The sequence below is a fragment of the Nicotiana sylvestris genome, chromosome 1 (assembly GCF_000393655.2).
Source record: "Nicotiana sylvestris chromosome 1, ASM39365v2, whole genome shotgun sequence".
NCBI lineage: Eukaryota > Viridiplantae > Streptophyta > Magnoliopsida > Solanales > Solanaceae > Nicotiana > Nicotiana sylvestris.
Window position 1 is genome coordinate 39,890,403 of NC_091057.1, and position 71,928 is coordinate 39,962,330.

The 71,928-nt window shown below is 38.7% G+C and overlaps 4 protein-coding genes across 5 annotated transcripts; 3 read left to right on the forward strand and 1 right to left on the reverse strand.

The window, feature by feature from the left end:
- Positions 1-10,857: 10,857 nt before the first annotated feature.
- Positions 10,858-26,206, forward strand: LOC104240762 (uncharacterized). Of its 2 annotated transcripts, none has more exons than XM_009795645.2 (10): positions 10,858-10,971; positions 12,144-12,252; positions 12,352-12,457; positions 12,840-12,983; positions 14,816-14,874; positions 19,534-19,601; positions 19,690-19,741; positions 20,706-20,867; positions 20,957-21,553; positions 25,807-26,206. In XM_009795645.2, exons 1-10 carry the CDS (start codon positions 10,964-10,966, stop codon positions 26,020-26,022), a joined length of 1,521 nt encoding a protein of 506 aa, XP_009793947.1. In that variant the 5' UTR covers positions 10,858-10,963; the 3' UTR covers positions 26,023-26,206. The 2 variants fall into 2 exon arrangements, with proteins under 2 accessions (XP_009793947.1, XP_070004215.1); XM_070148114.1 differs by lacking the exon at positions 10,858-10,971 and adding an exon at positions 11,793-11,878.
- Positions 26,207-26,607: 401 nt separating this feature from the next.
- LOC104240763 (uncharacterized) lies at positions 26,608-38,822 on the reverse strand. The gene is made up of 13 exons (XM_009795647.2): positions 38,391-38,822; positions 37,376-37,525; positions 36,418-36,588; positions 33,934-34,077; positions 33,724-33,829; positions 33,365-33,513; positions 33,152-33,277; positions 32,689-32,832; positions 32,377-32,464; positions 30,969-31,342; positions 29,480-29,800; positions 28,293-28,511; positions 26,608-26,959 (listed from the first exon to the last, which is right to left on the reverse strand). The coding sequence occupies exons 1-13, from the start codon at positions 38,625-38,627 to the stop codon at positions 26,816-26,818; spliced, it is 2,373 nt and encodes a 790-aa protein (XP_009793949.1). The 5' UTR covers positions 38,628-38,822; the 3' UTR covers positions 26,608-26,815.
- A 1,141-nt stretch (positions 38,823-39,963) lies between these two features.
- LOC104240764 (uncharacterized) lies at positions 39,964-48,227 on the forward strand. The gene is made up of 8 exons (XM_009795649.2): positions 39,964-40,165; positions 45,282-45,362; positions 45,448-45,536; positions 45,626-45,700; positions 45,821-45,915; positions 46,212-46,307; positions 46,546-46,698; positions 47,828-48,227. The coding sequence occupies exons 1-8, from the start codon at positions 40,040-40,042 to the stop codon at positions 47,935-47,937; spliced, it is 825 nt and encodes a 274-aa protein (XP_009793951.1). The 5' UTR covers positions 39,964-40,039; the 3' UTR covers positions 47,938-48,227.
- Positions 48,228-50,931: 2,704 nt separating this feature from the next.
- On the forward strand, positions 50,932-54,839 carry LOC104240765 (protein SULFUR DEFICIENCY-INDUCED 1-like). The gene is made up of 4 exons (XM_009795650.2): positions 50,932-51,205; positions 52,443-52,655; positions 53,582-53,737; positions 54,158-54,839. The coding sequence occupies exons 1-4, from the start codon at positions 51,083-51,085 to the stop codon at positions 54,554-54,556; spliced, it is 891 nt and encodes a 296-aa protein (XP_009793952.1). The 5' UTR covers positions 50,932-51,082; the 3' UTR covers positions 54,557-54,839.
- Positions 54,840-71,928: the final 17,089 nt, after the last annotated feature.

Sequence of the window (71,928 nt, forward strand, 5' to 3'; positions counted from 1 at the left end):
CTAGCATCGATGAAGACAATGACCGGAGGTGGATGAGCCGCTCTGTCCGAGTCAGGACCTCGGACCTGATCCTTGCTGAGAGAATGCTATTCCCTGAAAAATGGAATATAAATCGTAAGTAAACATGTTCCACTAATCGGATACCTTTTCTTGACTTTGAATTACCTTTCTTCGATAATACAACTGTCGAGTGGTACCTCGATGCTGTCAACAATCTCCTAGGTTGGGTTAGATGACTTGATTCGATCTGCCCATATGCTAAACGCGTGTGGCGCGATCTGGCTAAGACCCGTTGGGAGGCCAAAAATCACGGTGAGTGTTTATCTTAGTTCATACCTGAGCTCTTTAAAGAAGATATCTCTCGCTAACATTCTCACCCTTTGTGCCTATACAGGCCTTGGAGAGACTGTTTTGATGAAGGAACCCCCGCCTGGGGAAGCTGATACCCCAATGCCTGCTAAGGAGAAAAAGAGAAAGAAGAAATCACTGGTCGGGTCCTCGAAGCCAAAAAAGGCTAAAGTTCAAAAGCCCGAGGCCTATTCAGTAGCCTCAACTCGAGAGGCGGCCGTAAATCTTTATACCGAGGGCGAAGAGAGTGATGATTGCTCGTTGGTACTTAGGGGGAGAAGAAGTGTTGCTACCTCGAAATCTACCGAGCTGAAGGCGACTAAGCCGGAGGCTACTAGAGTTGAGGCCACCGAGATGGTCCCTACCCGAATTGAGGAAGTTAAAAAAAGAGGCTTAGGCAATGTCCTCGGGTCGTCCATCGACCAAAACACATCGGGTGCCGAAGGGCACCTGGTTGATGAACCCGATGAAACCAGCGGCGAAGCCCCTTGTAGGAGGGAGAGTGCCCCCGTCGACCCAATCAAGGTAATCAATGTAGATGAGCCTCTATCGGGCCCATCATTCTCTCCTGGGCAAATACGGGATGCCCAAGATATGAAAACTCCTGTTGCGGGGGCATCCCCCGGAGAGAATAGTACATTTGAAGGATTTTTGCAGGGGTTGAGGAAGGGCCAGATATCGATGCCACGTTGATCTATGAAGAAGCTGAGAAGCTTCGACAACAGGTAGTCTTGATTTGACCGTTGTATCCTAAGTTTCGATTCTTGCTTTTCTGACTCCCTTCTTTTGTGTTTTCAGGCCTTCAAGCTCTCCAACCAAGCCTTTTCCAAGTCATAAGCAGAGTTGGCTCGTTGTGAGGACGAATTTAGGAAGCTCGTTTCTGAATCAGACGAACTCAAGGCCCTTAATGCCCAAAAAGAGGGGGAGCTAGGTGATCTTCGAGCTCATTTGGAGTGGATATCTCGAGAGCGGGCTGATCTCGATGAGCAGGTAATACAACCTTCATGGGCTTATTTTTGTGCTCTAGTCAATTGGGTGTTTGATACCTTAATTTGGCTTTTTCCAGCTCTAGCAAAAAGATGACCTAATGCGGGAAGAGCTTAGAGTGAGAGATACCGAAATCCTTGGACTGAAGCAACGCGTGAATGAGGTGTCTTCCGATAAAGAAACTCTTCGAGAGAAGCTGACCTTGGTCGAGTGCCAACTTCAAGGGGCGAGGAAAGAGAGCCGTGAGTAAAATATCTCCATGCCGAATCAGTTGTTGAGCTATCTGCAACTAAGTCCGAAGCCGTGGCGCTCATGTCCTCGTACAGAAAAGATGTTGCTGCTGCAAATGCTCAAGCCAGGAAGGTATCCGAAGAGGCCAAGCTTAAACTCTCTCGAGCTTGGGAACATGCCCGATTAAGATCTCGGAGACGGGATCTCGAGGATGTATATGCAGGGGGCATCGATTTGTCTGTCGAGATTGAGAGGGTGAAGGCCCTAGAGGAAGAATTTGCAACTCTGCTTTCTCCCGAGGATGGTTCAACCAGTGGTTCGACAAGCGGCTCTGAGGATGATGAAGACGAAGGTAAAGTCCCCGAGGGGGAGAAGGTCGTCGATGACCCGGGGGTCGAGGACCAGGCCGTTGAAGGCGCAACTTCTGAGGGAGTTCCATCTGGTCAAGTAACCCCAACGGTAGATTAAGTTTTCATTTGTTCCCTTATTGTGTAAGGGCTCCAGGTATGAGCCTTGTAGATATGTCTTCGTGAAACTTTATTATATATATACATGGATTTTGCCTTTCGTTGTTTCTTGTTTTTCTTTTGCCTTTTTGGAATAAATCTCGATGCTTGCCGATAACCAGTTCGGTGTTCGATCCTCGAGTCAAATTTTGACTCGGGCTTATCGATCCTTAGGTTTTCAACATATTGGACCTTAGGCTCTTTAGGCTGGCCCTTAGGCTCTTACGCATTGGCCCTCAGGCTCTTTAGGCTGGCCCTTAGGCTCTTACGCATTGGCCCTTAGGCTCTTTAGGCTGACCCTTAGGCTCTTGCACATTGGCCCTTAGGCACTTTTTAGATTGGGTCAATGCGACCTTTGATATGGCTATAGTTTTCCCCATTTCGGCTAAAGTTTTGATTATACCTTAGCATATGGCTCAAATAAGAACCTCGATTATGAATCGATATGCGACGATAATCGAGTACCTCGGGAGGTTCTCTTGAAAGTTGATTTTTCGAAGCCTTTTGTTGAAGGCTGATTGTCTCAAAGCCTTGTCATTGTTTGGAGCTGATATGATCGAAGCTCTTTTGCTTATGCCGGGGGTAGCCTGATTAACTGGTTCTTTTTGAAGTATTTTTAAAGTATTTGGAGGCCTTTAATTTTTATGGCAGCGATCGGACGTCTCCGAGACGCGTTAGTTTGGCCGGAGCCTTTTGATACGACCGTAGTCGATAGTCCCCGGGTGAGATGACCTCGGCGTCTATATCTAGGGTATGCCTTTTTAGGGGTCTTATAAGTTCGGTATATAGCCTCAGTCTTAATATCGAGGTTATGCCTTTTTAAGGTCTTATAAGTTTTGGCATGCCTTGTTGAGGTCTTATAGATTTGGGGTTGCCTCACCGAGGGCTTACGAGCTTAAAGTTGCCTGATCGAGGTCTTACGAATTCGAGTTTTCGATGGCTCGAAGAGCTGACTATCGGCGACAGCCCCCGAGCGTTTGAGAGTTCGCTTTTGGCCTCGAGCTATCTTATGAGAAAGTGGTGGACTTCTTTGAGGCACAAAGTGTTTTGATGAGCCAAAGAGGCTTCCTCAATTATTTTATGTATGTGTACATGTTTTTTGCCTTTGGAGGCCCAATTATTCTACATGGACACAGTTCATTCGACCGTTTGGCCCGATACATCATTCTCCTATCGGGGTCCTCCTAGGAATAGTTTGAGTTCTTTGAAGAGGTGACCTCCTCCCGGGGTGATGCCCCCCAGTATTTAAGGTTGATCGAAGAGAAGCCTTGAATATTTGATGAGTTATCCTTGGGTAGCATATGAATGTTGCCTCGTCAAATACCTCGCCGGTAAAACCCGTTCGGGATAAAATCCAGTATAAGGGAAAAAGGGCGCAACACATGCTTTAAAACCCAAAGTTTTTGAGTCGAAAGGTGCTTCGGCATCTTTCGACGGACACATGTAATAAGTTAGTACGAAACATAAATGAAAAGGGAAAAATTTGTACCTTAGCATCGAAAGTGTTAGAGCTTTGATCCGTTTTTTATAGCTTGTTCCAAGGACATGGCACAGTCCTTTTTTTACACATTCCGGTGAAACCGATAATGTAGGTTGTGGTTGCTATTTGTCTGTTTGCTTGTCTTTTGGCTTCCTCGATGTAGAGGGCATAGATGTTGGCGCTGCATCGTGCACTGCAAACATCTCTCTCGCCGCGTGCTGCTCCCCATACACTTCTAAAAATATGTGATTTATCTTAACACTAGTTGTTAGACAATAAATGCTAAGTGTAATAAATAATATAAGAACTGCAAACCAATAGGATCACAAGGCTGGGCCTCGAGCTGGCTGGAGCAGAGCCTCGAGGTCTAGAAAGGGTTAATAGCAACGAACAATTGATGAAGAATCAATGATAATGAAGGCCTCAAGGATGGCCCTTTACGGTTAATAATGAGCAATACATGAAAAACAATAAATGAACAATGAATAAACAACGAAAGAATAAGTAATAAATGTGAAGAACAGTTGTGTTAGCTAAAAGAATGTTGTATTGTATTCAATATGTTGTGTAATAATCCGAATCCTTTTACAAGATGACAAGGGTCCCCTTTATATAGGAGGGAGGAATCCCAACATAGTACATGTCTAATAATGACGAGGAAATACTACTGGTACAACTGTATAATGACTTAGTACGGACTTGTACTATTCTTGCAGACTTGGTCAGCTCTAACCACGTGTCTTTGGGAGCTTTCTCGCCTTTCCATGACGGTCATCGATTTGTGCTGCTCCGAAATTGACCTTCGATGTGCTCCCTCGAGGGAAACACCTCGGGGGCATACTTCAAATTCTCCTTCGAGCTCCTCAAGGTTGGGCATGAAATGTCACAATAAACCCAAAGGCAAACTCTTCCGATTTTGGCCGTATACAAATAGTCCCCGCGTTTCTTAGAATGAAATGATAAGAAACAATCTTGACCTCGACTCTTTGATACCCCCATTGTGACGTCAGCCACGTGAGATCATTAAATGGCATGTCAGAAAAGTCGTACTAGGGTCTTATCAAATACGGTTCTTGAAAAGCCCACGAACCGCTATTGGTCACCCTTTCAACTCATCCAAGTAACTTATAAATACTCCAACTCTCTATATTTCAAACCTTTGAAACATCCTCAGAATTTCAAATCTTCATTAACTGTTTGTTGCCTTCACCTTTCTCCTGTGTTCAATTCTTTGTCACCTTGCTTTGAAACTTCTATTACAACCATGGCAAAAACTTCTAAAACAGTACCTTAAAAAGGGGAAGCCCTTTCTTCGTCACGCTCGTTTAAGAGCAAAAAGGTAATGCCCCCCCAGCGTCGAGGAGTGTGTTCTTGGGGCCTTCGATACAACCTCCGATTTCAAAATCGACAAACCTTCTTCGGTACCGAGCCGATGTGAACCCATATCTCGGTATGTTAGTCTGATAACTGACATAAAGAAGGTGAAAACAGATTGCCGCTGGGGAAAGGCGGTACAAGTTGAGATCCATTCTCCGGAAGAGGATATAACTACTCATAAACCTGGTTTCCTCAGCGTGTATATGTATCCCTTTACGTTGGGTCTTGTAAGTCCTGCTTCTCTATCGATAGACCTGGTGATTCTAGATTTTTGCCGAGAATATCGAGTGACGCTCGGTCAGATTTATCCTTCTTTTTGGAGAATTGTCTATTTGCTTAGACATTTTTCGAACATGGTTGAGGGGATGTATTTCACCCTTGATCACCTGGTCAGGTTGTATAGTCCTTGACTCTATCGAGAGGGCTTAGTCAAACTGCGACTTCGATCTGCCAAAGCATTTTTCGCCAACACTGACGAAGATAAAGATCGAGGGTGGATGAGCCACTTCGTTCGAGTCAGAACTTTGGACCTCATCCCTGCCAAGAAGATGCCATTCCCGGAGGAATGGAATATGAGGCATAAATGTTGTTACACCGAGCATGTTTTATCATCTGAATGTCCTTTTGTCTTCTTTCGAACTAATTCCTTTATTGTTTAAATTGTTTTTCTCTGGTTGCTTTAGCCACCGTGTGGTTCCCTGGTGTGGTCAACGACCTCCTGGGTTGGGTTAGACTTTTAGACTCCGTCTTTCCATATGACAAGTGCACTTGGCGTGATCTGGCCAAAGCTCGATGGGAAACCAAAAATCATGGTACGCCCTCACCTAAATTCCTTATGAATGGATTTCTTGGCGGTATGTTTGACATTTTATGCCTGTGCAGGCCTCGGGGAAGCCGTTTCAATGAGACCGCCTCCTCCTGGCGATGAGGAGACCTAAAGGCCCCCCAAAGATAGGAAGAGAAAAAAAGGAGATGTAGGCGGAGTCCCTGAAACCAAAGAGAACTAAGGCGCAAAAACCCAGGACTGATGCAACGGTCCTAACATCGGTAGAGGCTGAGAGTCTTCGTGCTGAAGACAATGATGGCTGCCCACTGATACGTAGTGGCCAGATGAAGCTCTGATGCTTCGACGGTTGTCGGGCAGAAGACTGCCGAGTTAGAGGTTGCCGATGCGGTCCCACCTCATATTGAGGAGCCCCTCAAGAAGGATTGGGGTACAGTCCCCGAGTCGATCACTGAACAGGATACAACTTGTGCTGATGATCACTTGGTTGAAAACTTTATCATTTGGTGAAGGTTGATGGCACTGCCCTCATACGGTGTGTCCACGGCCTTCCAAGTAAAGCATTGTATCTCATGTCACCTTCGATGACATGAAACTTGGTATCTTGGATTGTACCAGCCATATTGGCCGAGAGGATGACCTCTCCTTTTGTTGTCTCGCTTTCCATGTTGAATCCATTGAGGACTTGAGAGGCGGGCACGATCTGATCGAGCAGCCCGAGCTTCTTCACCACCCTCGACCTGATTATGTTGGCCGAGCTACCTGGATCCACAAGCACACGTTTAATTTAAAACTTATTTAAAAGAAAAGAAATACCAGTGCGTCATCATGAGGCTGAGACAGGGTCTCGATGTCCTCTTCGCTGAATGCAAGAGCATCTTCTGGTATGTAGCTCCGAGTTCGTTTCTTCCTGGCGATGGATATTTTCATTTGATTGACAACGGGCCCCTGTGGGTCATCGACCTCTCCAACGATCATGTGGATGACGTGCTGTTTTCGCCTCTCTTTCCCGAAATTGATTTTTAGCCCAATCATTGAGGAACTCTCGAAGGAGCCCTTCATTGATCAGTCGGGCTACCTCTTCTCGAAGCTGCATGCAATCTTCGGTCCTATGACCGTGAGTGCCGTGATATTTGCATACCAATTTAGGGTTCCTTTGTGAAGGATTTGATAGTATGGGTTTTGGCCACCTGGTATCTTTGAGTTTTCCTATGGTTAATACAATGTCCAGACATCGATGTTGAAGTTGTACTCGGATAACCTAGGTGCTTCTACCGGCCCAGTGTGCCTATCGAACCCAACTTTGCTTATGAGTCCTCGAGAATTTTGACTTCGACCTATCATTTGATCTGCTCGAGGTGCATTACACCTCGGGGCATTTCTTTGATCTTCTACATATGGCTGATATCTTTCCTTGTTTGATCTCGATTCTTTTTCTGTAAACCTTTGTTCATTTGTTAAGAGCCTGCTAGGGTATACTAAACCAGAGCGGGCTCCCAATTGGTCGTCCTCGACCCTGATCTTTGATTGATATCGGTTATGCATATCCGCCCACGTCACAACGGGATACTCAATCAAGTTCTGCTTTAGTTGCTTCGAGGCTATCGAGCTTTGCTCGTTCAAGCCCTAAGTGAAAGCGTGTACTGCCCAGTCATCGGAGACCGATGGCAATTCCATTTGCTCCATCTGTAAATGAGATACAAATTCCCTTAGCATCTCGTTCACCCTTTGTTTAATCTTGAAGATGTCGGACTTCCTTGTAGCAACCTTAATGGCACCAGCGTGCGCCTTTACAAAAGAATCTGCCAACATGGCAAACGAGTCCGTCGAGTTCGGGGGTAGGTTGTGATACTACATCATGACCCTCTTTGACAGTGTCTCTCCGAATTTCTTCAGTAGGACAGATTCAATTTCGTCGTCTTTTAAGTCATTTCCTTTTACGGCACAAGTGTAAGCAGTTATGTGCTCATTGGGGTCCGTGATCCCATTATACTTTAGGATATCGGGCATTTTAAATTTCTTTAGGATGGGCTTCGGAGCCGCACTCGATGGGAATGGTTTCTGCACGAACTTTTTTGAATCTATACCCTTTAGAATTTGGGGTGCGCCTGGGATCTAATCGACCCTCGAGTTATAAGTCTCTACCTTTTTATCGTTAGCCTCTATCTTCTTTTTCCCTGACACGATTCTTTTAATCAGTTCCTCGAGCATTTTTATGATTGAGGGGTCAGTCCCTGAGCCGCTTTCATCGGGCCTTTCTAGCACTGGCTCGTGCTGCATGTTTACTGGTTCGGCGGTGTTAGGGGTTCTGTTCTGGATTTGAAGCTGAGCAATAGCCACTTGTTGTATTTGCAACATTTCAAAAATGACTTGGAGGCTGACTCCTCCTCCTTCCACTCCTCGTGCTTCTTGGCCTCCAGCTTGGTCTTCCATGCGTCTGTTCCTTACGGGGTCTGCGCCTGCTTCCGTGTTTAGAACATTGTGGGAGCTGATATCAACTGGCTCCACGTTTGGTACTCCCTCAGGGTTTACAAGTGGTACACACAACCCATGCCGTTATTTTCTCCAAGTTTTTCACTATTGTGAAGAGGTTCATTTTGTGTGTTATACATGATTAAGCCTGAAATCAAAGAATCATTGACAAGAAAAAGTGTGAAGAGTAACGTGTGTTATCAGAAAACTAGCACACTCCACCAAAACAATCACTATTATTTTTAGCCCCATGGTGGGCGCCAATTTGTTTACCTCGAAAATGGTAATTACAATTATATTTGATTTTGTGGTTCTAAAAATACGTGATTTATCTTAACACTAGTTGTTCTGCAATAGATGCTAAGTGTAAGTAAAGAAAATAAGAAATGCAAACCAATAGGATCACAAGGCTGGGCCTCGAGCTGACTGGAGCATGGCCTCGAGGTTTAAAAAGGGTTAATAGCAACGAACAATTGATGAAGAATCAATGATAATGAAGGCCTCAAAGATGGCCCTTTACGGTTAATAATGAGCAATAAGTGAAGAACAATAAATGAACAATGAATGAACAACGAAAGAATAAGTAATAAATGTGAAGAATAATTGTGTTAGCTAAAAGAATGTTGTACTATATTCAATATGCTGTGTAATAATCCGAATCCTTTTACAAGATGACAAGGGTCCCCTTTATATAGAAGGGGGGAATCCCAACATAGTACATGTCTAATAATGATGAGGAAATGCTACTGGTACAACTGTATAATGACTTAGTACGTACTTGTAATATTCTTGCAGACCTGGTCAGCTCTAACCACGTGTCTTTGGGAGCTTTCCCGCTTTTTTATGACGGTCATCGATTTGTTCTGCTCCGAAATTGACCTTCGATGTGCTCCCTCGAGGGAAGCACCTCGGGGGCATACTTCAAATTCTCCTTCGAGCTCCTCGACGCTGGGCATGAAATGTCAAAATAACCTCAAAGTTGAACTCTTACGATTTTTGCCATATACAGCTGGAACTCCAGTATATTATGGTGGAGTTCTAGTATACTTATGCTGGAACTCCATTATATTATGCTAGAGTTATAATATACTTTTGCTGGAACTCCAGTATAATATACTGGAGTATTTTTCGGATTTTAAACAGTGTTTTCGTTCAGATTTATCTTTACATGAAAAGTGACTAAATTTCGATTACTTTTGAAAGTGTGACTATTTTTAAATGACCACTTGTAAATTTGGCTATTTTTGAATTTCTCCCGTGGCTACATAGTGTCATTTCTATTTTTTTGATAAAATAGCACGGTATAGCCAGTTTTCGGACTGGTCATCCAAAAATAGCCAGCGTTTACCAAGTCAATGAAAAATAGCCACTATTTTACTGCAGCAGAGACCGGTCCAGCATAATATACTGGAGTTCGGTGCACCTGTGTATGAACTCTAGCATATTATGCTGGACCGGTATACTTTATTGGCTCCAGTATAATATACTGGAGACTGGAGCACCGGTGATCCAAACTCCAATATATTATGCTGGACCGGTGTACTTGCTGGAACTCCAGTATATTATGCTGGAGTTTTAGTGTACTTATGCTGGAGCTCCATCATATTATGCTGGAGTTCCAGCATACTTATCTTGGAACTCCAGTATAATATGGTGGAGTTCAAGTATACTTATGCTGGAACTCCAGCATAATATACTGGCGTATTTTTCGGGTTTTGAACAGTGTTTTCGCTCAGATTTATCTTTACATGAAAAGTGGCTAAATTTCCATTACTTTTGAAACTGAGCTGTTTTTGAACGACCACATTTACATATGGCTATTTTTGAATTTCACCCCTTTTTTTCCCAACATTGGGCGTAGATGTTAATCCAGCAGATTTGGGCCCAGACTAAATAGGCCGAATAAAACTGTCTGCAAACTCTCAAAAACAAGTGTGAAGCAAATTAATTGCTGCTGTTGGGGGTGGCAAATGGGCGGGTTGAGCTGAATTTGGGCGGGTCAAGATGGGTTAGGTCAATAAATGAGTCATTGCCCAACCCAACCCAAAGTGTACTTGGGCTAAGATGGGCTGGGTCAAGATGGGTAAACAATAGGTCATAACCCAACCCGTCCAATTTGACCCATGTTTTAGAATCATGCTCATCTTGTATAAAAAAGCCTTTTACCTTAAAATGTGTAAGTTAAAAAAAATTTGCGGGTGGGTGGTGCAAAAAAACAAAAAAAAAACAGAAAACATAAAACTGAAAGTTAAAATAAATAAATTTTGAGGGGTTTGCGCGGGAGAGGGGGGGTTAGAGGGGGTGCAGAAAAATAAAAAAAATAGAAAATTTAAAATACAAAAAAGAAAAAGTAAATAATTTTTTGAGGGGTTTGCGGGGGTGGGTGCAGAAGAAAAACACAGAAAATTAAAAATACCAAAAAGGGTAATTTTTTTTTTTGAGGGGGTTTGTCGGGGAAGGAGGAGGGGAGTGGGTGGATGGTGCAAAAAAACAAAAGAATAGAAAATTAAAAAGTATAAAAAAATGTAAAATTGGGGCAACTAAATAAATTTTTACCTAAGTCGGATAAAGATATCTTTTGTTTTGGATAATTTTCATGTGTTGTATTTGGGCTGATTAATGAGTTAAAATAAACTACAAAAAATAATGGGTTAAGTTGCCCAGCCCAAGATAAAATGTTTGTAACCAACCGAGTTAGATGAGTTTGAGGTCAGATTGCAATCCCTAGCTGCTGCTCCTGCTTCTTCTTCTGCTCCTCCACGTAGCAACATAGCAAGCATGAACAGGTACCGCAATTTTCTTTCATGTATTTTTCAGAAATTTAAAACAAATTGATCTGTTTATAACTTACATATAGAAACATTCAATTTGTATTACAGTTAGTTTAAACATACCCCATATGAATTTTATTATCAAGATTGTTTTTTTTTCTTTTCCTGAAATTTATGACAGTTAGAACTTCAATATAGGTATTTGTCTGTGATTACTTTCCATTCTGTGTTTTTTTATGAAGTAAGGTGTTTCATTAAAAGAAGGCATTGGGAAGATGCTATAGTAGAACCGTACAGAGGAAGTAAAAAGCAGTTAGATCCATAACAATATATCAAGCTATAATTAGGGATCTAACAAAGTCCAAAAAATGGTCAGTACTAATTACATGGTTTTAACTCTGTCCAACTAAAAAGATTGAGTAAACATCTAGCTTTGAGGGAGTGATTTGGAGTTGAGATATCAAGTTATTCTGTGTGTTTTTCTTGTAATGTTTTTCCCAAGTTTGGAATTTTAGGCAGTATTTGGATCAGCTGCATATTGGTGTGTGTGTGTGTGTGTGTGTCATTTTTCATGGAAAATGTTCTCGGGAGTTGGGGAAAATGTTAAGATAATTGTAAGAAAGATCTTTTCTGATAATCGTATACCAAAATAATGACTTCCTCGTGGATTTTTTTTCTTTTTCCTGTTTATGAATGTTAGAACATCAACATAGGTATGTGTATGCGTTTTTATGTTATTGGTATGCATACTTCTAATCGTGTGTTTTCTTGAAATTTGTCACTTGCCTTTTCTTTCTTTTTTCTGTTTATTTTTAAAAATTCTTTTGTATATTCTTGTAAGGTTTTTTCAAAGTTTGGAATTTTAGGCAGTATTTGGAAAGGCTGCACGTTTGGATATGTGTATGTGATTTCATGTTATCGGGTATGCATTCTTTATTCTGTAAGTTTTTTCGGAAAACTGTCAATTGTTTTTTCGTTCTCTTTTAACAGGAGATTGAGAATTTACTCATGAAAGAGTGCAGTGTTGTTTATATCACTGTTTAGATCAACTCCAGTCTCACATATTTATTCCACATTGTTGTTGTAGTACCCATGGCAATTTTAAAAGAAGTACCATTTAGTAGGTGCTGACAGTGAAGTATACAACATTTTGTCATATTTGATCATTTGTCATATGCCTGTAATAGGCTATCTGTTGCCAGAAGAATTGCGTCGAACATTCATGGATTCAGATCTGTGCACAGGACTTTATGCAGTAATACAGGTGTTAAAATTCCTGGTTTGGTCAGTGAAAAGGTACATTCTTGTACTATGATATATCAATATGTTCTGCTTTCTTATGGTTTTCGTGATTGACTTTATATGAATTTTGCTTTTCAAAATTTCTTATGTTAGGAAAAGTTCTCTTTGACCGAGCCTGAGTTAACAGATGACATACCCCAATATGATATTGCTATTGTTGGAGGTGGTATGGTCGGGATGGCTGTAACATGCTCCTTAGGTAAGTACGTTTCGTTTAACCTCTTTGGAATGGGAAGTTTTAACGCTTAAATACTGCTGAAGGTGTTCTCTGCTATAATAATTGAAACTTGAGATGGTCTAGAAAATCCTTTATTAGAAATTCCAGTCGTATGCTCGATTTGCATTTGCTACTCTGTTTTTTCCTTGAAAGCTTGCCCCTGCTAGTGATTACCTGCAATGTTAATCAGCCTGTGGTAAATAGTTGACTAGTCTAAAGTAAGTTTATCAACCCCTGGGGACAGCAGATGAATTAATGGTAACAAATGGTCCTGGTTGTATGCGAATTATTTGAGTATCTAGTCTACCAAACTAAACAGTGTTTCAACATGATAACTCTTCATAACTCGTAAACTATTGTGCAGCAACTATGCCATTGACAAAGCAACTAAATGTTGCCATCATTGACAGTAATCCTGCTTTGGTGAATAATTTTCACATCAAGAAAGAGGACCCCCCAGATCCACGGGTCAGTACGGTCACACCTGCAACCATTTCTTTCTTCAGAGGTATCCTAGTACTTATCTTTCTATATTGCTTTTGCCGGAGGTTTCTGTCTGTACTTTAAATGGTTTAATCTGTTGTCTCTGTCATTACATTAACCGGCTGCATATAGAAGGGAAGATTTCTTTTATATGCCGAAAATGCTGATGAAATCCTCATACTGGTAAAGCAATTGAAAAATGTTCAGTAAAAGATGAAAGACCTGTGTTATGTTTATTTCTTGGCGAATCAGAAGAAGCATATGTGATGCCTCCTGTGTTTCTTCTCAGTTGAAGTTGGATAAAATACTCCTCTGTCTCCACTCGTTGGATCTATGTCTTCACTCCTTTTCTTTCTTCCGTTAAGGTTTACTCTCACTGATTTTACAGGAGAACAGAGTCGAAAATGGCAACAATTTGTATGGGTATTAGATTTGAATTTCAGTGCTAAACATCACAAAGGGTTCAGTCTGTCGATAAAAAAACATTATGCTGATTGATAGGTGATCTTCCTAAATCTGTTGGGGGTCGAAATCTAGTGGTTTTGTCTAAATATGCTTGCTAATTTACCGCCATGAGGGTTCATTTGCATCTTAGATGCTCTTTTTGCTGTTATTGGCTTAGACGAACATGGTCGATTACATCAACTAGCTTGATGGTCCAAGGGGTGACAAACGGATCCGAGCTAATTACCTAGAATCTACTCGAGGTTACCTATCAGGAGAGGTTAAACTTGTCATATACACACTTGTTACCTTGTGGATAGTTGGACAGTCAAGTACTGAGCCTATGTTTCTGTGGAGAAATTGGTTTTGCCCATGATATATCCATAAAATTCTGTGTGTGTAACAGAAAAAAAGTCGAATGGCCCTAAACACATCAAGAAAAAGACACAGACTTTGAATGTCTTACTAGAAGTGTTTATGGGTCCATCACGTCTATAAAATATCTTCTCTATAAGTTGCCTTAGGCCCAAAGCACGGGCTCATGGTTGGCGCTATGATATATAACATGTGGGGTGGTTGCCGTTCTTGGTTAACCATTTTGTGAGAGTTTTCCTTGTTGACATATAGAGTTGATGGACCTTGTGAGTTGTGAACTTGCCACCAATCAACTACTTGAATTTTATTTTTCCAGTTGAAAGAGAGCCCCTTTCACCTGCTTGAAAACAGTAGTCAGTTTTCACAAGTCATCAGAAAAAGTAAAATGACTCGGACTTTTGGCTCCTACAGAGGCCTCTTTTTATGCAGGCAACACACGCATGTGAACAGATATCATGCTGCCAAGAAACTTATGCTGCGGTTTGGGAATTAGGAAGTAAGCGAAAATGAACAATGGAAGGAGGAAAATTTGAAGAATAGAGAGAACTTGGTCGGGCCATAAACAAGATTTTATCCTCTCTCTGCTTTTCTTCTTTTTCTTTTGTTGAACTAAGCAAGGAAGAGAAAATTTTCCACTTCCCTTTATATTAATTTCCTCTGCCTGCATACCAAGCATAGATCTATGCTTTCCGTACAACAACTCCAACTACGCCTTGGGACTGAGTTTTACCTGACTATCTTGAGCTTTGCCATTGTTCTCATGTGTTCACAGCCTTCCCCCATGGTTTCTTAACTATATATGTCTCGTTTCTCGCCATCTTTGCATACCATAACCTAAAGATAATATTACCATTACTTCATATTTAATTTAGTTTATGTGGAAAAGAATAGTGGACCTATTAAGGAACTGTGTGCCATTGGTCCTTGGGGAATTATCGGTTATCAATAATCCAGTGTACCAGAAGTTGCTACAGTCTACTTAAACATGTTTGATTTGCATGAAAACTTCATAACCTGTTGAATTAAACTATGTTACAGATATGGGTGCATGGAAGTTTGTTCAACATCACCGTCATGCTTACTTTGATAAAATGCAGGTAATTTTGTTAACTATGTTCATTCTTGTAAGTTCTGTTAGGAGTAATTTATAGTATTTTTACAACAATTATTGTAATGCAAATATTAGGGACTTGGTGTTGATATAAATACCTGAAAGCACCATCACCTAGTATTAACTCTCTACAGTCATTTTCTTTATCATATGCAGGGGAAGGTTTAGTTTAGTGCAATATATATCTGTTAGTTAATCCATTTATGTGTTCCTCAAGTTCTTCTCTTTGGAGCACTGCCATTTATATTCTCATATTCATGCATATCGGAAGTTTATTACAGCATAAGGAGTGTATCATACCATACCGCAAGCGTGCTCTTTGACTTCTTTTTTCTGTCTCCCTAAATAACTTTCAACGATGTGAGTCAAGTAGCAGATTTTTCAATGTGTACAAGCTTGCGGTCTACTTTTTCAAATTAAAGCGATTAAGATTTACACATTTATGTTATGGATCTGTTCCTAATGTATGCTAAGGAAGTGTTTTTATTTGGTTATTTGAATCTTGTTCTCTCTCTCCCTACTCATCCTTGTCATGGTATGGCAGCAGACAGTAACATGGATAGCTTTTAACTAAGAGACACTTAAAGTAAATGAAAAGTACGTCTGAGCTAAAACTGTTAAATTTGTCATGCTTTACTTCTCAGCTGCCTATGGACTTTCAACCATCAAGATATCCCTGTTTTCAGTACTGTAAAGGTTGGACGAAAATTGCTGCTACCAATTTCTTGTTCTCATGTATTTATCAAGAAAAGTCTTCATGTTTAACCTAGGAAATTGTTGCTTCTGAGTATTCAAATTTGTCTTTGAGGGGGATGAATGACCCAAACAAAAGGGCCATCATCAAGGTGGGAGTTAGAGAGTGGGGTGCCAATCTAGTTTGTCTTCAGGAAACCAAAATGGAAGTCGTGTCGGACGCAATTGTTAGGAGTGTTTGGGGAGGTAGTTGGGTAAAATATGATTGGGTCCCATCAGCGGGAAGTGCAAGGGGTATTTCTTATGTGGGATGATAGAAGTTTGGAGGTAAAGGAGGTCAAGAAGGGAGGCTTTTCCTTAGCGGCTCTTGTAAAAGATAGGGTGACTGGGGTGGAGTAGGGATTTTGGGGAGTGTACGGACCGGTAGGAGAAGGGTCCAAGGTACTTTTCTGGGAAGAACTAGCAAATGTTATGGGGGAGTGGGACATTCCATGGGTTCTAGGGGGAGATTTTAACACTATTAGATTTCCGGAGGAGAGAATAGGCTGCAATTTGATTTCGAGGGCCATGGAGGAGTTTTCTGACTTCATCAATGATCATCTTCTTATTGACCTTCCTCTGTCAGGGGAAAGGTTCACCTGGGCCAGGGCGGAGGATTTCAACTCAAGGTCAAGACTTGATAGATTCCTGATATCGCCCTCATGGGACGAGCTAGTGCCAAATGTGCTGCAGATTCCTTTACCTAGGCTGACTTCAGATCATATGCCTATTTTGCTAGATGGGTGCAGAGGAAGAGGAGCACACGCTCCTTTTCGATTTGAGAACATGTTGACAGTGCCAGGTTTTGGAGATAAAGTGAAAGAATGGTGGACAAGCTACGGGGTGTCAGGGACACCTTTATTCCGCCTTTCAAAGAAACTCAAATTGCTCAAGGGAGATATTATTAGATGGAATAAGGAGGTTTTTGGGAGGGTAGAGGTTAAAATGATGGAGCTTATGCATGAACAGGGGGAGTTAGAGAGAGGGGAAGGGGTGAGAGAGTTAGATGAATCCGAGAAACAAAGATTGGGGGAGATTAAAAGGGAAATAGTTGAGTTAGCAGTAGCTCAGGAGGTTAGTTGGAGACAAAAATCACGGGCGCTGTGGTGAAAGGAAGGAGATTTAAACACCAAGTTTTCCACAGGGTCGTGGTTGCAAATCGAAGGAGGAATTTCATACAATCTGTAGTGGTGGATGGGTGAGAATGGAGGGAGAGGAAGAGGTCAAAGGGGCGATAGTGGGGTTTTATGAAAAATTGTACAAGGAGGAAGCTAGGTGGAGGCCTACTTTAGAGGGAATAGAGTTCAACCATATAGGGGAGGGAGACAGTGTGGCTAGAGAGGGCTTTCGAGGAGGAGGAGGTGCACGAAGCTGTGTCGAGTTGTGCTGGTGATAAGGCCCCTGGGCCTGATGGTTTTTCCTTGGACTTTTCCAGATTTTTTGGGACACCGTTAAGGAGGAATTAATGGAAGCCATTGAATACTTCCACTTGAATGGTGCTTTCGAGAGAAGCATCAATGCTTCTTTTATTACCATTGTGCCTAAGAAATATGGTGCAACTTCTATCACAGACTACATACCTATTAGCCTAGTGGGGAGCATTTACAAGATTATTTCTAAAGTGCTATCCAATAGGCTCAAGAGGGTTCTTGACGTGATAGTGTCGTCCTCCCAGAATGCGTTTGTGGAAGGAAGGCAGATCCTGGATGCAACTTTGGTGGCAAATGAATTGGTAGACTCCAGAAGGAAAAATAGAGAACCTGGCTTACTATGCAAGTTGGACCTTGAGAAGACTTTCGACCATGTGAATTGGAATTTCCTGGATTTCATCATGATGCAAATGGGATTTGGGGCTAGATGGAGGGGATGGATCAAGTACTGCATTTCCTCAGTCAGATTTTCTGTTATGGTTAATGGTAGCCCATGTGGTTTCTTTGGCAGCTCCAGGGGTCTCAGGCAAGGTGACCCACTATCACCCATGCTATTCATTTTAGTGATGGATGCTCTGAGTAAAATGATGGATCGCGCGGCATGCGGAGGTTTCTTGCGAGGATTCTCAGCTCCGATCGGGGTGCCCAGTGCACGAAGAGTCTCTCATTTGCCTTTTGCGGATGACACACTGGTTTTCTGCGACGCGGATATAGAGCAACTGACCTACCTGAAACATGTACTGCAGTGGTTCCAGATAGTATCAGGCCTAAAGATCAACCTTGGCAAGTGTGAGATTTTTCCAGTGGGTGACGTTGCTAACATTAATGCTTTGTCTCTCGTTCTCAAATGTAAGGTGTGCTCTCTCCCCACTAATTATTTGGGCCTCCCTTTGGGAGCTTTGCACAAGAATACTTCGGTTTGGAACCCGGTAATCGAAAGGGTGGAAAAAAGATTAGCAGGATGGCAAAAATGCTACTTATCAAGAGGCGGTAAGGAAGTGCTTATTAAAAGCACCTTATCGTCCATGCCCACGTATTACTTGTCCCTGCTGCAAGCTCCTGTGAGCGTCGTAGAAAAACTGAAGCGGCTTTAAAGGAATTTTCTTTGGGATGCGGCGGATGGAACTAGAAAGTTTCATCTGGTGAATTGGCAGACAGTCACTTCCCCAAAGAAGTGGGGAGGAGGGGGTCTAGGAGTAAAAGATCTTAGGGTATTCAATACAACTTTATTAGGGAAGTGGCTGTGGAGATTCGGGATAGAAGATCATGCTTTATGGAGGGAGGTCATAGTAGAAAAGTACGATTCCACGAGATGGGGCTGGAGGACTAAGGCAATCACATCACCTTTTGGGTGTGGCATGTGGCGAAGCATCATGAAGAATTGGGAAGACTTTAATGAAAACATCACTTATAGGGTGGGAGATGGAAGGAGAATCAGCTTTTGGAATCATAAGTGGTTTGGAGAATACTCTGAAGGTCTCTTTCCCCAACGTCTACAGAGTTTCGAGCCAGAAGGAATTGATGGTCCAACAGATTCGTAAGGAGCATGAAGGGGGCATAGTATGGGACCTCTCATTTAGAAGAAACATGCAAGATTGGGAGATTGCAGAACTCCAAGATTTGTTGGCACTGCTATATGACCAACATAGGACACACACTTCTAGCGACTCTTGCAGATGGGGGCTGCGTGGAGATGGTCTGTTCACCGTCAAGTCTTATTACCAGAGCATGCTGGTGAGAGATGAGGCCAATTTTCCATGCTCATCAATCTGGATTCCTAAAATGCCCATGAAGGTGTGTTTCTTTGCATGGCTAGCAGCGAGAGGAGTGATCTTGACTGCTGAAAATTTGCGGAAGAGAGGAATTACAGTTGTTAGTTGGTGCTACATGTGTAAAATTTCAGGGGAAGAAGTTGATCACCTATTACTACATTGCCCTGTTGCAACGGGCCTGTGGAGAGCAATCTTGTGCTTCTTTGGAGTTCAATGGGTCATGCACTGTTAAGGAAATGCTATACAGCTGGGCCGGTTCCCGTCGAAGAAGAAAGCAAAAGGCGTGGAAGTTCGCCCCCTTAGCTCTCATGTGGATAGTTTGGGGGAGAGAAATAGGAGAGCTTTTGAGGGGATTGAGTCTAGTTTTTCTCACCTTAGGAATAGTCTTTTATCTTTAACCGTATTCTGGTGCACCCATATAGCACCTACGTGTACGGAAGATTGGGCTTCTTTTGTAGAGAATCATGTTCTGTTGTAAATTCTCTACTTTTTTTGTATACTTCTTGTACATGGGAGTTCTATCCCTTTTGATTAATACAATTTACCTTATCAAAATTTGTTTTTTGTCTTTGATGGGACTATAGATTCTAATAATTGCTAAATGCCTTGATACACATTCCATCTTGACATCTGAACTGTCCTCATTCCTATGGGATTCAGTCATGGAATTTTTTCTGACTTTTGATCCCTCAGCAATTTATTCTTTTATAGGTTTGGGATTATACTGGTCTCGGCTATACAAAGTACAATGCAAGAGATGTTGATGCAGATGTTCTCGGGTAAGAAGTCCTTTTATTGAGGTAATAGATTTCTTTCATAATTATGACGCTTTTGTTTCCATATGATAGCTGCTTGTGTTTCTTTTAGGTGCGTCGTGGAGAATAAGGTGCTACACAAATCCCTGTTGTTGTGCATACAGGTATTTGAGCATGCAGACTAAAACCCTATTTTGCAGTTAAAAAAGCATGTTTGATTCCTGTATTCTTGAGATTGCAGCTGCAGTCTAGTGGTCACAACTCCACTGATACATTAGTGTTTGCTAGGAGTTTGTTTAATCTTATCAGAGATTTGTATGTCACTAGATAGTAGAGAGAACTTCTCGTGTCAGATAACCTAACTTGTTGAATATTGTAAGACATGGTTTTAAATGGAGCGACATGGATAGTGAGGAAGGATTCATATAATCGACCTCGATTAGCTTCGGACTGAAGCGTAGTTGTTGTTGTTAAACAACTTGCTGCAAATCTATTTCAAGGAAGTGGGCCTTTTATCTTTGTATACCACCTCACACCATGTTTGGGTGCTTTTCTGGAGAACCATATTTTGTGTAGGCTCTGTCTTTATATACGTGTAACCAGTATCTAATCCATTTGGATTATTACAATTATTACTAATTAAAATTAAAGAAAACTTGTTTCAAGGACATTTTAGTGGTGATGGTGTATGATGTATCAGTATCTGATTCAAGGCGTTTCTTTAACCAGTGTGGTCCTGAAGTTCCTTTTACACGTGGTTTTCTGTTGTACCGAATATTCTTGAGATCATTTCGTAATTCCGTACCTAACATGTGCATCTCAGATCAAAATTGTCCATGTTTATGTCGTTGTGAGAGTGAGACTTAGACTACTTTGGTATAGAAACCCAAAAGCCCAACTACAAAGATGCTCCAACTGGATTGTTGGTGTTACCTGAAAACTGTGTAGTCATTTTTACCATCAGAATATGAGTAATTAGATTGGTGTGACAGGGGAAGCTAAAGATTTTATTTCTTGTTCTAATTTGTGCTTGTTAGTATTTAATTAGAACTCCGTGGCATTCCCTATTTTAATTTTTGCCTATGACTGCCTAGCGACAATGTTTGACTAGAGGTGAAAATTTGGCAGGATACAGATTTTCAGAAGACAATATACTCTTCCAGGTTAAGTTCAATAACCTTCCCCTCAAAGTCTTCAATGCCAAGTTCCAGTGGCACATCATCATCCGCTTGTGGAAGTTCAGCAAGGTTAGAACTGGATAATGGGAACAGCATATATGCGAAGTTAGTGGTAAACTCGACTTGTTTTATATTTCATGTAATGTGAATACTTTGAAGGATCTCTTCAGTACAAGTAATGAGTTAAATAACATGTCACAGGTTGGAGCTGATGGGTCAAAATCATGTGTTAGAGAGCTGGCAAGAATACAAACGACTGGATGGAGGTACTCACAGAGCGCAATCATCTGTACAGTAGAACATGCAGAAGAGAACTACTGTGCTTGGCAAAGGTTTCTTCCTAATGGTCCAATTGCACTTTTGCCCATTGGTGAAAATTTCAGCAATATTGTTTGGACAATGGACCCCAAGGAATCTGTTGACCGGAATTCAATGTCAGAGGATGACTTTGTAAAAGCAGTGAACCACGCACTGGACAGTGGATATGGTCCTCATCCACAATCCAAATTATTCGAGGGTGGAAATCTATTTTCTTGGTTCAAAGCTGACGTCCCATCAACACATGAGGGCTTTGAAGTTCCACCGAAAGTTACTAAGCTAGCCTCCCAGAGGCTGGCCTTCCCTTTGTCTTTAATGCATGCTAACAGCTATGCGTCAAAACGTCTCGTTCTTGTTGGTGATGCAGCACATACGGTTCATCCACTGGCTGGCCAGGGAGTTAATATGGGATTTGCAGATGCTCTGTCTCTTTCTAAAGTCATTGCTGAAGGTGTTGCTGTCGGATTTGACATTGGGGAGGTATGTCCATAATCCTTCCTTTCTCTCTAAATATTAATAGCAAAAGTAAATGGCTTAAGTTTTCCTTTCTTCTGGTATAGTCTAGAATCACTTAGAAGATTAAATTTTCTTTTCCTTCAATTTGCTCACCGAGTGTTGGCCGGTTAAGAACTCACATATCCAGAAGATGAAAGTAGCGGAGATGAGAATGTTGAGGTGGATGTGCGGACATACTAAGATGGATAAGATTAGGAATGAAGCTATTCGAGAGAAGGTGGGCGTAGCCCCCGTGGAGGACAAGATGAGGGAAGCAAGACTCAGATGGTTCGGGCACATTCAGAGGAGGAGCACTGATGCTCCGGTGAGGAGATGTGAGCGACTAGCTGTGGTGGGCACGAGGAGAGGTATAGGACGACCCAAGAAGTATTGAGGAGAGGTGATCAGGCAGGACATGACACGATTTACTGAGGACATGACCATTGACAGGGAATTGTGGAGGTCGAGCATTAAAGTTGTAGGTTAGGAGGTAGTTGTGAATATTTCTTCGGCGCATCAGAGTGAGACTTGCCAGTAGGTTTTAGTTTTAGGATGTTAGTGGTTTCTACTGATGCCGGTCTTTACCTACTGGTTATTGTGTACTTTCCATCTATTTCGTGTTTTATTTTTATTGCTGTTATTTTATTATGATTCTATTGATAGTACTTTTTTTTTTGTTGGCAATCCGTTAGGCAAGTGCCCAGGGCTAGTTTTTTATTAATAAAAGAAAAGAAAAATACAACAATTAGGAAGAGCACAAATAAGGGGTACAATAGCACCTGTATTGTTACCCATATGCCTTGGCTATATAATCACTCCTCTGCGCCTCACAATGCCTTATGATGACAGCGTCATGTAGAGGATTCATGGGGTAGTTGCTGGCAAAGTCTGACAAGGGCGTATAATCTCATAGCCGTGTGGATATTTTCCAAAGGCATAGGACCAAGACAACACTAACCGGGCTAAACCTTACCTTACTAATCCTATTGAGGCAAAGAAAAAGCCTCACCTACTAACAAGCATGTAAAAAATAAGAACTGGAGAATACCAAATATTCAATGATCATCACAGAGTTTATAACATACTCTGTGATGATGTTACAAATGATAATACTTATAAAATGATAAAATAGAATGTAGTAGGAATTAAAATCTTGTCCCTTCTTTTCCAAACTTGTAAAATCTTCAATTTGTAATTCTTTGTTGTTTTCCTCACCCGTGTTCAAAATGTATTCAAAAATCATCATTTCTTTTTTGAACGGTTGGACCTCGTTGATGTAGTTGGGGCAGCCTTCTTTTGTTTGGCAACTCTCATTGGAGGTCGCCTAACATTTAAAAAATCACTAACCTTCTCGTCCCAACTATTTTCCCTTGTATGAGTCTTCTTACCTTTGCCGCTATGCATTGGTGATAAATCACCTTGTATTACTGCATGTCCACGACATTCTTGCAACATTTCATCTTCCTCTCCTTCTTCATAAATGTCCCTTCCAAAGTTTACTGTATTTGGCAGGTTTTGGGTAGTGTTTTGAGTCATCAGTACATTTGCATCTTGTGCCTTTGTCATGACTGTCTTGTCTTGATGTTGTTGAACCCTTTGCACATTATTTCTAACCTTGCTCGGCTGTCCAGTGCTGTAAACTTAAGATGGAGTTAACAAATTAAGAGGCTTAGAAGTTACCAATGCGTCCAGAAGCTTTCTATCCTCCAAAGATATAGTTGGAGTGGTTGTAACAATTTGTTGAAGTTCTTTCACAATTTGAATTTGCTGCTCAGCTGTTGCATTCAACTGTTGCTGCTGTTGTCCAGTCTGATTTATTACTGGAAGAGTACCAGTTGTACTACTCGACATGGTCTGTTGCTGCCCAGGCGGATTAGCTGTTGTAAATTCTTGCAACCTTGTTCCATTTGTCTTCACACCGTTGTGGTGATCGCTTTCTTTCCTTGTTTTGGATATATCCTCACCCTCCATACGTTCAACATTGTCATGTTCATCTCCAGTATCCCTTGAATTCTTCCCCTGCCCTTGAACTCTATTGACACTTTGTTCTTGTCCATCTTGCTCCTGATCCTCGACTGGACCTTCTTCTTCACTTTCAAACCCAAACTCTCCTTCATCTGACTCTTCCTCAGTTTGAGCACACCATACTTTTCTAGTACCCAGCTGTATTCTCTCATCAGATTTGTTCAGCTCGCCTGTTGCATTAGTATCAACTGTTTGCGACGGGATTTCTTGACACGATTGATTGGTAGTAACACGTTGTCCAAAATTCTTGTTAACCCACTTTGATGTGGATTCCTTATGTAGAGCTGCCTCATTCCTCACACTGCCTTTATTACCTTCTTGTGATATCCCATTCCCAGCAGTTGTTGGATTGAACCTTGGAGCTGCTGGATTTAGTGTTTTACCAGTACGAACAGAACTAGGCCTTGGACTTCGATCATTACCTTCTGCAATTAGCATCAACTTATTATTATCCAGCTTATCTCCCCCCTTAGTCTGATCCACACTAGCCATATCATTAATATGAGTTTGCCTTTGCAGCATATTAGCATCCTCATGTCCCTCTTCCTGAAGTTCCAACAATGCAAATTTGTTTCCCAGCTGCACCTGCTGCCTTTCATCTTGATTAACTGGGACTATTTCTTTTCCAGTAGTTTCTTGATCATTCTTATTAGTGCGATTATCTCGCACCTCTTTCCATTGTTCCTTTCCATTGCCATTCACGTTACCCACAACTTTGCCACTCGACAAAATTAGCAGAGGTCCATTTTGGTTCGAAACAGTAGCCAAATTACCCTGTTTCTCAGAAACAAAGTCCTTATTGGCTTGAACCACAGGTTCATCAGTACCCTGTTTCTCGTCTGATTTGTGTTCCATTAAATTTGGATATAGCCTCCGGCACTCTATCATATCATGGCCCTGCAATTTGCATTCCTTGCAATATTTTGGCACGAAGTCATACTTGATTTTCACCCATTCAGTTCTCGCAACTCCAGTAGCCTCATTCTCAATGTCCATACGCACTCTCTTCGGCAAATCTGCTTGTAGGTCAACAAGTACCTTCACTCTAGCACAACTAGGCCTTGTTTTGTTTATGGTTGCCAAATCCAATTGTTGTGGTTTTCCAATAGCCGAGGCTAGAGAAAACAAACATTCTTTCACAAAGTACGTGGGCAGTAAATGTGGAAATGAAATCCATGCCATCGCCATAGGTGTTTCTTCTCCAACTTTGAAATTTTTATCATAAATGAGCTGTCTCATTTGGTATTCATAACCATCTTTTGCCTTAATATAGTAGGTGCTTTTTGACGTGATTTTCTGAAAATCCTCCCTCAAAGTTAGACGAATCAGTACATGTTTGTCTCTCAAAAATCCGATATTACAATCACCTTTAATACCACATTGTACAGGGATTAATCGACGCAATTCTTGGAGATCTGGCCATCCGTAAGAGAACTTACCTAGCACAGCATACTGTAGACCTTCAATAATATTCATTCTATCCACCTCTGATTCTGTAAACTTGACAAAAGGTTGTCCATGTAAGAAAGTAGCTGGTTTGAAAGGAATTGGCTCTAAGCAAAATGCTTGTTATTGAAAAGATTGAGAAAAAGGCCAACTAATTGGGAAAAGCTATTCAGCAATAAAAAAGACACTTGTAAAGTAAAGCATGTGCTATTGATTTTCATCTATAATAGTGGTAGCAAAATGGTCAAAAGGAAACGGTTACCTACCCATATTATCCATTGGATAATGAACTATTTAAAAACCAGTCAACTATGGATAAGAACCATATTATCTACTTAGAAAAGGGATAACCAATGGATAACTAATGGGTTTAACTTTTACATTTGTAAAACCTCAAATTGGTGGTTCCTCAAGTTTGGGAGACTAAGAATTCTCCCAAAAGTGATCATATTCCAGAAGCCATGGATAATATAGATATCTTATCCGCTGGATAACCCGTTTTTTATCCGTATTAAATATTGGTCGGATCGGATAATTTATCCGTTTTTGCATTACCCGTTTGACCAGCCCTATCCAACCCGCCCGCCTGGCTGTTTGCCACCGCTAAATTCTACAATTGTATATCAGTGTTTGCTATAAAAGTTGTGTCACTTGTAATGCAAGTATTATTGGCCTTTACGTTCTTTGGGCATCATTTTCCATATTGCTCGCTTTTTAATTTTTTCTCCATTGCATGATTGCTTTAATACTAGTCTTGATCTGCGCAGGTGACTCTTTTAAAGAAATATGAATCAGAGAGAAGAACTGCAAACATTACAATGATGGCAGTCCTAGATGGTTTTCAGAAGGCATATTCTGTTGATTTCATGCCAATAAATGTTCTAAGGGCTCTTGCATTCAATGGAGCACAATATATCTCGCCACTTAAACGGAAGATCATTTCATATGCTTCAGGCAACCAGTCTCTTCCTTTTTTCACATGATGTAACTGTTAGATTTTGCCTATGATATCTGGTGGGCATGTCATAAAACTTTTGTTCTTTTACATGTATAAATAAATTCAATAAGGTCTGAAGTGTTTAACAGTGAGTTTTTTTTTCTCCCCATATTCTTGGGGTTTTACTGATTTCTTATATTTTCTCTCGTTTAAGCCTCTTCTTTCCTGTATACATCGTGCACTAAATACTCCACAATCTGACAAAGAGGATGGTTAAAGGAGAGGTACGAATCTGCACTGCACTAAATTAATGTTAGAATGTATAAGGATCAATCAGATATTCCTGTCAAATGCTCTGGAATTGAAATTAGGTGCATGTCCTCCGCAGTTTCTATAGGATCCACTCCAGTTTTACTAGAAAAACGTATATATTCTTTACCAATTTGTGGAACCTAGCGGGTTAATATAAAGGTTCAGACTCGTAGTAGGTGATGAGAATTATAATGTAGCCAAACCCATAGGCATACCACAGAATACGAATCCTAAAAGGAGTGCAAATTTGTATTACAATTGCCTACTTTGCCACATTTATAATTCAATAACTTACGTTATATGGACCAGAGAAATCACATAGGGGAATTGCTGTTAGTATCATATTCTTTCAATGTATTATACTTTACATCTGTTCTGATATATTACAGAAACTATACTAGTCAGTATGATCGGTAAACCCACAAGGGTACAATAAATACATTTTTGCTATTTCTACATACTCTCAAGTTTGTGACTCATGTATGCACAATTCAGGAAGTGGAAACTGTAAAGTTAGAGTATCAGAATTACAAAAGAGCATCTCGTATCAAGCGTGCCATTACACGAGAAGAAAGTCTACTAAGAATCTCGGGAAGAACCTTAGCCGAGAAGCCTGGAAGAACTGGGAGAATCTCCTGGATCACTCTAGGAACAGTTGCTCCCTCCAAACCCTGAGAAAGAAATATAGTTATGATTAGAGGTGGCAAAATGGTTAAAAGAAAATAGTTATCCACCCATATTATCCATTAAGAAATGGGTTGGATAATGAACTTTTTAAAAACGGGTCGAATATGGATAAGACCCATATTATCCACTTAGAAAATGGATAACCAATGGATAACTAATGTGTTTAGCTTTTACATTTGTAAAGCCTCAAATTGGGGGTTCCTCAAGTTTGGGAGACTAGGAATTCTCCCATAAGTGATCATATTCAAGAAGCCATGGATAATATGGATATCCATATTATCCGACGGATACCCATTTTTATCCCTCTAAAATACGGGTCGGGTCAAATAATTTATCCCTTTTTGAATTACCCGTTTCGACCCGCTCATATCCGACCCGACCCGTATGTTTGCCACCCCTAGTTATGATGCTTTTACAGTAGATAACCTATATTAAATAGCAGCACTTTAGTTAACTTGAGCTATTTTTGTCCAAGATCCGGTACACCTTACATATTCAACCGATGTTGCTTGGATCCTTGGCGCCGCACCCATGTCAGATCCCCCAAAAAGGCATTACTTTTGGAGAATCCAACACACATCCGGCGGTATTTTTTGAGAACCCGAGTAACATAGTATATACAACATCAACAAAACGAAGTTACTTTGAATCTAAGTTCCCCATGAGTTCGAATTCAGATATACTGTAATATCACTAATTAGCGTTTTAGATCAGTAAGACTTAAAATATTGTTTTAACTTCTCATGCATATATAATCCATTTTCCATGGCCAGTGTACTCTGGTATATATTTTGTCTTTTTCTTTAACCTGCTTGTGAAATGTTATGATAGCCCAAGCTAGTTATGGTTTTTAAACCAATAAATTATCAATGAAAAGTTGACTCTAGCACACTCAGAGGAGCTAAGATTTCAGGAGACACATCTAAAACATTTATGGGAGTAGGAAATCTCAGAAATTTCTGTCAGCACATGATTTTAAACATCGGCTTTGATGAGTCTGAAGCAAGAATCCTAGTCTTCGGGGATAATGTCTCTCGCACAATATCACTATACACTACCACCCACAACGGCCACAATCACAAACAAAGAATTCTTTTCCATGTAGATACCAAGGTTACCAATTATCAATTCATAATGAAACAGGACCTTGGTAACATGATTTAATGCTTAACTAACCCAACTTGTGCAGAGCAATAGCAATTTGTCTGCCCACAGAGGTAAAAACATCGGAGCAAACCTCTTTTCTTGTGTTGTGTGCTGAGAGAATTACTTAATTCTTCCTAGGAGATAACTTGTCATAGAATAAAATTGAAATACCTGGTTTGATGCAGTCCCAGCAGTTAAGAATTGAACAACTTTTTGAACATTGTTTAATATGACTCTGTCCTCCTCAGTTACTGATGGTACAAGTGCAGCAGGTTTAATAGGTACGAAAGCAGGAACCATACTGAATACTGGAATTGCATTTTGAATTCCAAGGAATGCCATTATTTGCACCATCTGCTCCCTTGTTAATGCATCGATACCCTTCACTATCTGCTTGCATGAGAAGAAAATTATGTTGTTGAAATCCCAGACAAATATGGTCCCACTAAATATTATCATATAAGAACAGATGGGACTTTTGACAGCACTTTCTTATGATCTTCTGATAACCGAGACCGGGATTTCTAATATTGGTTCCGTATTATGCATGAGAGAGAAAATGGAATCAGCTACTACACAGAAAGCATACTGAGGAATATATTTAGGTAATGGTTCAGACATACAGGACAAGAAAGCAAGTGCATCTACTAGACATTACAGCAAAGCAAGTGGTCAATTGAAGTACATTTGCAAAGCAGATGCTACTCATATCACTACACTCAAATCAAATTAAAACTTCCAAAGTCACAAATGACTATCTTACTTTTCTGTCCTAAAGGTGTATTCACTTTCCTGAAAGGGAAAAGTTTCCAATATACCGTTCAATAACTTTTCGGAATCCTAGTAAAAGAAAATGTCAATTGGACTCACTTCTATGCAGAACAGGGTTAAATTCCTAAAGTAAATTTTAAGCACCCAAGGGTGTGGCCTAGTGAATGAAGTGGGTTGAGAACCATGAGGTCTCAGTTCAAATCCTAGCAGAGGAAAAACGCTAGGTGATTTCTTCCCGTCTAGCAAGGATTGGTGGACGAAATTATCGGGTAACTGAGTCGGTGCGAGATAGCAGGTATCTCGTAAAATTAGTCGAGGTGCGCGCAAGCCGCAAACTAACCCCGAACGCCACGGTTATAAAAAAAAAGATCCTAAGTAAATTTTATCTCCAGTTTTGAATCTGCCATTAATCAAAAACTACAACAAAACTTTGACTATTGCCCTAAAATCATGCGTAGTCAAACTACTACACTAAAAATGGGTCAGGAGCATGAATGTCTGATTAGAATATGAATTAAGTATGCGACTAGAAAGAACATCATCTGTCAAGGAGACAATATTGACTGTTCTCAAATCTGTGCACATACCTCATCCAAAAGGAATTCACGGAAAAAATTTCCTTTATCAGAGAGCAGAAATGCTAATGCAGCTCTGGTTTGAACTCGCTGATCTGCCTGATAAGCACTTGAAGGAAAAGGAATAATGCTATTTGTTTGACTTTGCAGAATGCCAAGCTCTGCCATTCTCCCATTCAAACTCTCCCCACCTCCGCTCTTAGCTGCAGTTATGAAATTCTCAAATGCTTGCATGACATCTATGAATCTTTCAGCATCAAACACACCAGATTTCCCATATATTGTGTACCGTAAAGCATTCCGTAACCGTGGAGATTCATCCGTTAGCAGTCTCTGCAGAAAAGGAAATGCACATAGTATAAACAATGAGAATACAAATTATCTAAAAGTGATACCTGAAGGAAGGAACTAAATTTTGCAGAGCTAAATCATTGAATAAATCTCCTCCAAAGTTTAATCTTCCAGATGAGTTATAGGAGTGTCATTTATCACAAGCGGTGTAGTAGACAAAGGTCCATGCTACTACCTTCGTATAATAGTTTGTCATTTTAATGAATGACAGGGACACAAATTCATCTTGTTGGACGGGAACATGGAACTGACGAACAGGTTCAAATAGATTCACTAACTCCAACAATTTCATGGACTCACATGACAACAAATGGACTGAAAACTTCAACATTACTATTAATATTAATAAAGCATACCATAATATTTGGGGCACTAAAAGGAAACTATCTATTGAACATCTCAATCTCACAGTAAAATTCAGGAGTTGAAGAGTCTGTTTCAGCAAAGGTCCTCTATCATAAAGTGATTCATATGTTATACGTTTCTGCTGTCTACCTACAAAAGTTAATTTGTCACAAGATAGTGACCCCTCCATCTCAAATTGAATATCCCACCATTGATCGGCATGAGTGTCAAGAAGAGCTAAAAATGTATATTATTCTAGTGTTAAAAGGCACAATATGTGGTGTTTGGGAGTGATTTTCTAGCTTGTAAAGAACAGAAAGGGAAAAGAGTCATGAAAAACAAAAAATATGGGTCCCATGTAAAATCTTTATCTCATAGAATAATAATGGCTTAAGGTTTCTTCCATTGAAAATGACCAATTCATAAGATGGACAAAAGAGGAAGATGCAGAACACATATAGGACCAAAGGAGTAACATATTGGGAAGTACTTCCTGCTTATATTAGTACCAGACTTAAATGAGCTCTACAACCCAAATTTAAACTATTTTGAGTAAAGCAGGAATTGTATAAGCAGGATAAAGACATTATCAATGGTGTTCGACAGCCTCCCATGTAAGACCCAAATGCATAACCAAATTTAGTCTTCAAGATTAGTATGTTGCAATTGTGAAACAATGCTATCAGCTAACATTGCAATACGCTTGCAAAGATGGCACTCGTTGTTTCAAGCAATTATAGCAATCTGAATCCATGTAAATGAAACAATATGAGGATAAATGAACTATGGCACAGTATGCGTGTACCTGTGCTATATATGGATAAGCTTCATCCACAATAGCAAAATCGGAGTTTCCCACCAACGCAATGCCCTCCAGCACGCCTATTGCTCGAATTATTAAAGCAAAATAGGGTGGTATTCTAAATGGATAATCAAATGTTATTTGTGCCAAATCTGCTGCCAGCTCTTGAAAGTTGAGATTTTTTGCTCCCCCACCTTCAAGTGCCTGATCAAAAACTTTGGCAAGCACAGGCAAAATGGGTTGCAAATTGACCCCTTCGGAAATGAAACCTAACTTCACAAAATCCTTGACTATGGCACCATAATCTCGATGAATAAGGTGAGCTATGGCTTCGATCATACCATATTTCTGATCATCTGTTAATTTTGTAACCAAACCTGCCAAAGCAAAATAACACTTATGTCAACCTACAGCAATCAAAGAATAATAAACTGATCAATAACAAAGGAAGTAAGCACCTTAGGCTGTTCTGCTCCCCTATCCCTTCCCCTACCCACCACCCACCACCCTTCTCAAAAGAAGAGAGAATCACACACAAAAAAAAAAAATGCAAGGTAGATATTCAACAGTTGAAAAACATGAAACTTCTGGAGAAATAAAGAAACTAATTGTTGCACAGGTGGTAGACGTTTAAGGTCGATATAGATACAATAGCTTCACTCATCAGTTACCAGCAGTGTATTAAAGGAATTGCAGACATAATGTGCACTAGCAGAGAATGAAACTAATATCCAACCTTGTAGAATAATTATTAATTTGCAAGTCATGATAAGAAGAATCAACAATAAACTACTGCTCAGGAAATTCCCAGATGAACGTCAACTTCCATGTCCTGTAAATCCAGGTTAAGATCTTCCATGCAAGAGAAAAACTGGGTTACGCCTAACCAAAAAGGTTATACACTAAGCAAGATATTTGCCTACAAAAATGGTATACTGATCAAGGCAGGTGAAGTATCATGTGGTACTATGCACATGAGCGTGGACCCTCAACCTATTAACTCGAGTACTCAGCAATTGGACATTCTCTATGACTCTTCCATTACAGCATCCCAATGAACAGCAACTTCAAGTGCCACAAAGCCTTTTTTTCTTGTTCTCTGAAACGGTAATAATTAAGTGCCATGAAGCACTAAAGAGCCAATGACATTGAAATGCTTTCATGTCGTTCTTGTTAAATGGGATCTCACAACTGTAGCTCATACAGACACAGATGGATTAACAGCTGGAGAAGTTCAGAATCTAGAGCAATGTACGACCGTGTAACAAGTTGCAAAGGCCAAATCAAATTGAGTTCCAAGGAAACTGAAGGTAGTTTGTCAATAGAGTTCTTCATCAAAAAAAAAATAAAAAAATTCATGAACTACTCTATAAAATATAGGGGAAAGAGGACGCCAGATGAACCTTCTTACCAAAGTCAAGTATAGCTAGCTTTCCATCTGGCGTACGTATTAAGTTCCCTGGATGTGGATCCGCATGGAAGAAACCAGTGTCAAGCAACTGGATGCCAAAAGGACAAAATATAAGATGGAGAACAAATTATAATTGTCAAGAGGGATATCTGTAGAAAAAGTACTAAATAGCTCAATCTGGAGAAAAAGAGGATAAGGCAGTAAAAACCAGCAAAATCAAGGAAACAAGATCTAAATGTTTTTTTCAGGATATGAAACTCAAAAGTTTAGTTAATATTTTGACATAAATTGTTAAGGGTTTAAGCGTTGCACCTGCTTAAGGTAGCATATGACTCCAACATTTACCAAATCACCTACATCACTTGCTGTGCTTTGTGATAGCTTCTCTCCATCAACCCATCCTGTTGTGAGAACCTTCCTTGAAGTATATTTGCTATATGTCTTAGGGACAACAACCTGTAAAAAGGTTTCCAATACAGGTCACAACATTGTTAGAGACAGCAAGCATCATAATTTCCTTTTAAAGAAATCTGTACTTTCAATTCGTTAAAGATATATAGACATATATGTACCCTTCTGCGAGTAAGTTCACAGACTTCTCTTTATCAAAGGTAATAAATTGCACATTGCTGGTTAGAGACAAAGTTCCTGTTTCTTATTCCCTGGAGAGATTGGAGGGTTATCCTCCTCTCTTTCTCACTTAATTTATTTTCTAATATTTTCTGGTGCTTATTTGTTTGGGGCACTGTGGGGTTGACATCAGAATTGCAGATACCTGAGGAAGGTCTTTTTTCATCATCTCAGCGAAAAGTGTTCCATTTTCCCCCTCATTCACATAATCAAGTTCTTCGAAGAAGCGGGCAGCCCATTCGTCCACCAATCCAACCACATCAATGGAAATCTTAAAAGCAGAAGCAACAAGCATTATTTCTTCCAGACCAACAAAGATAACAAAATAATGGAGAAATAGTAAATGAATAATCAATACCTGGGGAAACTTGCGAAGAACTAACCCCAAGTTCCGTATGATGAATAAATCAACTGTCACTGTCTCAAGGACAAAAGGTCTCTGTACTTTAACAGCAACCAAGTCTCCATTCTCTTTCAGCCGACCCTTATACACCTGTCCAAGGGATGCTGCCAATGCCATAATGAAGCAAAAGAGAAAAGATTCTTAATAAACTAGCGACTTAACATTTTAAAGAAGAAAAAAGTACAAGAAGAAGCTCTCACATTTAAGTTAACCCAACAAGAAGAGGATGATTGAGGAAATACATAGTGAAAATGAAGAAACAATTCAAAGAGCATTATCCAAAAAGAGAGTTTAGAGATGATAACAAAGATTACCAGCAGCAATTGGGGATGGAGAAAGCTCAGAATAAATGTTGTTCCACGGCTCTCCCAATTCCTCCTCAATAAGGGCCATAGCTACATCATCTGGAAATGATGGAACCTGAAGTAACCATGAAAACCTAAAGGTTCAGAAGGTGACAGTAAAGCTTGTTTTCAATTACACTATTTTGTCATTCGACAGTAAAGAAATATGTCAAATCTGACCTTATCACAAAGCTTCTGCAGCTCAGTCATCGCAACAGGTGATAGTATATCTGGCCGAATACTTAATGCTTGCCCTAGCTTTATGTATGCTGGACCCAGCGATGTTACAATCTCCCTCAACTCAATTGCTCGAGCAATCTCATTCTAATGATTGGGAAAAAAGCCATAGTCATGGGATGAGGAAAACAATTTAAAAAAATGTGGTACCATTTTAAATGAATGCATCAGAGCTCTATTTCAATGTTCACCAAACAACTGTTCCAACTCATTGAACTCTCTTTGATGACATAAAGAAGATTACCTATTTCCTAATGGAATTTCATAATGTTAACTAGTTCTACTAAAAAGTTACAGGGTCCCATCACATCCTGGTTCCTGGTTTTCTTTTATTTCCTACATTAATAGAGGGGCAATGACTCGAGCGGACCAAGCAAATTCGTTAATGTCACTGGTCTATTCCGCTTTTAGGAAATAGGAAGGCTCAAACCAAAATAATTACTGCTTAGCGACCATTTAAAAAAGAACGAATTTGAGCATTATTGGTGTTAGGACTCTATCAATTAGGGGTCGTTTGGTAGGGTGCATAAGAATAATGCTGAATATGGTGTATTAGTAATGCTGGTATTAGTTATGCTGACATATTTCTTATCTATTGTTTGGTTTGATGTATTAAAGCATTACACAATTTCTAAAAGAATTGTTTGTTTACAAAAATGCCCTCAAAACCAGTCCATCACTCTAACTTTTTAAAAGAAACATATGTTGAGAAATGTTTTTATATGAAAAAGTTTAAAAAAATTATTTGATTTGTCTACCTATATTGTAATATAGAACTAAATATTTATTTATAAAAAAGAAAATATGCTAAGTATTTATTTATTTACTAGGGAATAATTTTATTTTTCACAATTTGGATTATTTAAACTTGCATTAATATGATAACAAGCATATTTTAATAAAGCATAAATTTTGAAGGACAATTTTGTCTTTAACTAAGCTAATGCATGCATTAAAATCCATTGCATTGCTAATACCATGGTTTTCTATGCATTAGTTATGCATAGGATAACACCAAATAGAATGTATAACTAATGCTTGCATAACTAATGCATAGGTTCAAAATATCTACCAAACAAGGTATTATTAATACACAAAGCTAATGCATGCATTATTTTATCTAATGCATCCTACCAAACGACCCCTTAGTGTGTTACACCATGTTCCCGCCTTGTGACATGTAAAATTCTGAATTACAATTTAACACTTTAACCTAAAAATTCATTTTGATTTTCATTTCTTTGCCACGATCACATTTCTCAGTATCAACATATCCTTGTTCTTGTTAGGTCCCGTAGAGAACATTTACCTTCAATTACCAAATGAAGCTATGTAGAGAGGAGATTTAAAAAGAACACAAAAGAAGCTTAAAATGTTTGAATTTGAATGAAGAAATGACATCAGTAAAAGGTCGAAATATTAGCTCCTTGTCAATCATCCAATCAAGACTACTACAAAAATGGAAGAGTGTCAGACTTCTATTCAAGCACTGGCTGGCAGCTAATCTTCAGGAGGGGCCTCAATGACTGGGAAGTTGATGAATTTTCTCAATTGATGCAATTATTGGATAATGTAAGATTGGAGGAAAACAGGAGAGACTCATTAATCTGGGCATCAAGTAATGATGGTATTTTCACAGTCAACAGTTGTTATAGCTTGTTACAAAAACAACAAGGGCTTTATCAATCAAATTGGCCATGAAAAGCAATATGGAAGTCAAAAGCACCTATTAAAGTAGCCTGTTTTGGCTGGATTACAGCAAAGGAAGCTTTTCTAACTCAGGAGAACTTGAAGAAGAGGGGTTTTGTTCTATGTAACAGGTGTTACATGTGTGAAGAAGAGGCAGAAACAGTCAATCATCTACTCATCCATTGCAGAGTGGCAAAACAGTGCTGGGAGCTCTTCCTAAATATATATGATGTCAAGTGGGCAATGCCTTCCAGTGTAAAGAGTTTGTTGGAGACATGGCAACAACAAAAAGTGGCAAAAAGTCAACAGATAATATGGAGAACAATTCCTCTATGTGTGTTCTGGACAATGTGGTTGGAAAGAAACAGGATTTGCTTTGAAGGGGAAAGGCAGCATGTATCCAGGATTAAAAACAGATGCTTATTAAAGTTGTATTTCTGGTGTAAAAGACATGTAATGGAAAATATGGATTTTCTAGAGGAGCTAGGAGGAATGTAGTTGCTTTGCTGTATTAGTTTGGATGTTTGTAATTTTGTACCATCTTGGTACCTTTTAATAAAATCTTACCTTATAAAAAAAAATCCATCTTTCAGAAGCATAGTGAACCACATAGCACCCACAGGTATAGGATTTCAAAAATTATACCGTTACGAACAAATTAAACTACATGCTCGTATGTATCTCTACATGCAATTCACTAACTCCAGGAAAAATGGATAAGCACCTAGTGCAACTTACCTCTTTAACCTTCTTATTTATCACGTCCCAGGCAAGACGCGAAAGAAAACCTCCAGCAACAGATGTTAGCTGGACTATACGGGTAGCAACAGCACGTGGCCGTTTACCCCAATATGCAGAAATGCTCTTAGGATCATAAACCAAGGGCAAGAACTCACTGCTCTCATCAACCTGAAGAATTTAAAGATAAGAAACATATTACAATACATGTTGTTTTGCCAAATGACATCTTTTCCAAGCCAAAAGAGAAAGAACTTTAGATAAAAGGGAAATATCCATTAATATTTTTCCAAGCCAAAAGCTAAAAATCTTGAGATACAAGGAAAATATCCGTTCATATTGAAGATCCAACTCCTTGAGGCAGCTTTAATGATTCAATCAACTTGGACTACAATAACCATATTAGTATAAATTTAACTGTAATAGTCTTCACATTTGTGGAACCATAAATGACTGCAAAGCACCTTCTTTTGTATATAATTACATGAAATTCAGAACATAGTTGTTTCCAAGAGAACTAGAGATTAGGTACTATATGAAACCACACTAGAAAAAATCTTGATTCCAGAGACCATCAAAAACTAGTGCTTTTTTCCTCTGTAGGGATAGTCATCAAACTCCATTGCTTCTATAATATTTCAATCGACTATTTGATGGCAGGGAGAATCAACACCTTATGAATGTTCATCAATTGCACTAAATAGCTAGTTTCCCCTAGGCACAATGACTTGACTAAGGTCAAATATCCTACACTAATGAACCTGCCCACAAAAATTCATGAATGATCAGTTTCCTTTGATCTCTCAAAAGACACATCCACATCTACAAATTATTAATACAGAGACTTCATGTCATCTTCTCATCACAATAAGAATGTGAAATTATCATCACCCAAGACCCTTCACAAGCATGAAAGTTCGAATAAATATACTTTGATAAGGAAGTCAAATAAACGGACCTCCACTAGACGAAGCTCAATGTTATCATCAGCAAACAAGGAATCTTTCAGGTTTTGACCTCGAAGCCCCCTCATGAGTATGGCTAAGTCCTCATTTTCTTCCATTTGTGCTCTCACTCTTTTGATCTCTTGTGATACATCCTGCATTCTCTGCAAACCCACAAATATAAAAGTTCAATCAGCTATCAGCCAAATATCAGTATACTACTCACACCTACAATTCCATCTGAATAAACCATGTAATATTTTCTTTCTTATTACTTTCCAAAAAATACTATATGACTCAATAAACTTCCATCTAATCAACTTTTTTCTTGTAGATATCAGTGGAAAGGAAAAACTTTTTTTTTTTGGCCAGAAAGAAAATCTTCTTATTGCTGAATTAGTTAATTATTTTTCCATGTAAGAATACTAAGTTGAGTTTATTACCTTTCTTAATCCAAGTGTCAAATGTGAAATTTTGTCAAATTAAATAAACAGCGGGAGTACTGATAAAAAAATAATAACAACAAGAATTAACAAATAAATAATAAACATACACTAGTGAAAGTGGAGTAATCTGCAGCTTATTTTATTTCTCTAATTTTAAATTATTCTACCACTTCCTGAGCAGCCAAACAAAAATTAAGTCGGCAATCAGTCAAACATCAGTATATAACTCACTCCAATAAACCTATTTCAATAAACCATGCTTGCATGCTTTCTTATTACTTTCCAGAAAGAAACTATATAGAACTCAGTGAAGTTTAAACTTTATAAATAAAAGAAGCATTTTTAACAATCTTTTGGGTTGATATCAGCTTTAAAATATCTTCTTCACACTGAATTAGTTAATTTATTTCCATAGTAGAAAAAGAAGTTGGCTTCATTTCACAAAATTGAAGGTACATTTATTAATTTAAAGGACAAATGTGGAAATTTGTTTAATTAAATAAATAGGAGTAATGAATATTCTTTATATCGTCAGTGTCTAAACTTTAACTCATAAATTAAAAATTGAATTTGCATAACCTACTGTAGAAGTAGAAGCACCATTGACTGGCCTAGGAACGCCGTTGACCGGCTTAGAAGTCGTCTTTGACTCCGACGGCTTAGGTTCCGTCGCAATTGCCCGAACGGCGCCGTTTTTTCGCCGAATCCTCAACTTCTTCGATGACGATGATGATGAAGAAGAATAGAGACCACGAGAAGGCAGTGAAGAGCGACGCAGAGGATCAATTCTGCCGTAGACCAGCTGTGAAGCTGCGTCCATTATAGCAGAATCAAAGCTTCAAAAAATTATACAAAATGTATATAAATATACAAATGTATATGTATGTATAGATTTTTTTGTGTGAAGCTTGAATGCACAGAATTTATCAAATTTTATTTCACTGTAAGAGTGAAGAGGGAGATTGTGGGGGAGTAATATGGTAGTTGAAAAGGCAGACGTGGAAGAATGTGGAACAAGGAAAATTTGTTTGGAATTGAGGGACTATAGTGCAATTTTATTTGGCGGGATCTATGTACTATTCTCCGCCGTTCGTTTTTTTGGAGGATTTGCTTTTTGGTCCTTTCTTTGCATTTTTGTTGATTTTTTAGTTCTCTAATTTTTTATGCCACATTATTTCATGTGGACAACAATTTACCCCTTTAAATAGTTTTTTAATTTTTTTTTGTCTTGCCTAAATTATGGTGAGAAGTTTGATATTTTGTTGAATATTTGCTTCAAATTTTGGCCAAGAGTGTCACCTAAAAAAGTGAGATGTAACTTCAACAATGTAACCCTTTTTTCCTATCGTCTTATCACATCAACAACAAATCTCTACAACAATAAATAAAATCAAATAAAAATAATTAAACTATTCAGTACCATTCACTTATTCTAAATCCAACATGATGCAAGTACATATGACTCGTCACTATAGGGGCCTATCATAAATATTTTTCTCATTTCTTATTCTTCTTTTAATTTCATTCATGCATAGTTACTATTTCACATTTTATTTACCTCCGCTATTCATCTATCACCTTTAACTACTTTGTGATTATTATTTTTATTCGTGGATTCAAGCTATATTATCATTTCAAAGTAGATTTAAATTATTCAAAATAGTGAAAAAATTAATTTTGGCTGTATTTTTTGTGGTATAAGTATTCGAGACTACTAGACGACGAAAATAAAAAAATTTACTTACTATTGTTCTTTAAAATATTGCATAAATCTTTATGAGCAAAGTTACCAACTAAATGCAACATAGTCTTAATACTATTATCATAAGAAAATATCAATTAAAAACACATACAAATTTTATTAAATAGGTTAATGCCTCTTATTAAGATACTCTCACGTATTTTTTAAGCTAAGCCAAGCCGCTGAAATGAAAACAAAATTAAAGTTTCTAAACACGTCAAGTTACATCCAATCACACCAAAGTACAAGCTTTTAAGAACATGGCACAAACTTTTTCTGCATGCATTTATCTAGCCAAACAATAATGACTCTGTCAATGCACCAATCCTCCTAAATAATACAGTAATAGTAATAATAATAATAATAATATATTTTAAAAAAAGAGAACTCTTATATTTCTCATGCTCTCCTTTTTTTTTATCCTTCTTTTACCTAAGGTTTGGCCCTAAGGAAAGAAAGCTCCAGAGAGAGATTTGCTGTGGTGAGGGAAAATGGATAGGTACCAGAAGGTGGAGAAGGCAAGAAGGGTAGAGGAACCGATAAAGGAAAATGAGATCAGAGTCACTGCTCAAGGTCTTATTCGTAATTACATTAGCTATGCCACCACTCTTCTTCAGGTACTTCTTTTTTTGCTTAATTTCTTCCATTTGTTGCTTGTTTTGAGTGTATTTTCATGTGGGATTTTGTAAAGATTACAACTTTATGATGTTTTCTTTTTGCTATGTTTGCGTGATTGAATATGAGTGTATTTTCATGTGGGGTTTTGTAAAGATTTCAACTTTATGATGTTTTGTTTCTGCTATGTTTGTGTAATTGAATTTGAGCTTAGTTTCATCTGGGGTTTTGTAAAGATTTTAACTTTATGATGTTTTCTTTCAGATTTTGTGGCTTTTGGAGTGTTGAAGTATTTTCTACATTTGAGTTTGTAGTATTTTTCCTATCTTGTAAAGTTTCTATTTTATTACTTTTTTTTCCTTTTTTGCTTAATTGTTTTTCCATTTGTAGCTTGTTTTGAGTGTGTTTTCTTCTGGGATAAAGATTTCAACTATATGATGTTTTTGGTTCAGTTTTTGTGGCTGTTGACATATTTTCAAATTTGAGTTTGTAGTATTTTCTATATCTTGTAAAGTTTCTATTGTTTTTGGTCCCTTTTCTTTGTCCTTTTACAAGTGTGGTGAAGAAGATAAAAGAAACTTTTTTCCCCCCCTATATTTATGTTTAATTATTTGAGCCTAGTTTCATACCGAGATTAGGAAAAGTTTCAAATTGATGTTGGGTTTTAGTTTCTTCTTTTATTCTTGGTGGCATTTCAGTGTTGAGTTTGTTTTGATAATTAGGGAAGATCAGTCCCAAATGGTTAAAGATGGATTTTCTATTAGTTTGTAGTCGTTTCCAAGTCTCTGATAATTAGGGCGTAGGATTCCAACTCAATGTCTAGACTTGATAGATTTTTGATATTGCCCTCCTGGGATGAGCTGGTGCCCAATGTGCTGCAGATTCCATTACCTAGGCTGACTTCGGATCATTTGTCTATCTTGCTATATGGATGCAGAGGGAGGGGGGGCGTGCTCCTTTCCGATTTGAGAACATGTGGTTGAAAGTGCCAGGATTTGATGACAAAGTGAAAGAATGGTGGACAAGCTACGGGGTATCAAGGACACCTTCATTCCGTCTTTCAAAGAAGCTTAAATTGTTCAAGGGAGATATTATTAGGTGGAATAAGGAGATTTTTGGAAGGGTAGAGGTTAAAATGAGGGAGCTTATGCACGAATTGGGGGAGTTAGAGAGAGGGGAAGGGGCGAGGGAGCTAGATGAATCTGAGAAAGCGAGATTGGGGGAGGTTAAGAGGGAAATAGCCGAGTTAGCAATAGCTCAGGAGACTAGTTGGCGGCAAAAATCGAGGGCGCTCTAATTAAAGGAGGGGGATTCGAATACCAAGTTTTTCCACAGGGTTACGGTTGCAAACTGAAGGAGAAATTTCATAGAGTCCTTAGTTGTAGATGAAGTGAGGATTGCGGGAGAGGAGGACATAAAAGGGGCGATAGTGGGGTTTTCAACTGTGCAGTAGATGTCCATTATGTGAAGAGCATCCGGAAGAAGTTGGCCATCTCTTCTTGCATTGTAGGGTCACCAGGTAGCTGTGCAATATGTTTCTGGTAATTTTGGGCATGAGTTGGACCATGCCAAAATCAATTGTTGAGCTCTTGCAAGGTTGGAGCAGAGAGGGAATTAGTAAGAAATCTCTAAGAACTTAGAATACCATACCTCAAGCCATCTGGTGGATTGTCTGGCTTGAAATAAATAATAGAATTTTTGAAGGCACATCGAGCAATATTCACAGCCTTAAACGGAGATGTATTTTTTTTGTTAGCTTTTTGGTGCAATCTGGTAATTGAACATGATGTAGATGGAATGCTAGATACAATAGTGGGTTTGCACAACCTGTAATTATGCCTGATGCACTGGCTTAGTGCATAAATTTATAATATCTTTAATTAATTATCAAAAAAAAAAGTATCAATGCTTCTTTTATTACTATTGTGCCTAAGAAAGAAGATGCATATTGTATTAGAGACTACAGGCCTATTAGTCTCGTGGGGAGCATTTACAAGATTATTTCTAAAGTGCTCTCCAATAGACTCAAGAAGGTTCTTGACGTGTCTGTTTCGTCATCCCAGAATGCGTTTGTGGAAGGTAAGCAGATCCTGGACGCTGCTTTGGTGGCAATTGAACTTGTAGACTCCAGGAAAAATAGAGAACCCGGCTTACTATGCAAGTTGGACCTTGAGAAGACTTTCGACCATGTCAATTGGGAGTTCCTGGATTTCATTATGATGCGGATGGGGTTTGGGGTAAGATGGAGGGGATGGATCAAGTTCTGCATTTCCTCAGTTAGATTCTCTGTCTTGGTTAATGGTAGCCCATGTGGTTTCTTTGGCAGCTCCAGGGTTCTCAGTCAAGGTGACCCCCTACCCCCACGCTATTCATTCTAGTGATGGATGCTCTGAGTAAAATGATGGATCGTGCGGCAGGCGAAGACTTCTTGAGAGGATTCTCAGCTCCGATCGGGGTGCTCAGTGCCCAAAGAGTCTCTCATTTGCTTTTTGCGGATGACACCCTTGTTTTTTATGATGCCGATATGGATCAGTTGACCTACCTGAAACAGGTCCTGCAGTGGTTTCAGATAGTATCAGGACTCAAAATCAACCTCGGCAAGTGTGAGATTTTCCCGGTGGGTGAGGTTGCTAATATTGGTGCTTTGTCTTATGTTCTCATATGTAAGGTGACTTCTCTTCCCACTACTTACCTAGGTTTTCATTGGGTGCTTCGCATAAGGATACTACGGTTTGGAATCCAACGATCGAAAGGGTTGAAAAAAGATTAGCAGGCTGGCAGAAACGATACTTGTCAAAAGACATTAAGGAAGTGCTTATTAGCACTTTATCGAGTATGCCCACCTATTACTTGTCCTTGTTGCAAGCTCCTGTGAACATAACAGAAAAGTTCACAAAAAAACTGGAGCGACTTCAAAGAATTTTCTTTGCAATGCGGCGGATGGAACTAGAAAGTTTCATCTAGTGAATTGGCAGACAGTCACTTTCCCATAGAAGTGGGGTGGACTTGGAATAAAAGATCTTAGGGTATTCAACAGAGCTTTGTTGGGGAAGTGGCCGTGGAGATTCGGGGTAGAAGAGCATGCTCTAAGGAGGGAGGTCATAGTAGATAAGTACGATTCCACGGGAGGGGGTTGGAGGACCAAGGCAATCACAACACCTTTTGGGTGTGGCATGTGGAGGAGCATCATGAAGAATTGGGAAGCCTTCAATGGCAACATCACTTACAGGGTGGGACATGGAAGGAGAATCAGCTTTTGGAATCATACGTGGTGTGGAGAGGATACTCTGAGGGTTTCTTTCCCCACGTCTTTAGAGTTTCAAATCAGAAGGAATTGATGGTCCAACAGATTCGCAAGGAGCATGAAGAGGGGGTAGTATGACACCTCTTATTTAGAAGGAACATGCAAGATTGGGAGATTGCGGAGCTCCAAGATTTGTTGGCACTGCTATATGGGCAAGACATGCCCTAACCATCTTGTGATTCGTGGAGATGGTTTGTTCACCGTAAAGTCCTTTTACCAGAGTATGTTGGTGAGAGAGGAGGCCATTTTTCCATACTCCTCGATCTGAATTCCTAAGGCTCCCATGAAGGTGTGCTTTTTTGCATGGCTAGCGGCGATGAGAGTGATCTTGACTGCTGAAAATCTGCGAAAGAGAGGAATTACACTTGTTTGTTGGTGCTAAATGTGTAAAAGCTCGGGGAAGAAGTTGATCAGCTTTTGGTCCTTTGGTTTGTGGAGGGCAATCCTGAATTTTTTTGGTGTTCAATGGGTGATGCAAGTAAAGGAAATGTTATATAGCTGAGCCGGTTTCCGTAGAAGAAGAAAACAAAAGGCGTGGAAGTTCACCCCGTTAGCTCTCATATGGATAGTTTGGGGGGAGAGAAATATGAGAGCTTTTGAGGGGATTGAGTCTTCTTTTTCACATCTTAAGAATAGTCTTTTATCTCTGATCGCTTTTTGGTGCACTCATATAGCCGCTGCTTGTATTGAAGATTGGACGTCTTTTGTAGAGAATTATGTTTTGATGTAAATTCTCTACTTTTTGGTATACTTCTTGTATACAGGAGTTTCTTCTCCCTTTTGATTAATGCAATTTACCTTATCAAAAAAAAAATGGTGAAAGTTGAATTGAAGAGTCTAAAGTTGCATTCTAATTCATCTTACCTAAGTTTGTTAGTTCTGAATTTGGCATATGGAATTTCTAGGTTACAATATTTTAAATTTGAAGGACTAGACTTCTCTGGCTGTCTAACTTCAAATACAGTAGCTACCAAGATTCCAGTTAATAATAAAAATGGACTACTTTCTATAGGTCATTGAGCTCTAAAATGATGTATAAGAAGAATGTGCAGACTTGATACTTCTAAATGAATCGTAAAAACAATCATAACCAATTGGAATAGTCAAAATCACCACCAGATGTTGGGCCGGTTCCTATGTTTTACAACGAGTAACTGTGGGAAATACTATTGAAAGTTATTAGGCCTTGAGGCAGGTGATTTGGAATTCCACACTCTGATTTTCATCAAACAAGTTTTGTTTTTCCTTGTGGCTACGTGGTTTCTCAATTGCACGTCAGTGTATCTCTAATGCTACGTTTGGGCACGTGTTACATAAATTAACCTGAATAATCTTTTTCTGAGCCTGATCCCCTTGTGAACTTGTTTAGTCATGCAGATGCTGGTCAAGTAAATTAAATCTTGGCTTGTCAGGGTATTCTCCCTATCCAACGTAGGAGAGAAACTACTCATTATCAATATCTACTTGGAGGCTGCTAAAAATGGCATTCCTTCATTTATTTGCATTTGCATCAACTGTAATCTATGTGGCTATGTCTTTTTCTGAAAACGATATCAGTGAAGGGAAGGGAAAGCTCTAGCTAAACATGTATATTTTTTGTCTAACTTTTCAGTTGGTGACTTTATATTGCCTCCTTGTGCAATTTTCTTGTTATACATTGTTGCTTCAATGCACAAAGTTTCTTATTTTTCCTTTTCTTTTTCTCAAATTAAAATGCTGCTGAAAATTATTTGCCTTAACTCAATGTTATGGGTATGTATATGTTATTCTGCATTGCATGACATTCATAGATATATCTCTACTGTCATGTTCAGGACCAACGAACAAAGGAAATTGTTTTGAAGGCAATGGGACAAGCTATCAGTAAAACAGTTGCCATTGCAGAGATTATAAAGGTATTGTCAGCGGGATGCCATTTTAATTTGCTAAGTACAGGATTGACAGCTGATTTTATTTGCACGATTTGTATCTGTAAAACAGAAGAGAATTCCCGGGTTGTATCAAGATACATCTATAAGCTCAACTACCATAACTGATGCATATGAGCCCATTGAAGAGGGTTTACAACCGTAAGTTCATGTTATTCTTGTTTCTTGTTCCTTCTTATATGTGCTTCAGTTACAGAGAGTTGATTAATCTCTTATGTATGCTTGAGTAGCTTGGAGATGACTCGTCAGGTCTCCCTGATCACAATTACTTTGTCGACTGTAGAGTTGGATAAAAGCTCTCCCGGGTAAGCTTTACAAACATTATATCTTTGTTTTGGAGGGTTCCTCCCCTCCATTTTTCTGAGGAAAAGATTTTGAATACACTTTATATGTTCTCTAACTTGGGGTGAATGCTGCGTATCTAGCTACCAAGCCCCGTCTGATTTTGACCCATCAAAAGCAGACAACCAACAACTACAGCAAGCAAAACAAGTGTATGTTCCTTCAGATGGTAATCAAGGTAAACACCGTTAATGTATGAGTTGGATTACATATTACCCGTAATTTTGCTGCTTGTTTTCCTTTTTTCCCCCTTTTGATTGATTTGGAGAATTTTGAGATTTCACATGTGGATAATTGGCATTGCGTCATTCAGCAATTAGTTTTCCAAGCACAAATCCTGTCCTTAGCAATTGTGAAGTTTATCATTTATGTTTCATGATTGGATTGGAGCTATATTTCATCGTTACACTGCAACCAATATTTTGCAACTGTTTTAATGTGATTATTTTTTTTCTTACAAAACATGATATTCAGATTCATATGGTGTACGTGGTAGAGGTCGAGGTAGGGGCAGAGGCAGAGGGCGAGGAAAGGGACGCGGCTGGGGTGGTTATGGAAACTACTACCAAGGTATTGATTCGTATATGTTTTATACATAACTGATTTCATTTTTATGTTTTTTTTTAATTACATAGGGGCTAGGGAATGGGAAGGGGAAGGGGGATGATGATTCAAATCCACACCTTGTGTGGGGAGACTCATGTCGGTTCCACTAGGATATTAGCTTTGTCTATTCTGTATTTACTTTATCTTTGAGGTTAGATTTCTTCCTCTGGCCTGCATTCTAACTAATACATGCTATTAGCAGATGATGGCGGATATTATAATCCAGGTCGAGGTGGTGGATTTGCAGATAATGGTGGAAATTATAATCTAGGTCGAGGTGGTGGATTTGCAGATAATTGTGGATATTATAACCCAGGCCGAGGTGGCGGTAGAGGTAGAGGTTGGGGATACCGTGGTAAGTTCTAATTCAATGCTGCCATAATATCTCAATGCTTATATATCGAGACTAAGAAGATAATATAACCAGTGTTGTCAAAGGTTCGCTTAAAGCGCGCTTAAGCCTTAAAGCGAGACTTAATACACGTTGAGCGCTTCGCCTCGCTTTGGCGGCACTTCAGTGTCACATCAAGATTCTAAGACATACTTTTCCTTGCCAATGAGTGTAATCTTGAAAAGGCGACACTGAACAATTGATATTTCACTTTATCATAATTTTTTTGTCCATATATTTATTATTCATGCTTATAATTATTGGTCTTGGACTACATATACACATTTTTACTTTTTCTCCAGTTGCGCCTTTTTTCATTAAAGCCCAAGCTTTATTTGCGTTGTGCGCTTAAAGCCCCAATGGGCCTTGGAGCTTTTTTGCGCTTTTCGCCTTTGATAACACTGAATATAACCTGCATGATACATGGTACTAAAAGAAAAAATAGTTATAATAGAGTTCGAAGTTGTTTTACAAAGAAATCAAATTTGTCGCCTACATTGGGGCGGAGGAGAAATTTTGAAAATTTACCCGACACTTATCTCTAGGTTTTCTTGACTTCTTTTTCATGTTACAAAAAGTTTTTGTATAGATTTGGTAGATGACACAAGTAAAATGGCAGCCCGGTGCACTAAGCTTTCGCTATGTGCGGGGTACGGGGAAGGGCCGAACCACAAGGCTCTATTGTACGCAGCCTTACCCTGTATTTCTGCAAGAGGTTGTTTGACTTGTTTCCATGGCTCGAACCCGTGACCTCCTGGTCACATGACAACAACTTTACCAGTTATGCCAGGGCTTCCTTTTATTTTGAACATTCTTTTGGATAAATGGCATCTTTAGTTTATAACTTGGCTGCTAATGCTAAAAGCTAAAAGCTAGTGAATTTTTCTCTTTCTAGTCGAGGCCAACACGAATCGTAATGGCTTTTTGTTTATTTTTTATCTCTGTTCTATCTTTTGTCAGCAGGTGTTTCTACTCCTAGTTGCAGAAACAACACATTACCTGTATTTCCAATTAAAAAGAGAATAAGTGAAGTACAACAAATGAAACTGTATGTCTTACATCTCTTTACTTTTGACGTTTTGGTTGTCAACAGGCACGGGATATGGAAGGGGCAGAGGTGGAGGCTGGGGTGGTGGCAGAGGTTATAGTCGTGGACGAGGCCGAATGGGTGGTCGGGGAAGGGGTGGTGGAAACCAAGACTAATCTGTTTGAGCTTAAACCTATAGCTTGATAGCAGAACCACTGGTGTAGTATGAAACTTTTTGGGTGAATTTTCATGCAGTTTTGTTGATGTTACTTGGCAAAGGTTTTGTTGTTTGGTGTTTTCTTTTGCTATAGCTGGAGAGCCATTTGTTGGCTCTTATATTCCCCATGATTCATTTTGTTCTTTTGGTGATGCCCTGTAATAAGTTCTCATTTTTCCAGTGTATATAGACTATTTACTTCACTTTCCTCTCATAATTAATACTACATTTAAATCTTTATGTTTAAAATGTCAATATTATCAAATTCGTTGATTTAGGCTAATAATTAGTCTCCTTCTCACTTCTAATATTCATCTAGAATAAAATGTAACGCAAAAATATAGATAAAAGAAATACTCTTTCCTTTAAATTGAATGCCTTATATTTAACATTGGCAAAATACTTTACCACCCTCCTAAACTTGACACGGATTATTAGTTACAGTCTTAAACTATTTGTGGTCTTAATTAACCCCCTCAACTTGGCCTTTTGAGAGCCATTACCTCATGGACATTGATGTGGCAAAGAGTGTGGGTGCATTCGCTTGCCATGTAGATTTTTCTGTATATGTGACATTTTTTTTGAAAACTAAAATATATTTTTACCTTTATAAGTATGTTACTTTTTTAGATAATTTTTTTCGAATACAATTTATAATAAAACTTGGATAGAACTACATTATTTAGGCTAAAAATTTTATTTGGCTAAAAATAATAAAGTTTTAGTTAATCTTTTTTTTTTTGAATTTGACTTGATATTAAAGATTTATACAATTGAAATAAATAGTCAAGTCATCTAAAAAGTTATAAAAATACATAGTTTGAAATTAATTATTTTGGCTATAATTTTTTTTATATAGCTCTAAATTAGGATGCTCTCTCTCTATATATTTTTGTTTACAGATTTTACATGTAAAAAGGTAAAAATACACAGTTAAAATAAATAGTTATTGCATCAAAAGACGAAATAAAAAAAAGTGTACAATTGCAAGAGATAACATATTCTATGGATACACTCTTTTTATTTCTTCTTTTGATGCAATGACTATTTATTTCAATTGTATATTTTTACTTTTTTCAAGATAAAATCTGTAAAAATATATATTTTTAGATCACCAAAATTTAGAGCTATATAAAAAATTATAGCCCAAATAATTAATTCAAACTATATTTATATAACTTTTAGATGTCTTGACTATTTATTTCAATTGTATAAATCTTTATTGTCAAGTCAAATTCAAAAAACGATTAATTAAACTTTATTATTTTTAACCAAATAAAAGAATTTAGCATAAATAATGTAATTCTATCCAAATTTATAAATTGTATATTAAAAAAAATATCTAAAAAAGTAACATACTTAAAAAGGTAAAAATATATTTTATTTTTAAAAAAATGTCACATATGCATAAAAATCTACGTGGCAGGCACATCCACACTCTTTGCCACATCGACACCCAAGGGTACTGGCTCTCAAAAGGTCAAGTTGAGGGGGTAATTAAGACCACAAATAGTTTAAAACTATAACTAATAATTCGTATCAAGTTTAGGGAGATGGTAAGGTATTTTGCCTTTTAACATTCAGTTCATGTCAAAAATAATGTTAACCTTTAGTACCTGCAAATTCTATCAGGTATTTACATGAAACTGACTCTTTCTTCATTGTATACTACCTCCGTTCACTTTTACTATAAAAGTGGACTAATAAAAGTAAAAATATATTTTTAGTATAATGAACAAGTAAAAGTGAACGGAGAGTCTGTAAATTTTCTTTGGTTTGATCTTGAAAAGAAAAAGAAATAAAATAGAGCAGTCAAAATGTATTCGTGGGGTTTCCCAAATAAATGCTAAACAATGGACAGAACTCAGATTCAGAGTCATAACTTTTGTAAAGGACTGTACATTTTTCACCTTTTGAGGTAAGAAAGAATCCCAACCAATGTCTAGCTAAAACCAGTAAAATTCTCCCTTTTGCTAAACTCTGTGTAGTGAAGTTCTCTTTGTCCACCCCCCCCCCCCCCCAAAAAAAAATAAAATAAAAAAGGAATAAATACTATTATCAACATTGAAAAATTAATTAAGTAAAGGTAAAATAAAAGGGGAAAACTAGAGAAAGAGGGTAAATGAAATAAGAAAACAAAAATAGAATTCTTGTTTTCATGACTGTTTACCAGTTACACAACATACAAAGTGCAATTCCACAAATGAGGTTCGAGGAGGGTAGATAGTATGTAGCCTTACCTTTACCTCGTGCAAGTAAAAATGTTGTTTTCGATAGAAACTCGGTTCAAAGTTAGCATGCACAATCACAACAGTATAGAAAAACGATATGCAGTAGTAAAAAAAAAAACTCAAAAAAGAAAAATGCTAACAACAACGCGATAATAATAAAACCAAAATACAGTATGGTCGGATTGATAAAAATCACATAATTTTTAGGCCGTCTCTAATGTACCAGACGACTCTCAACTTTATCTTTGAAAATAGATGTAGCACAATTTTACACTAAAGATAATCAGAATAAATCCAGATAAATAAATCAAACCCTACGAATTCAATGATATTTGCCACTCATCTAATTCAACGTATGACCAATAAAAATTAGGTTTAGTGATTATTAATAGATTAAAAACGAAGGCGTTGAATCCAACAAATATCTAGTAGATCAATCCCATTTATTACAAAAAAAAATCACAGTAAACTGTTTTGCGTAATTTGCAATTTAGAAGTTTAAAACCGAAAACCTAAAAAGACGAAAAGAGAAAAGTCTCTCCCAAAGCAGAAAGCAGACGCAAAATGGAAATAGAAACTGACACGTGTCCATATTACATACGTGGCGAACAAATTGTCGGAAAAGCCAACAAACAAATGAACTTAGACTGTCTTCCGTCTATGTTCATTTCGTCTCTGATCCAATACTTTAAAGCATCTTATTTTTCTCCTTTTCCTCTCTTAACTCTTACCTCCATTGCTGAAAAAAACCTCAGCTTTTTCTTTAATAGATCTTCTCCTCTTCTTTATTAATTCTTCCTTTTATATTTGATATACATTATTTGTTCCATAAATTTGATAGAAGAGAGGGAATTATTGTTATTAATAATTAAGATGATCAAGAATTACAACAATGGAATATGCACAAAGAAAGGAGAAATGAAACAAGAGTTTTATCATGTAATTCATAAGCTTCCTCCTGGTGATAGTCCCTATGTTCGAGCCAAATATGCACAGGTAATTTATTTCTCATAATAAATTGTTAGTCTTTATTTTCTATATTTATTCTTGAGGATATATATCACAATGAAAAATGTAATTACTACGGTAGTAATTATGTGTGACATTTTAAAGGCCATAGCTTTCATAATTTGCATTACTTTGAGTATATTTTCTAACTTTTTCAAGTTTTTTTTTTCTTCAATTTATAAAGGGTAATACAAATTAGAGCATGCTTGGTGGCTGACCCCACCTATATTCCCCCTTACCAAACTTGACTCTCTGATTAAAAGGTCAGTCCGGTGCATTAAGCTCCACCGGGACCACAAATGATCTATTGTACGCAATCTTAACCTATATTTTTGCAAGAGTCTGTTTCCACAGCTCGAACCAGTGACCTCATCATCACATGGTAGCAACTTTACCAGTTATTCGCATCCAATTGAATTGTGGATTTTAAAGATTAAATTATCTAGTTTAGCGTAAACATGAATACAACTAAGTTTTTTCTCTCGGAAACAACATCTCTACCTTCCCGGGGTAGATGTAAAGTATACCTGCATACTACCCTCTCCAGACTCCACTTATGAGATTTCACCGATTTTTTTGTTGTTTTTTAATTTGCTCGGACACGGTTGCGAGTGTCCGACACGGGTGCGAATCTAGAGGTCGGACCTTCGAGATGTAAATTCTAAGATTCGGTGACATGGATCTAGTTCGAATACGGGTACGAGGATCCGGCTAAAAATAATTCAAAAATATAAAAATATATCTAAATTATGAGAAATTTTATGGAATACTTATGTATAGTTTGTAAAGTGTGGATCTCTTTTTTATTCTCAACTTGTAGATAAGTAAAGGATTGATTTTCTAGATAGATATGCTATTTTCTTCAAATTTACCCTAGTTTTGGTTCTGATTTCGAGAATCAAATCTTGAATTTTTTCGTCCGTCGCGGTCAAAGTACCCAAAATTATTTGACCAAATTCGGTACAGATCCCATACCCACACCCATACTAGTGTCGTGTCGACACGGGTGCGGCACTAAACTGCCGTATCGGAGCAACTTAGGTTGTTTTATTGTTGTTGTTGTGATACTACAAATGAATTTGTAAGTGATACAACAATAACAATATACCTCAATCCTAAGCCAGTTGGGGTAGACTAATAAATTTTATTAGTTCACTTAAACTCATTTGACTCTTTAATTAAGTGATGGCAAATGAAACAAGTTTAATTATGATGTTACTTGCAGCTAGTAGAGAAAGATCCAGAGGCTGCTATAGTTCTATTTTGGAAGGCAATAAATGCAGGAGATAGAGTTGATAGTGCCTTGAAAGATATGGCTGTGGTTTTGAAACAACAAGATCGATCTGAAGAGGCTATTGAAGCTATAAAATCATTCAGAGACCGATGCTCGAAACAAGCACAAGAATCATTAGACAATGTTCTCATCGATTTATACAAGGTACTAAATGCATACTAGTTGATACATTGTACAACAACAGGTTAGACCAGAGTATAATTTCACAAGTGGGGTCTGGGGAGGCTAGTGTGTACGCAGACCTTACTCCTACCTTGTGAAAATAGAGAGGGTGTTTCCAATAAACCGAGGGCTAGTTGTTACATTGTGATAAAAAAAGAAGATATTTTCTTCTTCAAACAATTACATGATCTGGTGGAAAATGATTTTTCTTTGTTGCTGTTTTTCTGACTTACAGCAACAATAATTCCTATATAATCCTACAATTGGGGTATGGGGAGGGTAGTGCGTATCTGAAAGGTAAAGAGGCTGTTTCCGATAGACCCTTGGCTCAAGGCAAGATGAAGCTGTTTTTCTGACTTAATTTACTAAAATCCAGTGGAGAAGTTGCTTTTGAATGTGGTAAAAGAGAATATGGATATCTAGTTAGCAGTCAAATTTGTCAACCTGTCCATTACTGTTTATTTTTTTGTTGTTAAGCAAGAAAGTATATGAGAAACTTCGCACTAGATGTTCTAATTTCTGAAGTCTCCAATTTCCATCCAAACAAACATGATTAGAAAATCTCTATCGTGCAATAATTTTGTAGATGACAGAGATAGAAGGAAAAGAGTTGCGACTTAGTTTACTGTTTATGCTTTTTCTATATGTTACTCCAATCCGTCCATATTATTTGTCTTTTAAAGTTTTTATGCACCCATTATGAAAGATATTTAAATATTTTGTACAAATTTAGTTTGCTAAAACGACTAATATCGGGAACCAGAGGTAGTATTGTTTTTCTTTTCCCGTTCTTGGTAAATCTTAACGGTCAGTTTAAAGTTAGAGTATTCAAAGAATTGATGGTAGTATGTTTTCTTGCAAGAGTTTCCTCTTTGTCAATACACTAATTGATTTGTTGAATGTTGCAGAAATGTGGAAAATTAGAGGAGCAGATTGAACTGTTGAAGCAGAAGCTACGAATGATATATCAAGGAGAAGCATTTAATGGTAAACCGACTAAGACTGCTCGCTCCCATGGAAGGAAGTTTCAAGTTACTATCAAGCAAGAGACCTCCAGGATACTGGTATTTTCAACTATACCCTGATTTTCACTAGTCGTTTAACTTCTGTACACTGATAATGTGAAAGAATTTTAACACTATCAAGTTATCTGAAAGATACCTAAAGGTAACGATCCATAAAAAGTGGAATTAGTAGCCTATAAAATAAGGAACGAGAAATACTGAATCTGATTAATTCAACTTAAAAAGCTTTGGAATAATTAGAAACTACAAAAATGATTCGATTTAGTTAGAACAACAAAGGGCCATTCATCAAGTCTGTGGGTATCGCAACAGGTTAAGTTACACTGATGTTGAAAACATTCTTAAAGCTTATGTCAGTGTATACAAGTTATATCCTTTTTCAAAATATTAGCTGCTGGTTTTTATTGTATTCTTATTGCTGTAGTCTTTTAACAAATTTCTACATGGATCATTGTGTAGGGTAATTTAGGTTGGGCATACATGCAACAAACCAACTATGCAGCTGCTGAAATTGTTTATCACAAAGCTCAGCAAATTGACCCTGATGCCAATAAAGCCTGCAATCTATGTCTGTGCCTACTAAAACAAGCGCGATATAGTGAAGCAAGGTCGGTTCTTGAAGACGTTTTACAAGTTAAAGTCTCTGGCTCAGACGATCCTAAATCAAAGAGTCGTGCAGACGAACTATTGAAGGAATTGGAACAATTTGGATACACTTCCACTTCTCCCCAATTAAACTTAGAAGATGCATTTATTGAGGGTCTTGACCAGTTGATGAACGAGTGGACCCCCTTTCGATCGAGGCGACTTCCCATTTTTGAAGAAATTTCACCATGTAGAGATCAATTGGCTTGTTGATCTCTTCAATAGTGACTTTAGTTGGTTTTTTCATGTTTGAGTAGAGTCATACTTGTTAATGAAGAATAGGCACTTTTAGTGTATATGTTTGTGTGTCGAATGTGAGTACATGCACATAAGTTTGTCACATAATTGGTTTTGTACCAATTTGAATACCTGTCCTGCGTAGTTTTCCTTTGTGTTGTGAATGATGGATACTGGTATTCTTTTGAAGAGTAATTATACTCCTTGTATAATTGCTTCATTTCCGGTTGAAACTAGATCATGGACCTCTTTTTGATGAGTGTATGTAGTTAAATTTTTAAATAGTCAATATTCATATTCTGAAACTTGAAAAAACATTAATTCTCTTTACTTTTAACACCTTAGCTTGTGGAAAAGGATAAATTAGAACGCACACTAATGAGACTGCATAAAGAAAACAGAGTTAGATTAATGTCACGATCCGGATTTTCCACCCTCGAGAGCCGTGATAGCGCATACTGGTGAAAGCTAGGCAAACCAACTTAATCTAATTGCTTAACCTTTTCCAGTTTTAAACCATTATCAGTGATGAGTAGATGTCATGCAAATAAAAAAATAATTAAGCGGAAGACAAAATCTGATAATTAATCTTAATACAAACTACGGAAGTCTAAATACAACTCTACCCAGAATTTAGTGTCATAGCTTCACAGACGGTCTAAGAATACTACATACAAAGTCTGAAAGATAAAATACACACTGTTTCTGAAATGAGTAAAGGAAACAGGATAAAGGAAAGATAGGAGGTGCCGCCAAGGCCCGCGGACGCCTGCAGGACTACCTCAGGTCGCCTGCTGGACTGAAGGCAGCAACCTCACTGCGGTCCGAAGTCTACAATACTGGGATCTGCACAAAAGAGTGCAGAGTGTAGTATCAGCACAACCAACCCCATATGTTGGTAAGTGTCTAGCCTAACCTCGGCGAAGTAGTGACGAGGCTAGGACCAGACTACCAAATAAACCTGTGTAGTTATATCATAAACAGCGGAGATCGCAGCAGATAATTGCAATTAAAATTGGGCAGGGGAAACATGCTACGGGGAATAACAGATAACACCAAAATCCAATTACTAACACGGATAGGGAAAACAAATGCCGAGTTCACTTTCATTTCACATCTCGTTGCAGGCGTGCAACCCGATCCCATTTCATGTATCTCGTTGTAAGTGTGCAACCCGATCCCATTTCATATATCTCGTTGCAGGCGTGCAACCCGCTCCCATTTCACATATCTCGTTGCAGGCGTACAACCCGCTCCTATTTTACGTATCTCGTTGCAGGCGTACAACCCGATCCCATTTCATATATCTCGTTGTGCAACCCGCTCCCATTTCACATATCTCGTTGCAGGCGTGCAACCCGATCCCATTTCACATATCTCGTTGCAGACGTGCAACCCGATCCCATTTTAGATATCTCGTTGTAGGCGTGCAACCCGCTCTCATTTCACATATCTCGTTGCAGGCGTGCAACCCGCTCCCATTTCACATATCTCGTTGCAGGCGTGCAACCCGCTCCCATTTCATAAATTTTCGTGGCGGCGTGCCACCCGATCCCATTCACAAATCAACAACAATCACAAAAGAATTCCGGCAAGGGAACCATTATATTTCAACAACAGTCCGACAAGGGAATAGTAATATCAAGACAACATCCCGGCAAAGGAATAATAATATCAAGACAACATCCCGACAAGGGAACAATAATGATAATAACATCCCGGCAAGAGAACAATAATGATAATAACATGTGAAGCGCAATAAACCACAACAGAGTCATAACAATTACAATACAAGACTCACGGGCATGCTTGATACCGACGTATAGATACTCGTCACCATGCCTATACGCCGTACTCCATAATTAACACATAGCAGATAAGACACGACTCCTAATCCCTCAAGCTAAGGTTAGACCAAACACTTATCCCAATGCCACGAACACAATTCAAACCTCTACTATCGTTTTACCTCGTGATTCCACCACCAATACACTCATATCTAACCACAAGTTACCTAATTACATCAATAAGTGCTAAATGAATCAATCCTAATGCATGAAATGAGTTTTTTTTAAAGTTTTACCAAAAAGTCAAAAATCGCCCCCGGGCCCACATGGTCAAAACCCGAGGTTCGAACCAAAACCCGATTACCCATTCCCCCACGAACTCGAATATATAATTTGTTTTGAAATCAGACCTCAAATCGAGGTCCAAATCCCCAATTTTTAAAAAACCTAGATTCTACCCAAAACACCCAATTTCCCCCATAAAAATCATTGATTTTGAGTTGACATCATGTGAAAAGATGTTAATGATTGAAGGAAACGAGTTAAAATTGATTTATAATCAATTTGGAAGAAGAGTTGTCTTTGAAAAATCGCCCAAGAGTGTTTTGGTTTTGAAAAAGTGTGAAAAATGAAAGATCTTCGGCTAAGTTATAAAATTGCAGGTTGCAGATATGGGAATTGCGACGAGGGTTCGCAATTGCGAACCCCGACCTCTGCTATGTTCGCATTTGCGAAGGGGTTCTCGCATTTGCGAGTTGGGAAATGTGAACAAAGGATCGCATTTGCTATAACAGGCCCAAAACGGGCGTATTGCATTTGCGAAGGAAATCTTGTATTTGCGAGGAAGAGCTGGCCTGGGCTGTTTCGCATTTGCGAGCCAGGCTTCGAAGCCCGAGGCCTGATCACACTAGCTAAAAACCTGCAATTCACCAAGTCCAAAATCTACCCCGTGGCCTATCCAAAACTCACCCGAGCCCTCGGGGCTCCAAACCAAACATGCACACCAACCTAAAAACATCATACAGATTCGCTCGTATATTCAAATCACTAAAATAACATCAACAACTATGAATTTAGCATCAAAATCATGAAATTTCTTAAGAACTTCAAATTTTCCATTTTTCTCAAAAACGATCCGATTCACGTCGTTTCAAGTCCGTTTATTACCAAACTTCACAGACTTATCTTAAATCACATATAAGACATGTACCGGGTGCCGGAACCAAAATACGGTCCCGATACCATCAAGTTTTAAACACTTTTCATACTCATAAACAATTTCAGAAAATAATTTTCTTTAAAAATTCATTTCTCGAGCTTGGGACCTCGGAATTCGATTCCGGGCATACGCCCAAGTCCCATATTTTCCTACGGACCCTCCGAGATGTCAAATCACGGGTCTGGGTCCGTTTACCCAAAATATTGATCGAAGTCAACTTAAACTCATTTTAAAGGCAAAATTCATCATTTTTCACATATTTTCACATAATACCATTCCGGCTACGTGCCTAGACTGCGCACGCAAATTGAGGTGATGCTGAAAGAGGTCTTTAAGGCCTCGAAACGCAGAATTCATTTTAAAAACAAGTGATAACCTTTTGGTTCATCACATTCTCCACCTCTAAAATAACCGTTCGTCCTCGAACGGACATAAGAAGGAAGTACCTGAGTCGGGGAAAAGATGGGGATAACGACTTTGCATATTGGACTCGGACTCCTAGGTTGATGCCTCAGCAGGCTGACCTCTCCACTGAACACGAACAGAAGGAAAACTCTTCGATCTCAACTGACGAACCTGCCGGTGTAGAATAACTACCGGCTCCTCCTCATAAGACAAGTCCTTGTCCAATTGGACAGTGCTGAAGTCTAACACGTGGGATGGATCGCCGTGATATTTCCGAAGCATGGACACATGAAACACTGGATGCACGACTGATAAGCTCGGTTGAAACGCAAGTCTGTAAGCCACCTCTCCCACTCGATCAAGAATCTCAAACGGGCTAATAAACCTAGGACTAGGCTTGCCCTTCTTTCCAAATTTCATCACGCCCTTCTAGGCGACACCAAAAGCAATACCCGCTCACCGACCATGAATGCCAAATCTCGAACCTTACGGTCGGCATAACTCTTTTGCCTGGACTGAGTTGTACGAAGCCTATCCTGAATAATCCTGACCTTGTCCAAGGCATCCTGAACCAAATCCGTATCCAATAATCGAGCCTCCCCCGGCTCAAACCATCCAACCGGCTACCTACACTGCCTACCATATAAAGCCTCATAAGGAGCCATCTGGATACTCGATTGGTAGCTGTTGTTATAGGCAAACTCTACTAAAGGCAAAAACTGATCCCACGAGCCTTCAAAGTCAATGACACAAGCCCGGAGCATATTCTCCAAAATCTGAATAGTTCGCTCGGACTGCCCGTCCATCTAAGGATGAAACGCTGTGCTCAACTCAACCCGTGTGCCCAACTCTCGCTGAACTACTCTCCAGAAATGTGAGGTAAACTGCGTATCTCGATCCAAAATGATAACACGGGCACACCATGAAGATGAACAATCTCCCGGATATAGATCTCAGCTAACCTCTCGGAAGAATAGGAGACTGCCACAGTAATGAAATGTGCTGACTTGTTCAGCCTATCAACAATAACCCACACTGCATCGAACTTCCTCTGAGTCCGTGGGAGTCCAACAACGAAGTCCATAGTGATTCGCTCCCACTTCCACTCGGGAAGTTCAATCCTCTGAAACAAACCACCAGGCCTCTAATGCTCATACTTAACCTGCTGACAGTTCAAACACCGAGCCATATATGCAACAATATCCTTCTTCATTCTTCTCCACTAATAATGCTGCCGCAAATCCTGATACATATTCGAGGCGCCTGGATGAATAGAGTACCGGGAACTATGGGCCTCCTCTAAAATCAACTCTCGAAACCCATCCACATTAGGCACACAAATTCGACCCGACAACCTCAAAACTCCATCATCCCCTAAGCAAGACTGGAATATAAGCAAGACTGCCCATACTTGCTGACTTCCTGCTCAAAGCATCGGCCACCATATTGGCCTTTCCCGAACGATCTAAGATGGTTATATCATAGTCCTTTAATAGCTCTAACCACCTTCTCTGTCTCAAATTTAGCTCATTCTGCTTGAACAAATACTACAGACTCTTGTGATCCGTGAATACCTCACATGCCACGCCATACAGATAATGCCTCCAAATCTTTATCGCGTGAATGATGGCTACTAACTCCACATCATGAACCGGATAGTTCTTCTCATGGATCTTCAATTGCCGTGAAATATAGGCAATAAACTTGCCATCCTGCATCAATACCGCACCAAGTCCAATACAAGATGCATCACAATAAACCGTATAAGGCCCTGAACCTGTAGGCAAAACCAACACCGGTATCATAGTCAGAGCTGTCTTGAGCTTCTGAAAGCTCGCTTCACACTCGTTCGATCATCTGAATTGGGCACCCTTTTGGGTCAACCTGGTCATCGGGGCTGCAATAGATGAAAACCCCTCCACAAACCGACGATAATAGCCTGCCAATCCCAAGAAACTCCAGATCTCTATAGCTGATGCTGGTCTAGGCAATTTCTTGACTGCCTAAATTTTCTTCGGATCAACCTGAATACCCTCTGCTGATACAACATGACCCAGGAATGCAACTGAACTCAACCAGAACTCACACTTCGAAAACTTAGCATACAACTGACTATCCCTCAAAATTTGAAGAACCACTTTAAGATGTTGCTCGTGCTCCCCCCGGCCGCGGGATAGATCAAAATATCATCAATGAATACTATCACGAACGAATCCAAATAAGGCCTGAACTCTCGGTTCATCAAATCCATAAAAGCTGCTGGGGAATTTGTCAACCCGAATGACATCACCAAGAACTCATAATGCCCTTACCGAGTGCGAAAAGCTGTCTTAGGGACATCGGATGCCCTAATCCTCAACTGATGGTTGCCAAATCTCAAGTCAATCTTCGAGAATACCTTGGCACCCTGAAGCTGATCAAATAAATCATCAATCCTCGGCAATGGATACTTATTCTTGATTGTAACCTTGTTCAACTACCGGTAATCAATACACATTCTCATCGATCCGTCCTTCTTCTTAACAAACAACACCGGTACACCCCAAGGCGAAACACTAAGTCTAATGAACCCTTTTCAAGAAAGTCCTGCAACTGCTCCTTCAACTCTTTCAACTCAGGCGGGGCCATACGATACGGCAAGCCAAATCAATACAAAAGTCAATATCCCCGGGTGGCATACCCGACAGGTCTAAAGAAAATACCTCAGAGAACTCACAAACAACTGGCACAGAATCAATAGGAGGAACCTCGGCACTAGAATGGCGAACATATGCCAAATAGGCCAAACACCCCTTCTCGACCATACGCTGAGCCTTCACATAAGAGATGACACTACCGGTAGAATGACCAGGAGTCCCTCTCCACTCCAAACGAGGTAAATCCGGCAATGCTAAGGTCAAGTCTTGGCATGACAGTCCAAGATAGCGTGATAAGGTGATAACCAGTCCATCCCTAATATGACATCGAAATCAACCATGTCCAAAAGAAGCAAATCTACACGAGTCTCAAGACCCCCAATCGCAACTACACATGAACAATAAACTCAATCTACCACAATAGAATCACCCATCGGTGTAGACACATAAACAAGAGCACTCAAAGAATCACTAGGCATGACCAGATATGGTGCAAAATAAGATGATACATAGGAGTACTACGTAGATCCTGAATAAAATAAAACTGAAGCATCTCTGCTACTAACCAGAACAGTACCTGTGATAACTGCATCGGAAGCCTCAATCTCGAGCCTGGCTGGAAGAGCATAACATCGGGGCTGGGCCCCACCACCCTGAACTACATCTCTAGGACGACCTGCTATTGGCTGGGCTCCACCTCTAGCGGCCTGAGCTCTACGTCTAATACCTATACCTCTACCTCTAGCACCTCTACCCCCACATCTAGCTGGCTGGGCGGGCTGTGGAACACTTGGTGCCTGAGCCATAACACAGAAACCCTGCTGCTGAGAACTACCCGATGCTCGAGGGCAATATTTAGCAATGTGCCTCGTGTCGTCACAAGTAAAACAAGCCCTCGGCTACTAGGGCTGACGACCCTGGAAACTCTGAAGCGGCGGTGCACTGATAGGAGCTGGTGGTGCACTGTAAGTCTGCTGAACAGAATACTGCATATGAGAACCACGGCCACCTGAAGCACCGTGAGAAACCTGAAGTGCTGACTAAAATGGCCTAGGAGGATGGCCTCTACCATACGAATCTCTACCTCCAGACGAGGTACCATTGAATCGGCCTGAATGACGAGGCCTCTTGTCAGACCCCTGACCACCTCCCTGCGATAGAACCATCTCAACTCTCCCGGCCACATTGGCCGCCTCCTAGAAAGAAATCTCACTCCCTGTCTCCTTGGCCATCTGAAGTCGAATAGGCTGGGTAAGTCCTCAATGAACCTCCTCACCCTCTCTCTCTCGGTGGGAAGTATGATAAGAGCATGACGAGCCAAGTCAATGAATCTGGTCTCATACTGAGTAACAGTCATAGAACCCTGCCGGAGACACTCGAATTGCCTCCGGTAGATCTCTCTCTGAGTGATGGGGAGAAACTTCTCCAGAAATAACTGAGTAAACTGCTCCCAAGTCAAGGCTGGTGATCCGGCTAGTCTAGCCAAACAATAATCTCTCCACCAAGTCTTGGCGGATCCAAACAAGCAAAAATTAGCAAAATCGACCTCATTGGTCTCCACAATCCCCATGTTCCTGAGAACCTCATGATAGCTGTCTACATAATCCTGGGGGTCCTCAGAAGATGCACCGCTGAAAGTAGTAGTGAAGAGCTTGGTGAACCTATCCAACCTCCACAAAGCATCAGCAGATATAACTGCTCCATCACCAGTCTAAGCTACAACACCCGGCTGAACTGCTCCAACTGGTTGAGATCTGCCCCTACCTCAACCTCTAGCACGGCCTCGGCCTCGCCCTCTGCCCCTCGTGGGAGAAGCTGCTGGGAGCTCGAGCTGCTGGTCAGTGGATGAGGAAGCGCGTGTTCTCGCCATCCGTGAAAGAACAGGGTAAAAATTCGATTAGCTTGAGAAACCAAACCGCACGACAGGAAAGAATAAATGGGAGGTTTTTCCTAACTCTGTAGCCTCTGGGGATAAATACAGATGTCTCCGTATCGATCCCTTAGACTCTACTAAGCTTGTCTATGAACTGTGAGACCCATGTAACCTAGAGCTCTGATACCAACTTGTCACAACCGGAATTTTCCACCCTCGAGAGCCGTGATGGCGCCTACTGGTGAAAGCTAGGCAAGCCAAATTATTCTAATTACTTAACCTTTTCCAGTTTTAAACCATTATCAGTGCTGAGTAGATGTCAAACAAATAGCGAAAATAATTAAGCGAAAGACAAAATCTGATAATTAATATTAATACAAATTGCGGAAGTCTAAATACAACTCTACCCAAAATTTGGTGTCACAGCTTCACAGAAGGTCTAAAAATACTACATACAAAGTCTGAAAGATAAAATACACACTATTTCTGAAATAAGTAAATGAAACAGGATAAAGGAAAGATAGGAGGTGACGCCAAGGCCCGCGGACGCCTGCAGAACTACCTTGGGTCGCCTGCTAGACTGAAGGCAGCAACTTCACTGCGGTCCGAAGTCTACAACACTGGGATCTGCACTAAAGAGTGCAGAGTGTAGTATTAGCACAACCGACTCCATGTGCTGGTAAGTGTCTAGCCTAACCTCGGCGAAGTAGTGACGAGGCTAGGACTAAACTACCAAATAAACCTGTGCAGTTATATTATAAACAGCGGAGATAGCAACAGATAATTGCAATTAAAATTGGGCAGGGGAAACATGCTACGGGGAATAACAGATAACAACAGAATATCAAGGGAATATAAAGAAACCAAAATCCAATTACTAACACGGATAGGGAAAACAAATGCCGAGTTCACTTTCATTTCACATATCGTTGCAGGCGTGCAACCTGATCCCATTTCATGTATCTTGTTGCAGGCGTGCTACCCGATCCCATTTCATATATCTCATTGCAGGCGTGCAACCCGCTCCCATTTCACATATCTCGTTGCAGGCATATAATCTGATCCCATTTCATATATCTCGTTGCAGGCGTGCAACCCGCTCCCATTTCACATATCTCGTTGCAGGCATGCAACCCGATCCCATTTCACATATCTCGTTGCAGGCGTGCAACCCGCTCCCATTTCACATATCTCGTTGCAGGCGTGCAATCCGCTTCCATTTCACATATCCCGTTGTAGGCATGCAACCCGCTCCTATTTCATATATTTCCGTGGCGGCATGGCACCCGATCCCATTTACAAATCAACAACAATCACAAAAGAATCCAGGTAAAGGAACAATTATATTTCAACAACAACCCGACAAGGGAACAGTAATATCAAGACAACATCCCGGCAAGGGAACAATAATATCAAGACAATATCCCGACAAGGGAACAATAATGATAATAATATCCCAGCAAGGGAACAGTAATGATAATAACATATGAAGCAGAATAAACCACAACAGAGTCATAACAATTACAATACAAGACTCACGGGCATGCTTGACACCGACGTATAGATACTCGTCACCATGCCTATACGCCGTACTCTACAATTAACACGTAGCAGATAAGACACGACTCCTAATCCCTCAAGCTAAGGTTAGACCAAACACTTACCTCGATGCCAAGAACACAATTCAAGCCTCTACTTTCGCTTTACCTCGTGATTCCACCACCAATTCGCTTGTATCTAGCCACAAGTTACTTAATTACATCAATAAGTGCTAAATGAATCAATCTACTGCATGATAATGAGTTTTCTAAAGTTTTACCCAAAAAGTCAAAAATCGCCCCTGGGCCCACATGGTCAAAACCTGAGGTTCGAACCAAAACCCGATTACCCATTCCCCCACGAACTCAAATAGATAATTTATTTTGAAATCGGACCTCAAATCGAGGTCCAAATCCCCAATTTTTGAAAAAACCTAGGTTCTACACAAAACACCCAATTTCCCCCATGAAAATCATTGATTTTGAGTTGAAATCACGTGAAAAGATGTTAATGAATGAAGGAAACGAGTTAAAATTGACTTACAAATTGTCTTTGAAAAATTGCCCAAGAGTATTTTGGTTTTGAAAGAGTGTGAAAATGAAAGATTTTAGGTTAAGTTATAAAATTGCAGGTTGCAGCTATGGGAATTGCGACCAGGGTTCGCAATTGCGAATCCCGACCGCTGCTATGTTAGCATTTGCGAAGGGGTTCTCGCATTTGTGAGTTGGGAAATGCGAACAAAGGATCGCATTTGCGATAACAGGCCCAAAAGGGGCGTATCGCATTTGCGAGGAAGAGCTGGCCTGGGCTGTTTCGCATTTGCGAGCCAGGCTTCGCAAATGCGAAGCTGCAGGCCTGATCACGCCAGCTAAAAAACCTGCAATTTACCAAGTCCAAAATTCACCCCGTGGCATATCCAAAACTCACTCGAGCCCTCGGGGCTCCAAACCAAACATGCACACCAACCTAAAAACATCATACAGACTCGCTCGTGTGTTCAAATCACTAAAATAACATCAACAACTATGAATTTAACATCAAAATCATGAAATTTCTTAAGAACTTTAAATTTTCCATTTTTCTAAAAAACGATCCGATTCACGTCGTTTCAAATCCGTTTCTTACCAAACTTCACAAACTTATCTTAAATCATATATAAGACCTGTACCGGGCGCCGGAACCAAAATACGGGCCCGATACCATCAAGTTTTAAACACTTTTCATTTCCAAAACTAACAATTTCACAAAATAATTTTCTTTAAAAATTTATTTCTTGGGCTTGGGACCTCGGAATTCGATTCCGGGCATACGCCCAAGTCCCATATTTTCCTACGGACCCTCCGAGACCGTCAAATCATGGGTCCGAGTCCGTTTACCCAAAATGTTGACCGAAGTCAAATTAAACTCATTTTAAAGGCAAAATTCATCATTTTTCACAGATTTTCACATAATAGCTTTCCGGCTATACGTCCGGACTGCGCACGCAAATCGAGGTGATACCGAAAGTGATCTTTAAGGCCTTAAAATGCAGAATTTATTTTAAAAACAAGTGATGACCTTTTGAGTCATCACAATCAACTATTCCTTTAAAAGTTGGATAAACTGAAAAGGGAAAATGTCAAATATGTCATGGAACTTAACAAAATGGTGTTCGTGCCACATAAACATGCCAATGACGTTTTTATTTTTTTAAGCCACACATGCCATTACCCACTAACGGAACCCTAATACTGCCACATGCCATTATATAAACCCTTCATTACTTACCAGTTCCATTTCCTTCTCACCCCCTTTTACGGGTTGCATATGTGAACCATTTCATTAAGTTCAATGGCATATTTGAGGCATTTCGTTAAGTTTAGTGGCATGTTTGAATCATTTCTCGAGACACCACCACGTCCCAAATGTTCTAACACCCGAAATTTAATAAAAGTACGTACATACTTTTAACTCACACGCTTGTACTTTCTATACCCAACTAGACCTTATTAGTGCACTCTCTTTTAAGCCCCTTTTTTTTCTTAAACAATTTTCATGTCCTTTTTCCAAGAAGCCACTACGTCTCAACCACTATAACACCCCAAATTCCACCATGAAAATATATACATACTCTTAATTCATAAACTCATATGCACTTTTCATACCTAGCTATACCTCATTAGTGTACTCTCATTTAAGCTCGTCTCTCTTTTTTACCTTAAACAAATTTTATGTAGTTCTTAAATCTTTTTAAGAGCTATAAAGTATGTGAAAATTTTGAATGGTGCAGAACAGGATTAAATTCATAATCTGATGATAGGTAAGGAACTCGTGTTTTAGCTACATTTTACACTTTAATTACTACACTTTGATTGCAATTGAGCCAAATTGTTAGTACTTTATGCATATTGCATATGTTATGTTGTGAGGATGTGATTTCGAGTGAAGAAGCAAGTTTGAAGCTAATATGAATGATTTGGAACTCTGAAGTCTGAGTAGAAGCCCAAAGAATTAAACTGGGATTGTGTTTGGGACTCGAGGAGCAAGTCTGGATGCTAAAAATTGAGAAAAAAGTTACTCTTGGAAAAATTGCACTACTGCGCCGCGGGGCACAAGGTGTTAGTGCAAAATTCTTGCAGAGTGAAAAAACCCTGCTCTCTGAACTTTTCCACTGGCACGGTGCATCGGGCGCCGCGAGGTGCACCGCACCTGTGTAATTTTCTTAGAGTGTTGTCCCACTTCCGCTTCGAAAAGATAGTTTCGTCCGGACCTGTTCCTACATGGTATAAATATATCAAAAATATGATTTTTAGAGGACTGGGATTCAAAGCACAAGGATTAATTATTCTTTCCTCAACTCAACACCTGAGTTTGGATTGAATTCATGTTTTCTTATTATTCAACTTTATTTGTGATGAATTTCTCCATGATTATGGATTAGTCTCCCTTAGGATTTGATGGATATGGTATTTTAATTGATATTTGTGAATTTTTAACTCTAGTTTCTCACTTCCTTGCTCGTTTATGGAGCTTTGAATTGTTTGTAACTTTATTCACCAGTTTATTTAATCGAAAGAAGAATATTTTGACGATTATCTTTGCATTATTGTGCTTGATTTAATTCAGTGATATCAAAGTCCTTTCACTATGATTGTACCATATGTGGAAACTTTGTTGTCTCCTAAATCCTACTATGTTCTACTTTTTAGAATATATGGACTGGCACATATATTGTATTAAGAATAATTGTGTGTAGGTTACTATCACTATAAGTTTGGCCTAAAATAAAGTGATCTACTGAGGTTTAAAGCTAAAAGGGCCAAAAGGATACCTTATAAAGTATGGAGTGTTATGTGTAGATATTCGGATGTTATTTCTAGATTAATGATGGGCTAAATTAGAAATACATAAACTTGTGCACCTATTAAATGGGTTATGATTCCCAAATCAGACAAAGGTTTTCTTTCTAACATCCAATCGATGAAAAGAATAGAATGACTTACGTTTTGGTTTGGAAGACCAATAGATTGCAAGACGAAGGATTTCATCGTCTCTCATGAATTCAGGTACACTTTCGCATCCCGTATTTATTCTCGATGATTTAACATGATAGTTCTTAGGTAAAAGATGATAGTTTTCATCTTTAAACTAATTTGGTTCTAACACTACTGGTTTATAATAGAGGTGAGTACGCATTTTGGAAGTTAACTTTGATTCTAGTTAATTAAAATTTCGTTTTGGTCTTTTTCTTTTCTGGTGGAGAGTGTTTTAATTTCTTGAATGTGCCTAAAATTAATTTTACGTGGCCTTTTCTCCACTTGTTCCTTTGTCGTAGTAAGAATAGTTCATTCGAGATGGAAGATGAAATTATGGCCCTTCCTCCACTTGTTCCTTACTGTGTCCTGCATTTGCCAAGTTGTTTTATACTCACCATCAACGAGTCATATTCGAGGACCAGATTGCAATAACCATGAATTATGCACATCATTGGATTCCAATGAAAGCTGCTTTAGCTTCACCTAAATTGCTTGAAGGCGAAAAAAAACTCATGTACTTGAGACCATGATTTTATTCTTCTACTGTCCTTCATAATCAATAAAACTATAGGTGATGATCTAGAAGAAGACAAGAATCTAGAGACAATAGAAAATAGTACTGCGTCAAACTATAGCAATATATAGTCACTCTCCAAGTGTTAATTTTTTCCAGAGAATTTGTTCTGAATCTTCCACATGGTAAGAGGGAAACATGTGAACACTAATGAGTTCTTAGTGTTCACATTTAGTTATTGACTGAAAAATATTGGAATAAAAGCCAAATAGATATACTGGAAAGTACCTGCATAAACAAGTAAATATAAAAGGGCAAAGAAAACAAATACCGAGCAGTGATGGTGCAGTTAATACAATTTTCTAGTGTAAAAAAAAAACAAAACTAGTAAGTCATAACAATCCGTCAATTCTCTTTGAGAAAAATATATTAAATTATTACTATCATTATCTTCATCATTGTGGGTGTCTGCTTTGATTAGATAGTAAAACTACATAAACTTTCACCAATATTTTAATATGTATTTTTTCACCATATTGATATGAGAAAAATTACAAATTATAGTATTTTTCCTATAACTTTTGGATATCTAAATGTTATTTTAAACTTATCTATAATTTTCATACATTATTTCTACACAATTAAATACAACTACAATATCATACAACTTAAATAAAATTTATATACAACATGTCTTTTGTATATTTTGTATTTGATTTATAATAGTAAAAACAAATGGGAATACAACTAATTATGTATTATACAACTTATCTACAACTTTCATACATTATTTCTACCCAGTTACAACTACAATATCATACAACTTAAATACAATTTTTATACAACTATTTTTCAACTTTCATACAACATTCAAATAAAAAAAATATATATAACTACAACAGAATGCAATTTTTCTACAACTTTATTACAATTTCTGTAGTATAATGTATGTCATGTCTTCTTCTTCTTCTTCTTCTTCTTCTTCTTCTTCTTCTTCTTCTTCTTCTTCTTCTTCTTCTTCTTCTTCTTCTTCTTGCCTAATCTTCACCAAAACACCCTCAAAATTGAGATATAAACTCCAAATAATATTCCCAATTATTTGCATCAACACCCAATCCAAATAAATAATGGTTTTTGAAAACCCAAATTCGAATTCAAAGCTTCAAAGCTTTTTAATGGTGTCAATGGTAGAATTGCTGCTCTCTTTTCCTTTGCTTTACATTACTGGAATTAGGAATTGAGAGATAGAGAGAGACATAGAGAGAAATCCCAATTGTTTGCAATAATACCTAATTCAAACAAATAATATTTTTTGAAAATCCAAATTCGAATTCAAAGGGTTTTAATGGCTGTAAATAGTGGATTTACTGCTCTCTTTTTCTTTGTTCTAGATTATTGAAATTAGGGATTGAGAGATAGATAGAGAGAGAGAGAGAGCAGGAGGGAGAGAGAATAAGGATGAGAAATAATTGACTCATAATATAAAGTGATACTCATTTAATTCCTAAAGTGTATATAATTGGTAAATTTGTATATATGCTGTAATTAAATGAAAACTTGAATAGAGAGGGTAATAAAATTTTCAATACTGTATAAGGATGTAAAATTCCTTTCAAAAATAAACTACTCTTTTTTGTTTCTTTAAGTTTGAAGCTGGCTCTCCCAATCTGTAACTCCCATCATGCGTTAATATGGTGGGCCTCGACCCATATAATTTTTTTTGTCCTCTTTTATTTATTAGTCTAATGACTTAAATGTCTTAACTTAAGTATCAAGTATTACATATGTAGATCTATATGCATAAGTAAGAAAAATGGTTAATTTTTCTGGTGGATTTTTTTAAATCCCGATTTATGTGTTTATGGGATTCTAAAAATATTATGGACAATAATGTTATTTAAATTCAAACGCATACACATTATTAAGGAAATTGATAGCACAGGAAATAAACTATATAAATGCCTTTTATTTAAAAGATTTTGGACTAATTTAAATACTCATAGCGTGGGTAAATATAATTCGGTGAATTGATGATAAAATATAAAACTCGGAGGATTGAATATTCTAAATTAGTGACGAATTTAGCCTTAATGAGGTAATTAATATGAGATCGATGTTGATGTGGTTACAGATTGATTGAAGAAAGTCATACGGATCGCTCGAGGTGATCAGTTTGGTATTTCATGCGAGTACTGTAAGTAGTAATCTTGCTGCAATTTGTGTTTTCACAACCTGCATAATTTATACATTATTTTGCAAATAAAATGTGTTACTGAATGTTTGAAATTGCAAGTCCTTCATATGATACTGAATAGTTTACTTGAGATGTTTATAATTATTTAAAATGTTCTCACTGTTACTAGACATGTTTTAATGTTACTTGAGATATGATTACCATTATTGAAATTGGATTACATAATTTGATAAGAATTGAAATGCCATGTACTATTTTGAAAATGCTTTCATGTGAATATTCACCGTTTACAAAGAAAAGTATAAATGGGAGGAGACTTTGAAGGACCCCGTAACTGACCGCGAGTTCATTAGATCTGGTGCACCTTGTATTTACAGATTATCAATTATAGTTATAGCCTTAGCTAGTGGGAAGGTAAAACTAGCATACAGTTACAGTTTTTCCCTCGAGTAGGGACCTACAGTTATATTTGACTCCTTTTACGAAGAGGTCCACACAGTGATACAAATTACATGATCCTTTCTTGGAAACCTCTCAAACATAAAGATTTGTTATGAGACAGTGATTACCGAGTTTATTACGATTTGTTAAATTGATTTATGTTAAAGGAAGCACATGAATAGACTAATTACATTCACTGTTTTTGAGAGGGCATTTTATTTTGTGATAGTTCTGATTATTATTATACAAGCATGTTTTCTGACTTGCCAATTAAAAGCGGTTGTGGTTAAGTGTTATTACTCACGAGATAGCGACTTACCTCCCACTATTTATTTTTACAGAGACAACAGTCGACGCAAGCAAGGATTTCGTTAATTAAAGCGCACATGCTAATAGTTCTTAGTGAGCCCCGTATTTGTTCGTGCAGGCAAGGAGTTTGATTAATTGTTATGGTATTTCCTTTAAACTCTTAGAGTCGCTCTATAGTCATTCTTTTAGTGTTATGAGTATTCTTTCGTTATTATAGACTAATATTGCACTTTCTTATTAAATTCGGAGATAAATTAGTATTTCTGGTTGTTAGTGGGTGGATTACTAATGGTTGAGACTTGTCATGATCCTAATTTAGGTTGTGGCAACATGCCTCATGAATTTGCCAATTTTCTTGTACGGTGACATCAAGAAATTAATAAATCCTCTTTCCATTATTTCAATTTTATTTCAAATTTTCAAGTTTTAACTGTAGAAATATTCTAGAATTTATTAAACTAATCAAATCTTTATATTAGTAAACAAAGCTTTTTACAATAATATCTAAGATAATATATTGCAAACACGTGGCTAACATCTTATTAACTTGAATTAACTCTTACCAATAAAAATAAATATTACTAACATCTGCATCGCTAGGAACTGGTGGAATGGGATGATTGTTCATCAGTGGGCTAGAAACTGCAGTGGTCGGAACTAGTAGAAGCTAGAGGGCTGCTCCTCAGTGGATAATAGGGGATAGCCTGATGAGAAAATTAAAATAAATAAAAGTTAAGTAATGAGGAAAGTTGGAAAGTGGATTAATTATGCTACTAGGATTACTTGGGAGGACAAGCGTCGTCGAGTAACAACTCTCAATTGATCCTCAGAATGAGTATAAAAGCAAGGCATCGCCGTGCAAACCTCAGGAGTACCTCTTGTAGTGCGAAATAAAGTATGGGTGCAGGTGATGCTC

Excerpts from the sequence above, each read along its gene's own strand:
- LOC104240762 (XM_009795645.2), top strand. Across the intron at positions 12,458-12,839 it reads GGCTGTAACATGCTCCTTAG|CAACTATGCCATTGACAAAG; the intron begins GTAAGTACGTTT and ends ACTATTGTGCAG. Across the intron at positions 19,602-19,689 it reads GTTGATGCAGATGTTCTCGG|GTGCGTCGTGGAGAATAAGG; the intron begins GTAAGAAGTCCT and ends TGTTTCTTTTAG.
- LOC104240763 (XM_009795647.2), bottom strand. The coding sequence starts at position 38,627 with ATGGACGCAGCTTCACAGCTGGTCTACGGCAGAATTGATCCTCTGCGT. Across the intron at positions 33,514-33,723 it reads TCCATCCCCAATTGCTGCTG|CATCCCTTGGACAGGTGTAT; the intron begins GTAATCTTTGTT and ends TGGCATTGGCAG. Across the intron at positions 32,465-32,688 it reads TCATATGCTACCTTAAGCAG|TTGCTTGACACTGGTTTCTT; the intron begins GTGCAACGCTTA and ends TTTGGCATCCAG.
- LOC104240764 (XM_009795649.2), top strand. The coding sequence starts at position 40,040 with ATGGATAGGTACCAGAAGGTGGAGAAGGCAAGAAGGGTAGAGGAACCG. Across the intron at positions 45,537-45,625 it reads ATTGAAGAGGGTTTACAACC|CTTGGAGATGACTCGTCAGG; the intron begins GTAAGTTCATGT and ends ATGCTTGAGTAG. Across the intron at positions 45,701-45,820 it reads TTGGATAAAAGCTCTCCCGG|CTACCAAGCCCCGTCTGATT; the intron begins GTAAGCTTTACA and ends CTGCGTATCTAG.
- LOC104240765 (XM_009795650.2), top strand. The coding sequence starts at position 51,083 with ATGATCAAGAATTACAACAATGGAATATGCACAAAGAAAGGAGAAATG. Across the intron at positions 51,206-52,442 it reads TTCGAGCCAAATATGCACAG|CTAGTAGAGAAAGATCCAGA; the intron begins GTAATTTATTTC and ends TGTTACTTGCAG. Across the intron at positions 52,656-53,581 it reads TTCTCATCGATTTATACAAG|AAATGTGGAAAATTAGAGGA; the intron begins GTACTAAATGCA and ends TGAATGTTGCAG.